Source organism: Eubalaena glacialis, chromosome X (genome assembly GCF_028564815.1).
Source record: "Eubalaena glacialis isolate mEubGla1 chromosome X, mEubGla1.1.hap2.+ XY, whole genome shotgun sequence".
Taxonomy (NCBI): Eukaryota; Metazoa; Chordata; class Mammalia; order Artiodactyla; family Balaenidae; genus Eubalaena; species Eubalaena glacialis.
In genome coordinates, this window is record NC_083736.1 from 43,326,733 (window position 1) to 43,387,680 (window position 60,948).

General features: G+C 39.7%; 1 protein-coding gene and 1 pseudogene across 1 annotated transcript; one reads left to right on the forward strand and one right to left on the reverse strand.

The window, feature by feature from the left end:
- Nucleotides 1-22,762: 22,762 nt before the first annotated feature.
- Nucleotides 22,763-47,796, forward strand: ZNF157 (zinc finger protein 157). The gene is given in 4 exon segments (XM_061178876.1): nucleotides 22,763-22,834; nucleotides 45,105-45,231; nucleotides 45,525-45,620; nucleotides 46,556-47,796. Coding segments are annotated over 4 exon segments (1,536 nt in total).
- On the reverse strand, nucleotides 36,111-42,125 carry LOC133082630 (UBX domain-containing protein 4-like; annotated as a pseudogene).
- Nucleotides 47,797-60,948: the final 13,152 nt, after the last annotated feature.

Genomic DNA, 60,948 nt, shown 5'->3' on the forward strand with positions numbered 1-60,948 from the left:
TTGTTTCTAGATTTTTTGATGATGGCCATTCTGACCGGTGTGAGATGATATCTCATTGTAGTTTTGATTTGCATTTCTCTAATGATTAATGATGTTGAGCATTCTTTCATGTGTCTATTGGCAATCTGTATATCTTCTTTGGAGAAATGTTTATTTAGGTCTTCTGCCCATTTTTGGATTGGGTTGTTTGCTTTTTGCTATGGAGCTGCATGAGCTGCTTGTAAATCTTGGAGATTAATCCTTTGTCAGTTGCTTCATTTGCAAATATTTTCTCCCATTCTGAGGGTTGTCTTTTGGTCTTGTTTATGGTTTCCTTTGCTGTGCAAAAGCTTTTAAGTTTCATTAGGTCCCATTTGTTTATTTGTGTTTTTATTTCCATTTCTCTAGGAGCTGGGTCAAAAAGGATCTTGCTGTGATTTATGTCATAGAGTGTTCTGCCTATGTTTTCCTCTAAGAGTTTGATAGTGTCTGGCCTTACACTTAGGTCTTTAATCCATTTTGAGTTTATTTTTGTGTATGGTGTCAGGGAGTGTTCTAATTTCATACTTTTACATGTAGCTGTCCAGTTTTCCCAGCACCACTTATTGAAGAGGCTGTCTTTTCTCCACTGTATATGCTTGCCTCCTTTATCAAAGATAAGGTGACCATATGTGCGTGGGTTTATCTCTGGGCTTTCTATCCTGTTCCATTGATCTATGTTTCTGTTTTTGTGCCAGTACCAAACTGTCTTGATTACTGTAGCTTTGTAATATAGTCTGAAGTCAGGGAGCCTGATTCCTCCAGCTCCATTTTTCGTTCTCAAGATTGCTTTGGCTATTCGGGGTCTTTTGTGTTTCCATACAAATTGTGAAATTTTTTGTTCTAGTTCTGTGAAAAATGCCAGTGGTAGTTTGATAGGGATTGCATTGAATCTGTAGATTGCTTTGGGTAGTAGAGTCATTTTCACAATGTTGATTCTTCCAATCCAAGAACATAGTATATCTCTCCATCTATTTGTATCATCTTTGATTTCTTTCATCAGTGTCTTATAATTTTCTGCATACAGGTCTTTTGTCTCCTTAGGTAGGTTTATTCCTAGATATTTTATTCTTTTTGTTGCAATGGTAAACGGGAGTGTTTTCTTAATTTCCCTTTCAGATTTTTCATCATTAGTGTATAGGAATGCAAGAGATTTCTGTGCATTAATTTTGTATCCTGCTACTTTACCAAATTCATTGATTAGCTCTAGTAGTTTTCTGGTAGCATCTTTTAGGATTCTCTATGTATAGTATCATGTCATCTGCAAACAGTGACAGCTTTACTTCTTCTTTTCCGATTTGGATTCCTTTTATTTCTTTTTCTTCTCTGATTGCTGTGGCTAACACTTCCAAAACTATGTTGAATAATACTGGTGAGAGTGGGCAACCTTGTCTTGTTCCTGATCTTAGTGGAAATGGTTTCAGTTTTTCACCATTGAGGACAATGTTTGCTGTGGGTTTGTCATATATGGCCTTTATTATGTTGAGGAAAGTTCCCTCTATGCCTACTTTCTGCAGGGCTTTTATCATAAATGGGTGTTGAATTTTGTCGAAAGCTTTCTCTGCATCTACTGAGATGATCATATGGTTTTTCTCCTTCAATTTGTTAATATGATATATCACGTTGATTGATTTGCGTATATTGAAGAATCCTTGCATTCCTGGGATAAACCCCACTTGATCATGGTGTATGATCCTTTTAATGTGCTGTTGGATTCTGTTTGCTAGTATTTTGTTGAGGATTTTTGCATCTATATTCATCAGTGATATTGGCCTGTAGTTTTCTTTCTTTGTGACATCTTTGTCTGGTTTTGGTATCAGGGTGATGGTGGCCTCGTAGAATGAGTTTGGGAGTGTTCCTCCCTCTGCAATATTTTGGAAGAGTTTGAGAAGGATAGGTGTTAGCTCTTCTCTAAATGTTTGATAGAATTCGCCTGTGAAGCCATCTGGTCCTGGGCTTTTGTTGGTTGGAAGATTTTTAATCACAGTTTCAATTTCAGTGCTTGTGATTGGTCTGTTCATATTTTCTATTTCTTCCTGGTTCAGTCTCGGCAGGTTATGCTTTTCTAACAATCTGTCCATTTCTTCCAGGTTGTCCATTTTATTGGCATAGAGTTGCTTGTAGTAATCTCTCATGAACGTTTGTATTTCTGCAGTGTCAGTGGTTACTTCTCCTTTTTCATTTCTAATTCTATTGATTTGAGTCTTCTCCCTTTTTCTCTTGATGAGTCTGGCTAATGGTTTATCAATTTTGTTTATCTTCTCAAAGAACCAGCTTTTAGTTCTGTTGACCTTTGCTATTGTTTCCTTCATTTCTTTATCATTTATTTCTGATCTGATCTTTATGATTTCTTTCCTTCTGCTAGCTTTCGAGTATTTTTGTTCTTCTTTCTCTAATTGCTTTAGGTGCAAGGTTAGGTTGTATATTCGAGATGTTTCCTGTTTCTTGATGTAGGCTTGTATTGCTATAAACTTCCCTCTTAGAACTGCTTTTGCTGCATCCCATAGGTTTTGGGTCATCGTGTCTCCGTTGTCATTTGTTTCTAGGTATTTTTTGATTTCCCCTTTGATTTCTTCAGTGATCACTTCGTTATTAAGTAGTGTATTGTGTAGCCTCCATGTGTTTGTATTTTTTACAGATCTTTTCCTGTAATTGATATCTAGTCTCATAGCGTTGTGTCGGAAAAGATACTTGATAGGATATCAATTTTCTTAAATTTACCAAGGCTTGATTTGTGACCCAAGATATGATCTCTCCTGGAGGATGTTCCATGAGCACTTGAGAAAAATGTGTATTCTGTTGTTTTTGGGTGGAATGTCCTATAAATATCAATTAAGTCCATCTTGTTTAATGTATCATTTAAAGCTTGTGTTTCCTTATTTATTTTCATTTTGGATGATCTGCCCATTGGTGAAAGTGGGGTGTTAAAGTCCCCTACTATGATTGTGTTACTGTCGATTTCCCCTTTTATGGCTGTTAGTATTTGCCTTATGTATTGAGGTGCTCCTATGTTGGGTGCATAAATATTTACAATTGTTATACCTTCTTCTTGGATCGATCCCTTGATCATTATATAGTGTCCTTCTTTGTCTCTTGTAATAGTCTTTATTTTAAAGTCTATTTTGTCTGATATGAGAATTGCTACTCCAGCTTTCTTTTGATTTCCATTTGTATGGAATATCTTTTTCCATCCTCTCACTTTCAGTCTGTATGTGTCTCTAGGTCTGAAGTGGGTCTCTTGTAGACAGCATATATATGGGTCTTGTTTTTGTATCCATTCAGCCAGTCTGTGTCTTTTGGTAGGAGCATTTAATCCATTTACATTTAAGGTAATTATCGATATGTATGTTCCTATTCCCATTTTCTTAAATGTTTTGGGTTTGTTATTGTAGGTGTTTTCCTTCTCTTGTGTTTCTTACCTAGAGAAATTCCTTTAGCATTTGTTGTAAAGCTGGTTTGGTGGTGCTGAACTCTCTCAGCTTTTGCTTGTCTGTAAAGGTTTTAATTTCTCCATCAAATCTGAATGAGATCCTTGCTGGGTAGAGTAATCTTGGTTGTAGGTTTTTCTCCTTCATCACTTTAAGTATATCCTGCCACTCCCTTCTGGCTTGCAGAGTTTCTGCTGAAAGTTCAGCTGTTAACCTTATGGGGATTCCCTTGTGTGTTATTTGTTGTTTTTCCCTTGCTGCTTTTAATATGTTTTCTTTATATTTAATTTTTGACAGTTTGATTAATATGTGTCTTGGCGTGTTTCTCCTTGGATTTATCCTGTATGGGACTCTCTGTGCTTCCAGGACTTGATTAACTATTTCCTTTCCCATATTAGGGAAGTTTTCAACTATAATCTCTTCAAATATTTTCTCAGTCCCCTCTTTTTCTCTTCTTCTTCTGGGACCCCTATAATTCGAATGTTGGTGCGTTTAATGTTGTCCCAGAGGTCTCTGAGACTGTCCTCAGTTCTTTTCATTCTTTTTTCTTTATTCTGCTCTGCAGTAGTTATTTCCACTATTTTATCTTCCAGGTCACTTATCCGTTCTTCTGCCTCAGTTATTCTGCTATTGATCCGGTCTAGAGTATTTTTAATTTCATTTATTGTGTTTTTCATCGTTGCTTGGTTCCTCTTTAGTTCTTCTACTTCCTTGTTAAATGTTTCTTGCATTTTGTCTATTCTATTTCCAAGATTTTGGATCATCTTTACTATCATTATTCTGAATTCTTTTTCAGGTAGACTGCCTATTTCCTCTTCATTTGTTAGGTCTGGTGTGTTTTGACCCTGCTCCTTCATCTGCTGTGTGTTTTTCTGTCTTCTCATTTTGCTTATCTTACTGTGTTTGGGGTCTCCTTTTCACAGACTGTAGGTTCGTAGTTCCCTTTGTTTTTGGTATCTGTCCCCAGTGGCTAAGGTTGGTTCAGTGGGTTGTGTAGGCTTCCTGGTGGAGGGGACTAGTGCCTGTGTTCTGGTGGATGAGGCTGGATCTTGTCTTTCTGGTGGGCACATCCACGTCTGGTGGCGTGTTTTGGGATGTCTGTGGCCTTATTATGATTTTAGGCAGCCTCTCTGCTAATGGATGGGGCTGTGTTCCTGTCTTGCTAGTTGTTTGGCATAGGGTGTCCAGCACTGTAGCTTGCTGGTCGTTGAGTGAAGCTGGGTCTTGATGTTGAGATGGAGATCTCTGAGAGATTTTCGCCGTTTGGTATTATGTGGAGCTGGGAGGTCTCTTGTGCACCAGTGTCCTGAAGTTGGCTCTCCCACCTCAGAGGCACAGCCCTGATGCCTGGCTGGAGCACCAAGAGCCTTTCATCCACACGGCTCACAATAAAAGGGAGAAAAAATAGAAAGAAAGAAAGAAAGAGGATAAAATAAAATAAAGCTATTATAATAAAAAATAAGAAAAAATTATTAAGAAAAAATTTATTAAGAAAAAATTTTTTTTTAATTTTTAAAAATAAATTTATTTTTTTATAATAAAAATAAGAAAAAATTATTAAGTAACAAATTTATTAAGAAAAAATTTTTTATTTTTTTAAAATAAAAAATATGAAAAAACTTATTAAGAAAAATTTTTTTTAATTTTTAAAAATAGAAAATAAGGAAAAAATTATTATGAAAAAAAATTTTTTAAGTACAAAAAAAAAAAAAAACAACGGACAGACCAAACCCTAGGACAAATGGTGAAAGCAAAGCTATACAGACAAAATCTCACCCAGAACCATACACATATACACTCACAAAAAAAGGAAAAGGGGAAAAATTAATATATCCTGCTCCCAAAGTCCACCTCCTGAATTTGGGATGATTCGTTGTCTATTCAGGTATTCCACAGATGTAGGTACATCAAGTTGTTTGTGGAGCTTTAATCCGCTGTTTCTGAGGCTGCTGGGAGAGATTTCCCTTTCTCTTCTTTGTTCATACAGCTCCCGGGGTTCAGCTTTGGATTTGGACCCGCCTCTGCATGTAGGTCGCCTGAGGGCGTCTGTTCCCCGCCCAGACAGAACGGGGTTAAAGGAGCAGCTGCTTCGGGGGCTCTGGCTCACTCAGGCCGGGGGGAGGGAGGGGTACGGATGCGGGGCGAGCCTGCGGCGGCAGAGGCTGGCGTGACGTTGCACCAGCCTGAGGCGCGCCGTGCGTTTTCCCGGGGAAGTTGTCCCCGGATCACGGCACCCTGGCCCTGGCGGGCTGCACAGGCTCCCGGGAGGGGCGGTGTGGATAGTGACCTGTGCTCACACACAGGCTTCTTGGTGGCGGCAGCAGCAGCCTTAGCGTCTCATGCTCGTCTCTGGGGTCCGCGCTGATAGCCGCGGCGCCTCTGGAGCTCGTTTAGGCAGCGCTCTGAATCCCCTCTCCTTGTGCACCGTGAAACAAAGAGGCAAGAAAAAGTCTCTTGCCTCTTCGGCAGCTGCAGACTTTTTCCCGGACTCCCTCCCGGCTAGCTGTGGTGCGCTAACCCCTTCAGGCTGTGTTCACGCCGCCAACCCCAGTCCTCTCCCTGCGATCCGACCGAAGCCCGAGCCTCAGCTCCCAGCCACACCCCCCCCGCCCTCCCCCCCGCCCCGGCGGGTGAGCAGACAAGCATCTCGGGCTGGTGAGTGCTGCTCGGCACCGAGCCTCTGTGCGGGAATCTCTCCGCTTTGCCCTCTGCACCCCTGTGGCTGCGCTCTCCTCCGTGGCTCTGAAGCTTCCCCCCTCCGCCACCCGCAGTCTCTGCCCACGAAGGGGCTTCCTAGTGTGTGGAAACCTTTCCTCCTTCACAGCTCCCTCCCACTGGTGCAGGTCCCGTCCCTATTCTTTTGTCTCTGTTATTTCTTTTTTCTTTTGCCCTACCCAAGTATGTGGGGAGTTTCTTGCCTTTTGGGAGGTCTGACGTCTTCTGCCAGCGTTCAGTGGGTGTTCTGTAGTAGCAGTTCCACGTGTAGATGTATTTCTAATGTATCTGTGGGAAGGAAGGTGATCTCCGCCTCTTACTCTTCCGCCATCTTGGCCAAACCCCCCCCCAATTCTTTTTAAATTGAATGTAACACTGATCCAAACTTACCAAAAGTAGGGGAAAAAAAGTGGGAAGGTAACTAACTACAAATTTCATTTATGCATATCACTTCATAAATCATACATGAAACAATGTGAAAAACACTACAGAACAAAAGAATAATCCAGCATAAACAAGTGGGAGTTTTTTTTCTAGGGATGCCAGGAGAGTCAGATGGAAGGAAATCTATTACTGTAAATCATTATACTGATTGATATTAGGAGAAAATTCGATTATCTCCCAGATGTAAAACATATGTGATAAAAAAACCAATGATCAGGACTTCCCTGGTGGTGCAGTGGTTGAGAATCCGCCTGCCAATGCAGGGAACATGGGTTCGAACCCTGGTCCAGGAAGATCCCACATGCCGCGGAGCAACTGAGCCAGTGTGCCACAACTACTGAGCCTGCGCTCTAGAGCCCGTGAGCCACAACTACTGAGCCCACGAAGCCACAACTACTGAAGCCTGCACGCCTAGAGCCCGTGCTCCGCAATAAGAGAAGCCACCGCAATTAGAAGCCTGCGCTCTGAAACAGAGTAGCCCCGCCCCCGCTCACAGCAACTAGAGAAAGCCTGAGCAGCAGCGAAGACCCAACGCAGCCAAAGATAAATAAATAAATAAATAAATAAATAAATAAATAAATAAAATAAAACTCAGGGGAAAACATAGAGGTTAAAAAAAAAAACCAATGATCATTCCAAATAAAAACTCATAATACACTAAGAATTGTTGCCTATTTCTTTAACTTGATAAAACCAATAATCAGCATCATATTAAGGGTGGGACCACAAAAGCTGTTCCATTAAAGTCAGGAAAAAGATGAAATTGGTCCCTGTCAGGACCTGACATGTCCTAGTTAGCCAATGATGGTTAAGAAATTAGAGACTGAAACTAGAGGAACAAATATTGGACTGGAAAAAATATATAACTTTTTTGAAAAGATAGGTGCCCTGCACATACCAAAACTCTGTGAAAATGAAGAATGTGAAAAACAATAAATGTAAAAAGCTAAAAGAAAATTTAGAATGATAATTATATAAATTTGGGGACAGGGGGTCTTGCCATGTTATTCTTTATAAAGGAAAAGATGGCCATATCTCAACTAGGAGTACTTATAATATGGCAAAAGAAGCCAAGGAAATAATAAAACTATATCAGTGACCTGACACAATTCCAATCATTCATCCCACAGATCTCTAATCACTCACCCCAGAGACCCCCTTCACTAACCTCACATAGTCTCCATCACGCACCCCATAGACTCCATTACTGACCCCACAGATCTCCATAACTTGGCTTACTGAACCCCAGCCTCTCATCACTAACCCAAGGGGTCATTCCTGATAAAATCCAGTATCTAGGTGAGTTCTTGTAACAAAGACCCCTTCTGCTGCTTTTTATCTGTCCCCTTCTCTCAATCCTCACCTATTTGCCACCACTGTGCATCCTCATTAGCAGCTGTGAAGTCAGTTTCCCATGGCCAACAAGGGCGCCTTTGTGACCGCAGGGATTTTGCTCCTGGGGGCTCTTCAGTTGCCGCGGGCACTCAGTGGTGTTCCCCACAGCGTTGTGTTCCCAGCGAGTGGCAGATTGGATCTGTCCCTCTGGCAGAGGAGCTGGCCTCTCTCTGGTGGCCTGTCCTTGTACCCTTGGGATGGGACATCAGGAAGTGGGTCAGCTTTTAGGAGTTTTGGAACTGCCTCGCAGACTGTAAATTTGGAGAAATCTCTCTTCCTGTTTATATAGTTAAATATAGATATAAAAACATAACATTACATAGATTAAATTAATCACATAGATATTGCATAAAGATGTTTTAGCTATGTGATTTATGTAAGGTGTAAAAATAGTTTTCATGAAAATTGTTGAAACTTGTGCTGGTTATATGACAGGTCACTGTACTTTTTAATTACCTTTTGTCCATGTTTAAGTTTCTATAATAAAACTTAAAAAAAAAATCATTATTTTGGGACTTCCCTGGTGCACAGTGGTTAAGAATCCGCCTGCCAATGCAGGGGACACGGGTTCAAGCGCTGGTCTGGGAAGAACCCACATGCCGTGGAGCAACTAAGCCCACGTGTCACAACTACTGAGCCTGCGCTCTAGAGCCCGGGAGCCACAACTACTACTGAAACCCTTGTGCCTAGAGTCCGCGCTCTGCAACAAGAGAAGCCACCACAATGAGAAGCCCGCGCACTGCATTGAAGAGTGGCCCCCCGCCCCACCACCCCGCTCACCACAACTAGAGAAAGCCCACGTGCAGCAACAAAGATCCAATGCAGCCATAAATAAATAAATAAAAATCATTATTTTGAGAACTGTAATGATAATAAACATGCCTCTGTCACTCAAAGCAAGTTCATGTGCTCTGTGCACAGTGAGGCCAAACAAACTGAAAAGTTAGAGTTTGGAGCAGAGAAAGATTTATTGCAGGCCAAGCAAGGAGAATGGGTGGCTCATGATCAAAAAACCCAAAGTCCCCAATGGTTTTTGGGGAGAAGTTTTTAATAGGTAAAATTTGGGGTGAGGGCTGCAGGGTGTGTGACTTTCTTGTGATTGGTTGGTGGTGAGGTAACAGGGTGGTGCTCCGGAGATCTTGTGCTCAGCCTGAAGTTACCATCCTCCACCTGGTTGGGGGCCTTAGTTCCTGAGGAAGAACTCAAAGATATTGTTATGTATATTCCTTGAGCAGGAACCAGGACCCTGCTTTAATCACTACACTATTGTTTCTTGACTGCTCCTCCTTTGTTTCTGCATTCCCTCTCTTCCATAATTAGTAACTGTTTGAATTTGCCCTTTGGAACTCAGGGAAGGTGTAGGAGGCTGAGTGAAGCCTATTTCCTGCAAACAAGAAACTGGGGAAATGGAAAGGATTTGTACCCTGGAGGGCCCCACAGGTTCCTGCTCAGTTTCACCTCTTCTCCCTGCTTTTTAAATTGTACTTTTTAATATGTATTTTTCCCCCTTTTCATCCTTACTTTTAGTCCAACTCCAGGCACACTCCTTAAAGCATTGTGTCCTTTATGTCTAGTGACATATAGAATATATATTTCACCATCAGTTAATATTCGTAAGTACATAGGGTGAATTGAAACCGCACAGTTCAGATGGGATTTGAACCCAGCCAAAACTCAGATTGGGACTCGAACCCACTGTCTCTTAATTGAAATCACTCACCTGGTCTCAGGACTTAATCAAGCTCAGGTTCTTTATGTCTCGTCAGAGAAAGAATTCAGTGAGAGACAAAGTGATAGGTAAGAAGCGTATTTACTTAGAGAGATACACATTCCATAGACAGAATGCGGTCCGTCTCAAAAGGCAAGAGCATCCCCAAAATAAGGGGTGGTTAGTTTTTATGGGCTGGGTAATTTCATAGACAAATGAGTAGGAGGATTATTCCAACTATTTTGGGGAAGGGGGTGGGGATTTCCAGGATTTGGCCACCACCTACTTTTTGGCCTTGGAACTGTCATGGCGCTGGTAGGTGTGTTATTTAGCATATGCTAATGTATTACAATGAGTGTATAATGAGGCTCAAGGTCTACTGGAAGTTGAATCTTTTGCCATCTTGGACCTAATCGGTTCTAATCAGTTTATGTTGTACCTTCAATGACTATGTCATTCTTTTAAAGGTTGTGCCTTGCCCCCTTCCCTCCTGTTTCAGAATCAGCCACTATATTTCACCATTATGCAACTAAATCCTCTTATGACCACTAAATGTCTTCATCTTAAGATTCAGAAAGATGCCCATATATCTAAATATCTATATCTAGATATAAAAGTTATTCTATATATTTCCATATGTGTATATTCATATCTATTTTATTTATAACAAATACATTTGTGTTACACACACATATATGTATATATATGTGTGTGCATATATATATGTATTTTATATATATATATAAAATTGAAACCGAGCAGAACCCTATGGGGCCCTCCTGGGCACAAAAGCCTTTCTGTGTTCCCCATTTTCTCATTTGTAGGAAATAGGCTTTATTCCACCACCTCCCTTACCTTCCCTGAGTGTCAGATTGTTACCAAGGCTCTTGCTCCGTAATCATACCCCTGCCCCTCCCTTGAATGGAAACCAATTGCTCTTATCTAAGTTTCAAGAGGAAGCTACAAAGAGAAAAACAACTGTTTAGAACCAACTAGGCCCAAGATGGCAGATTTGACTTCTAGTAGGCCTTGAGCCTCACTATATGTTCATTGTAACACAATAGCAGGCTAAATGACAAACCCACCAGTGCCATGACAGTTGACAATTGCCATGACAACAATCAGAAAAGCCCATACAAGGACTGAAAAGGAGTATTGCCTCAGTTCCTGTCCAAACCACACCCCTGTTCTCAGATAAGTCACGAATATTCCTCCCTCTTTCCAATTCTCTCCCTTTTACCTCAACCCTCCTATATATATGGTGTCTCCACCCAAATTGGGTTGAGAAGTTGATTTGCAAACTAGGTTTCTGCTTCTCCATTCTTTGGCCATTGAATAAAGCCTGTGCTGTTCCAGTCTCAGCATCAGTTTCATGATTGGCTGTGCGAATCTGATCGGAAAAAGAATCTCCCTGGCCCAGACAAGGCATCTCGGCTGGGGCTAGGACTCTGGTGCGGGTCTGGTCGACCAGTTCGGTAATGAGATCCCACAGGTTAAGGGCTCAGTCCTGCAAGACTACCCTCTTCCCCCCAATTCAGATGCCAGATTGTCACCTATACTTCTGACCAGTTTCCATGAAGCAGAAATTTGATTAATTCACAGAACTCAGAGAAACATTTTACTTACTATATTACAGGTTTATTATAAAAGAATATAACCTAGGAACAGCCAGATGGAAGAGATGCATAGGGCAAGATGTCTGGGAAGGGGGGGCGGAGCTTCCATGCCCTCTCTAGGTGCACCACTCTCCCCACATCTTCACATGTTCACCAAACTGGAAGCTTTTTATTTCCCCTTCTTACCTGAAGGATAGTTTCACTAGATAAAGAATTTGCACTTGACAACTCTTTTCTCTCAGTACTTTAAAAAATATTATGTCACTAGTGAGAAATCTACTGTCATTTTTTTCAGTCTTTTTCTTTTTTGCATTTAAAAAAATTGAGATATAATTGACATATAACATTGTGTAAGTTTAAGGTGTACAATGTGTTGATTTGATGTGTTTATATACTGCAAAATGATTATCACCATATTATTAGCTAACACCTCTATCCTGTCACAAATTACAGTTTCTTTTTTGTGGTGAGAACAATTAAGATTTGCTCTCTAGGCAACTTTCAAGTATATGATACATTATCACTAGCTATATTCACCATGCTATGTATTAGATCTCCTTTATTTATCTACTACTTGCAAGTTTGTACCCTTAAACAGTATCTCTGCAATTTCCCCACCCAATCTGCTGTCATTTAAATTGGTGTTCCCCTAGAGATAATACTTTATTTCTCTCTGGCTGCTAAAAGGGAGCAGATTTTGCCACCCCAAACATGCCTCTTCAGCATATTATTATTTATTTTTTTAATTAATTAATTACTTTAAAATTTATTTTTGGCTGCATTGGGTCTTCGTTGCTGCGTGCAGGCTTTTCTCTAGTTGCGGCGAGTGGGGACTACTCTGGTTGTGGTGCGCGGGCTTCTCATTGCAGTGGCTTCTCTTGTTGCGGAGCATGGGCTCTAGGTGCACGGGCTTCCATAGTTGTGGCACATGGGCTCAGGAGTTGTGGCTTGAGGCCTCTAGAGCGCAGGCTCAGTAGTTGTGGTGCACAGGCTTAGTTGCTCTGCAGCATGTGGGATCTTCCCGGACCAGGGCTCGAACCCGTGTCCCCTGCACTGGCAGGTGGATTTGTAACCACTGAGCCACCAGGGAAGCCCTGGCATATTATTTTAAGCTGGTTATTTTTAAAAAGACAGCAGCCCTGAGAGAAGCTCTGAAAACTGAGTAGAAGTTACCCTTTTGTAAGAGACCTTTACATTTATAAGGGAAATCTCCATTTGTTAGGTGTCTCCCTTCTGTACCAGGAAGAGAAAGATGATTTTAAATCTCTAGAACTTCTTATCAATGGAGAAGGCAACAACTTAAATCTACATAACAACCTTACCCCTGTTTACTGTGCTTTTCCTGGTCACCTCCCATAACTGACTCCCCTCCCACCCCCTCCAACATTTTCTTCCACCTTTAACTGGAAGATAGTATTTAAGGTGATGGCTTTGGCCATTTCAGAGAGTTACTCAGTTTTCCTGGGTATCTCCCATGTATACAGAAGGTATACATGTTATTAAACTTTTGTTTGTTTTTCTCCTGTTAATCTGTCTTATGTCAATTTAATTATTAGACCAAAGAACCTAGAGGAAAGAAGGGAAAATTAGCCCACCCCTTCACTGTTTTCAAGTTATTTTCATTGTCTTAGTTTTCAAAAGTTTAATTATGATATATACGTATTTTAAATTGTATTTATTTATTTATTTATTTGGCTGCATTGGGTCTTAGTTGTGGCATGTGGTATCTTTCATTGTGGTGAGTGGGTTCCAGAGCGTGCAGGCTCAGTAGTTGCAGTGAGTGGGCTCAGTAATTGTGGCACATGGGCTTAGTTGCCCCACAGCATGTGGGATCTTAGTTCCCCGACCAAGGATCGAACCCGTGACCCCTGCATTGCAAGATGAATTCTTAACCACTGGACCACCAGGGAAGTCCCCCTAATTATGATATATTTTGACATGAATTTCTTTGGGTTCATCATATTGAGATTCCCTCAGCTTCTTGGATCTGTAGGTTTGTGTCTTTTGCCAAATTTGGAACATTTCATTAATTATTCAAATACTCATTTGGTCTCAGGGTCTTTCTCTTATCTTCCTGGGAATTCCATGATATGAATGCTGGGCTTTTTGTTATTGTCTTACAGGTCTATGAGACTCTGTTTAATATTTTCTGTCAATTTTCTCTCTGTTGTTCAGATTGGGTAAGTTCTATTGATCTGTCTTCAAGTTTACTGATTCTACCTTCTGTCATCTCTACTCTACTAGTGAGCCCATCCAGTGAGGTTTTCATTTCTGTCATTGCCCTTTTTGGTTCTATAATATCCATTTGGGGTTTTAAAAAAATAACTTCTTTGCTGAGATTCTTCTCATTTTTCATTTGTTCCAAGAGAATTTGTAGAGTTTGTAATTGATTGTTGAAACATTTTTATATTGGGTGTTTTACAATCTTGTCAGATAATTTGAACATGTGAGTCATCTCAGTGTTGGCATCCATTGATTGTCTTTTCTCATTCAAGTTGTTATTTACTTGGTTCTTGATGTGGCAAATGATTTTCTATTGTATTCCAGGCCTTTGTCTATGATGTTAGGAGACTATGGGTCCTATGAAAATCTTTCATTTTAGCAGCCAGTCACCCTGTTTAGGTTTGGCATGAAAGTTTCGGCCTAATTTTGGTGCTGTGGTTCCAATGGCAGTTTAATTTTCTGAGCCTTTGTGGTGTTATTTTTATCTGCTTGGACTATCTGGTGCCTCTGGGGCTCTCACTTGCCTTTGCAGGTGCTGCTTAAGGGTGAGAAGGATTTCTACAGGCCAGGCCTCTGGGTGTTCCTCAGTGGTAGAGGGATGTGATGAGCTCCACTGACCAGTGCCTTCTGGCTGCCCAGGTGTCTCTGTGCAGCCAGAAGGGGAATCTCAGGTCAAAGTGGCATCCTGGGTCAGGATGATTGCTGTGGCTAGGTCCCTCTTGCTGGTTCTGCCCCTCTTGCCTGCCTGGTGACTCTGGACAGGGGAGAGGTTTTCCAAGTCTGGTCGACTGGTTGGATCCTTCTTTCTAGTTTCACCCACCAGCGTCATGTTTCCTGTTGGGAGAAGGGAATCTCAGGTCTCTTGGGCCTTCAAGGTAAAAGAAGTTTCCAGCCTGGCCTCTTGCTGTGGCTGCATCTCTCCAGCAGTTCCCCCCTGCCTGGTTCTTTCAACTTGACCACCATCAATGGCATATTGCCTAGAATTGTGCCATTTGATATTGAAGACACCAGCCACGTGTGGCTACTGAGCACTTGAAATGAGGCTAATGAGACTGAGAATTGATTTAAAATTTTATTCATTTTAATTAACTAAAAATTTAAAATACTCAAGTGGAAGATCCAGTGCTTCAGTAAAATGCAATACAATTTTGGATTAAAAGATCTGAAATGATGTCCTGTCCCCATTGACCACATATTGAGAGTCACAACCCTTCCCTGGCAAATCTTTCAAATACCTAGCTGCCATCTGAAAGAAAAACTGTTCTAAATGTAATGTTATACATTTTGGTAATATTAGACATTTCTTCTGTTAAAAAAAATACTCAATTCAGTTATTGGAAAACTTTTAAAGTATGTTTGAAACAACCTGTGAATATTAATCTACATTTTCTTTTTAAAAAAAGATTATTTATTTATTTGGCTATGCCGGGTTTTAGTTGCGGCATGTGGGACCTAGTTCCCTGATCAGGGATCGAACCCGGGCCCCTTGCATTGGAAGTACGGAGTCTTAACCACTGGACCACCAGGGAAGTCCCTAATCTACATTTTCATCTGTAAATTTTATGAAGTCTACATATAAATCAAGTATTTCTGATGAAAATTCAGCATTCAAATTGAGATGTGTTGTAAGTGTAAAATACACATCTGATTTCACAGGCTTACTACAACAAAAAGAATGCCAAATATCTCATTAATAATTTAAAAAATTGATTACATGTTGAAATGATAATGTTTTGGATATGTAGTTTAAATATATTATTAAAGTTAATTTCATTTGTTTCTTTTTCTTTAATGTGTCATCTGTCTGCAGCACCTCATGCTAAGTTTCCTCCTCCTTTTCCACCTGTGTTGGAAATTGAGGCTGATGCTCTGTTTGTTTGTTTGTTTGTTTTAGTTTGGTTTTTTGGCCACGCTGAGCGGCTTGCAGGATCCTAGTTCCCTGACCAGGGATTGAACCCGGGACACGGCAGTGAAAGCACCAAGTCCTAAACGCTGGACCACCAGGGTAATCCCCAGGCTGCTGCTCTGTGTCAAAGTGATTTAGATTCTCCAGGCAGGAGTAAGAAGTTTCATTCTTTTTTTTTTTTAACACCTTTATTGGAGTATAATTGCTTTACAATGGTGTGTTAGTTTCTGCTTTATAACAAAGTGAATCAGCTATACATACACATACAATTTGGAACAGCAAAGTTATTTCTACATAGTAACAGAGATGTTCACATTTCATTAGTCAGGGAGACTAAAGTCTGCCTCCCACACAGAGCCATTGGCCAGCTGCACCACCTGCCCAAAGCAACCTCAAGCCTTTGCTCCCACACACTTCCACTTCCCTCACACAGCTGTGTCATCTATCTGCACCCCTGCAGGCTATGCACTGCCCCCTCCCTGCACTGGACAATGAGGACCTCACTGATTTACAGACCAGGAAGCCTCATATACCTAGGGAGGCCAGAGCCCCATTCTTATTCAGCCATTGGTTAACTGTGCCTTTTGTCTACAGCCTCTCAGGTGCCACTTTGGCTGCCTTCTTTCACATGGCCGTGGGGGTTACTACCTAGCATCAGTTTACTATAGGCTGAAGAAGCTAAAGCCCAATTTCTGCAGTCATTGGCTAACTATTTGTCTGTAGCAACTCAGGCTAGACCCTTCCTCTCTCACTCTGCACATAGCAACAGGGGCTTCTCCCTAGTAACAGGCTGCTGCTTCATCCCACTGGCCACCAGAAACTAGATCCCACCTTTCGTACACAGTCATTGGCCAGCTGTACCATCTATCTACAACCCCTCAGACTTGGTCTAGACAAGAGAGCTCAAATTGCTGGCTTCCATTAACTCTTCCACCACCACTGCTCATATGGTAGGACCTTGAATTTGGTCATTTGTTATCTGACCAACCATCAACGACTCTCTTGTCAAAATCTAAAATCCAGGCTCCTTTAATAACATTTCTACTACCTTTGGACCAAATTCCAACCCTATCAGTATTGCTCTAGTCTGACCTGTAATCTACAGCTCTGATAATTCTTCCACCATCAATGCCTTTCTCGTATCTTTTAGCATTCAGCCTTTAATTAACTATTCCTCCATCAATGTCTCTTTGATCTGGAGCTTGAATCCTGGCCTGTTAATTTTTCCACCATCAATGCATACTAGGACTGATCTCAAACTCGACATCTGTGAACCTTCCAACATTAATGACCTTGATAAAGTCCATCTGATAAAGACCACAAGGGTCACATCCATAGTTGGACAGAAATGGGTTTTTTTTTAAACAAGTTTTTTAAAAATTTATTTATTTATTTATTTTCAGCTGCGTTGGGTCTTCGTTGCTGCGTGTGCGCTTTCTCTAGTTGCGGCAAGCAGGGGCTACTCTTCGTTGCAGTGCGCGAGCTTCACATTGCAGTAGCTTCTCCTGTTGTGGAGCACGGGCTCTAGGCTCACGGGCTTCAGTAGTTGTGGCACGTGGGCTCAGCAGTTGTGGCTTGCGGGCTCTAGAGGGCAGGCTTGGTAGTTGTGGCACACGGGTTTAGTTGTTCCGCGGCGTGTGGGATCTTCCCGGACCTGGGCTCGAACCCATGTCCCCTGCATTGGTAGGTGGATTCTTAACCACTGTGCCACCAGGGGAGCCCAGAAATGGGTTTTAACTTGCTGCAGCAAGGGAGACCACACACCGTAGGAATTGTGGAGGATCTAACTTAGGGTGGCCAACTTGTTTTAGTTTTGCCTGGGACTTTCCTGATTTTAGCACTGAAGTTCCCTTGTTCCAATAAACCCCTCAGTCCTGGGCAAACAGGTATGGTTGATCACCCTAGTCTCACCAAACAAAGGAAGAAATAGAATTATGGTAAGTCCCCTACATACGAACAAGTTCCATTCTGAGAGCGCGTTTGTAAGTCCAATTTGTTCGTAAGCCCAACAAAGTTAGCCTAGGTACCCAACTAACACAATTGGCTATATAGGACAGTACTGTAATAGCTTTATAATACTTCTCACACAAATAATACATAAAAAACAAACACAACAAATAAAGAAAACATTTTTAATCTTACAGTACAGTACCTTGAAAAGTACAGTAGTACAGTACAACAGCTGGCATACAGGGGCTGGCATCAAGTGAACAGCAAGAAGAGTTACTGACTGGAGGAGGGAGAGGATGTGGGAGATGGTATAGCTGAAGGATCGTCAGCAATGGGAGACGGAGGGCAAGCTGCAATTTCACTCACGCCTGACACTGATGGCACAGGTTCTGGTTCCTTGCTGGATTCAGTTCTATCTAGCCTCTTTTCTCGTCATAGATGGCATGGTAGCACTGGATTGCATTCTGAACGGCTGCTGCAACCTTCGTGTACCATTCTACGTTCGGGTCCTGTGCCTCAAAAACTAACAGTGCCTCCTCAAATAAAGAAAATCCCCTTGCCATTTCCTGCGTCGTGAATCTCTTCGGTTCTTCAGCAGTACCAGCTACATCACTGCTGCTTTTACACTTGCTTCTGGACATCCTGGGCTTGAAATAAAGATACTGTACTACTGTACTGTATACAGTATGGTACTGTAAAGTACATAAAAGCACAACCACTTATAGAGGATGCACACACATGACAATGTACACCAGACATGTGAGCTAATTTACGTGATTGGACATGTGAACGCACGTCAACATCTTCGAAAGTTCGCAACCTGAAGGTTGTATGTAGGGGACTTACTGTACTACAGGATGTTGGGGAAGAGTGGAGTTCAGTTAAAATTTAAATGAAGCAGTGTACTGATTAGCCCAAAGCAAAGTAGGTTGGTATGTAAAAGAGTCAATGTCAAGTCTGGACTGTGAGGTGGATCCAGGGTCCTTTTTATTTAGAAACGCTAAATTAAAAAAAGATGTGACATACTGTCTGCTAAGGTTTCCACTACAGATGCAAGAAAAAAGTGTCCTTATGCTTTCTGTCTGTCTGATTGTGGCAACCCAGATTGAATGGGGGAATACAGGGAAAAATTGCAACTGACAAATAACCTTGTGAACAGTAAAAGCCTCCTTTATTTCAAAGAAGAGTTTATAAGAACAGTATTGGAAAATTATTCCCCTACACCCTTGCCTTCTGATTTTACTTTTAAAAGCATAAGGGTTCAGTCTAAGCATGGTGGGGAGGGATAGTTAGTGAGTGTGGGACTGACATGTACACACTGCTATATTTAAAATGGATAACCAACAAGGACTACTGTATAGCACAGGGAACTCTGCTCAATGTTATGTGGCAGCCTGGATGGGAGGGGAGTTTGGGGGAGAACGGATATGTGTATATGCAAGGCGGAGTCCCTTTGCTGTGCACCTGAAACTGTCACAACATTGTTAATCGGCTATACTCCAATATAAAATAGAAAGTTAAAAAAATAGATGTGACATGTTTGCTTCAGATACCCCTTATTTGAAGCTCTAAACCTGGGTTGGAAATCGAGTCTGCTTCTCTGTGTCAAAGTGACTTGGATCCTCCAGGCAAGAGTGGGATGTTTTATTCTTACTGACATAATTTCAATTAACAAAGTTTCTGATAGTCTATGATTTTAGAGAACAAGTTTTCTGGGACTAGGGTAAGGCAAGAGAGACACTCACTTCAAAGTGCAAAATTTAAGGGGGCACCAAAAAACTCAGTAATCAAAACAAATAACATTTTAGTGCAATATTTTCAAAAGTCAAAATACAAGAACATTGATGATTGAATCATTAATAGAGAACATGAAGCCAGATCAGAAAAATGCAACATAGGTGTTGGTAGAGTTAAGAAAGGTTCAGGTTTGAGATCAGCTCAGAGAGGCATTGATGATAGAAGTAAACAGGGTCTAGGATTTGAGAGGTTGACCAGAAGTCACAACAATAATAAGTTTTGGCAATTTATGTCGAGGTGCGTGTGTTACAACAATATTCTCATATTTGCCATTCTGTCTTTCATCCAGTTCATAAATACTGCTGGGGAGACAGAGAAAATGGGATAATCTGAGAGGCTAACATTCTAGCTCTCCAGATTGTTGAGCTGAGGTCCAGAGAAAGGAAATGAATGTCCTCAGGGTACCCAGCAATCCATACTCAAGCTTAGCCAGGGTCTACCTGCTGGGTTGGAAACACCCTACGCAGGGAAAAGAGCTCTTTACCTCTTGTCAGAGTAGGCTCCCTGCAGGAGGGTATACTAGGACTAGGTTTTAAAGACTGTGTATAGGAGTTCAGAGGTGAAGAACACCCAGAATTCTCGTCTCTCCCAAGAGTCAGTAGCAGCTCCTGAATTTCCATATAAGAGAGGCTAACCTGGTTGACAGCAGGTGTTGGGGGCATGTCTTGGAGATGCATTTTCATCGAAAGTGTGCTTAAAATGTTTTCTAAATATTTTTCTATTGATAATTTGCTGAAAAACATTAGTTGTCCATATCAAAGGCTAGTATTATTATTCTTACCTACTATCATTTCAGTGGGGTAATGGAGATTGAGGGGGATTAAAGACCCCTCCATATATGTTCCACAGTCCGTCAAAAGGAGACTGTACCACCTTGACTCCGCCCCTGTCTTCTACAGTGGTATCGCCCAGCAGGGACTTTTCCCCCCTCTTCCCAGTGGTATCTCCCTTGAAGATCGGGACACAGCTCCCCTTCCCCCGGGTTGGGGTTTGGCACCTCTGCTTCTGTAAACTTTGCACAAACCTATAGAACTTGGTTCTAAAGACCAGCTTCTCCCGGAAGCTTGTCTTCAGAAAGTTTCTACCCATGAACGACACCCCCCCTCCGTCGCCTATGGAACAGCCCAGTGTACGGAATGGATGCTATGATGGCGGCCCTCATGGTGGAACGCCTCGGCGCAGCCATGTTCCTCGCTCGGCACCGCTGCTCATGGACAAAGTCTCTGCAGATCCATAACTGCACCTTGTTCAGAGTGAGTAGACCACAGTCGCACAGCTCTTGTGTGATCGTGTGCGAAATTAACAGCCCCAGAAGGGGCAGGTTCAGAGGTGAGGACAGGAAACGGAAGTGGCCCTCAGAGGCTGTTTAAGTCTTGTTGGCGCGCGGCACTAAAGCGAGTGCACGAGGGTTTGTGGCGTGATAGTCATCAGTGATTTTGAGGTGATGGCTTTGTTGGCTTTTGGGAATGACAGTTTGTGGGGTCAGTTGGTGGGGAATTAAAGAATCTGGTGAATGGGAGTGTATGCGGGTCAGGGAGGGATGGAGGCTTCTGAAGTAGTCAGTTCTTTTTTATATTACTTGCTGCATTTTGTTGTCAAGTCCTAATAGTGTGTGTGCTTTTAGATTTTTTCCTCAGTCTCCCCAGAGATTTGCTAATTTTATTAGCCTTTCCAAACTACCAACTTTTGGCTTTGTTGATCCTCTCTGATGTACCTTTGTTTTCTCTTTCCCTAATTCCTACTATCTGTGCTATTTTCTCTTTTATCTAACTTCTTTAATTGGTTGTTAATTCATTAATGTTCAGCCTTTCTTTGTTAAACGGCATTTGAAAACATGAATTTCCCTTTAAGAGTCTCTTTAGTTGCGTTCCACAAAATGTTATATACACCATCTTATTATTGAGCTTTGTGTTTAATTTTTCTTTTTTATTTATTTTTTACATTACTATAATGTTTTGGGAGGGCTGACATTTTAATTAAATTTTTTATCCAGGGGTATGGTATGTCTGTGTGACTATTTTATATTTGTCAATTTTTTTTACTTTTTAAATTTATAGGTGCAGCTCCTTAAAGAATTTATTTTACATATTTTATATTTTTCTTGTTATCATTACTAACGGATTTTTTTTCCGTTTTCATTTGGTCATTGTTATTATACAGGGAAAAAACTATCTGCTCTTGTAATTTTATCTTGTATCCAGCCCCTTATCAAATTACCCTATGACTTCTGGTAGAGTCTGGGGTAGGTTTTCTATGTATAAAATCATATCACTGGCAAAGAAAGCTACATTTTCATTTCTTTTTTTTTAACTTTATTTTAAATTTTATTTATTTATTTATTTATTTATTTATTTTTGGCTGTGTTGGGTCTTCGTTTCTGTGCGAGGGCTTTCTCTAGTTGCGGCAAGTGGGGGCCACTCTTCATCGCGGTGCGCGGGCCTCTCACTATCGTGGCCTCTCTTGTTGCGGGGCACAGGCTCCAGACGCGCAGGCTCAGTAGTTGTGGCTCACGGGCCTAGTTGCTCCGCGGCATGTGGGATCTTCCCAGACCAGGGCTCGAACCCGTGCCCCCTGCATTGGCAGGCAGATTCTCAACCGCTGCGCCACCAGAGAAGCCCCATTTTCATTTCTTTGCAATATTTATTCTGATTATTTCGTCTTCTATTGTGTAAGCTAGAGCCAGAAAAAACAATTTTGAGTTGTATCAGACATCCCTATCTTTTTACTAATTTTAATGGCAGTTGCTTCATCATTTTATTTTTTAGCATAGTATTTCAGGGATATGTTTTGTAAATGATTTTTGTGATATTTAAGTGATTTACTTCTTCCCTAATTTTAGTTTGAGTTTTTATTAGTAATGACTGCTAAATTGTGTCAAATGCTTTTTTGGTGTAAGTTAAAAGCAGCATGTTTCCTCCCCCCCCCCAGTTTGTTGATTTAATAAATATTATTAATGTTGAATCATCTTCTGGAAAGAAGAGGCTCAGAGCTTCTCTGCAGAAGAATTTAAGAGAGATTTTTCACCCTAAAATGGTGAAATAATTAAAGTGGACAGAAGAGACCCCTTTCATTAAGATTACCAGGTTTCCAGGGTTTTTGCCTCCACAGTCACTCACCAGGACCCCATGGACAAGTCCTTCCCCTGCCTACCCCATGGGGCTTCAGCACCATTCACTGCCTCACTTCCACCTTCTCCCCAAACCCAGATCTGCTGTGAACCTGGAATTGAGGGATGAGCTGGTTGGGTAAAGTGTGAAGCACCCCCTGTGGAGCCACCCAAGAGTAACGGACTCTGAGTTCATTAATTTGACTCCAAATATCATGATTGTTTCCACAATCTACCCTCACTAATACTCAGAGTGGGAGTTGCTGAACTTTGTGGGGTGAATGTGGAATGACAGTGATGACATGGATACTATCCTTTTAGGATTTGTTGGTGTCTCTGTGGAGCTGTTGAACTTTCTGCATATTGGAGACTGCAGGATCTTCCATTTATTCTGACTGCAGCCCACATACAAAGGCCTCTCCAGCTTTGGAAGGTGGGCTGGTACTCGGAGTCAACATGCCAGCTAATGGGAAATCACCCCAGAGGTTTCCTGCCCTGGTTCCAGGACAACCTGGCAGATCATTTGAGGTAAGTAAGAGGAGCCTACTTTTTCCCATTTTTTTATTTTTAAAAAAATTTTTAGACAAAAATTTTTATTTTTTAGACAAATTTTGATTTTGAGATAATTGTAGATTCAAATGCAATGTACTGATGTACTGTTTACCCAGTTTCCCCCATCATAGCATCTTGCAAAACCTTGGTATTGATACAGTATCGCAACCAGGATATTGACATACAGAACATTTCCTTTACCACAAGGATCTCTCATGTTGCACTTTAATAGTCACACCCACTTCCCTCCTCCCCTCTCCCTCCTTAACCCCTGGCAACCAATAATGTGTGCTTCAGTTCTATAATTTTGTTATTTCAAGAGTGTTATATATGTAGAATCATACAGTATGTAACCTTTTGGGACTGGCTTTTTTTACTCAGCATAATTCTCTGGAGATTCATCCAGATTGTTGCATATATGAATAGTTTGTTCCTTGTTATTGCTGAATAGCATTCCATGGTATGGATTTACCACAGTTTGCTTAACCAGTCACTAGTTGAAGGACATCTTGGTTGTTTCCAGTTTTTGGCTGTTATGAATAAGGATGTTGTGATTGTGTAAGATTTTTGTATCGAAGGAATGCACGTGAGTGCAATTGCTGGATTGTATGCTAAGAGCATTAAAACAATTAAGTGACCTAATTTTTAGTAGTTCTAGATTTACAGAATAATTGAGATGGTAGTATTAGTGTGGTACATTTGTTACAATTAACCAATATTGATACATTATTATTAATTATAGTCAACAGTTTACAGTAAGGTTCACTCTTTGTGTTACACATTCTATGTGTTTTGACAAATACATAATGACATATATCCACCATTACAGTTCATACAGAACAGTTTCATCTGTGCTTTAGCTATTCATTCATCTTTCCTCTCCCCCTGCCTGAAACTCTGGCAACCACACTTTTTTACTGTCTCTATAGCTTTGCCGTTTCTAAAATGTCATATAGTTGGAATCATACAGTCTGTGGCCTTTTCAGATTGGCTTCTTTCACTCAGCAATTTGCTTTCAAGTTTCCTCCATGTCTTTTCATGGCTTGATAGCTCATTTATTTTTATCACTGAATAATATTCCATTGTATGGATGTACCACAGTTTGCTTATCCATTCACCTATTGAAGGACACCTTGGTTGTTTCCAGTGTGGGGTGATTATGAATAAAGCTGCTATAAACATGTATGTACAGGTTATGGTGTAGACATAAGTTTTCCATTCATTTGGGTAAATGACTAGGAGTGCAACTGTGGGTCATATGGTAAGACTTTGTAAGAAACTACCAAACTGTCTTCCACAGTTTTTCATCATTTTCATTCTCACCAGCAATGAATGAACATTCTTGTTGCTTCACATCTTTGCCAGGATTTGGTACTGTCAGTTTTTTGGATTTTAACCATTCTAATAAGTGTGTAGTGGTACCTTATTGTTGTTTTAATTTGAAATTCCATAATGAAAAATGATGTTGGACATGGTTTTACATGCTTATTTCCCATCCGTATATTTTCTTTGGTCAAGTGTCTATTCAGATCTTTTGCCCATTTTGTAGTGGGGTTGTTTGTTTTCTTATTGTTGCTTTTTAAGAGTTCTTTGTATATTTTATTTTATTTTATTATTTAAAAAATTTTTAAAAAATATTTATTAGGGGCTTCCCTGATGGCGCAGTGGTTAGGAATCTGCCTGCCAATGCAGGGGACACGGGTTCGTGCCCCGGTCCGGGAAGATCCCACATGCCGCGGAGCAGCTAGGCCCGTGAGCCACAACTACTGAGCCTGTGCGTCTGGAGACTGTGCTCCGCAATGGGAGAGGCCGCGACAGTGAGAGGCCCGCGCACCGTGATGAAGAGTGGCCCCCGCTCGCCGCAACTGGAGAAAGCCCTTGCACAGAAACGAAGACCCAACACAGCCAAAAAAAAGAAATTTTTAAAAAAAATTATTTATTTATTGGCTGTGTTCGGTGGGTCTTAGTTGCGGCACGCGGGATCTTTTGTTGCAGTGCGTGGGTTCTCCGTTGGGGCGCACGGGCTTCCCTCTAGTTGTGGTGTGTGGGCTCCAGAGTGCGTGGGCTCTGTAGTTGTGGCACACTGGCTCCAGAGCGCGTGGGCTCAGTAGTTGCAGCACGTGGGCTTAGTTGCCCTGCAGCATGTGCGATCTTAGTTCCCTGACCAGGGATCAAACTGGCATGCCCTGAATTGCAAGACAGATTCTTAACCACTGGACCACGGGGGAAGTCCCTCTTTGTATATTTTTAAATACAAGTCATTTTATCAGATATGTGTTGTGCAAGTATTTTCTCCTGTTCTGGGCTTGTCTCTTTATTCTCTTAACAGTGTCTTTCACAGAGCAGAATTTTAAAATTTCAATAAAGTCCAACTTGTCAGTTTTCTTTCATGTAACGTACTTTTGGTGTTATATTTTAAAACACTGCCAAACCCAAAGTCACTTAGATTTTCTCCTGTTATTTGCAGAAGTTTTCTTTCTTTTTTTTTTGGCCGCGCCGTGCAGCTTGTGGGATTTCAGTTCCCTGACCAAGGATTGAACCTGGGCCATAGTAGTGAAAGTCTGGAATCCTAACCACTAGGCCACCAGGGAACTCCCTATATGCAGAAGTTTTATATTTTTGCATTTTGCCTGTAAGTCTAAGATCCATTTAGAGTTAATTTTTGTGAAAGTTGTCAGGACTGTGTCTAGATATTTTCTTTTTGCATATGGATATCAAATTGTTTCAACACCATTTATTGAAAAGGCTGTCCTTTCTCCATTGAATCGCTTTTGTTCCTTTGTCAAAGATCAGTTGTCTATATTTGTGTGGGTCTATTTTCTGGCTCTCTATTTGTTGCATTGATAAATTTGTCTATTTTTACCAATACCATACTTTTATTTATTTATTTATTTTTAAATTGAGGTATAATTGACTTACAATATTATATTAGTTTCAGATATACAACATAGTGATTCGATATTTGTATGTATTGTTAAATGATCACCATGATAAGTCTAGTTGACATCCATCACCGTACATAGTTACAGAATTTTTTTTTCTTGTGGTGAGAACTTTTAAGATTTACTTTCTTAGCAGCTTTCAGATATGCAATATAATATTATTAACTATAGTCACCATGCCTGTACATTACATCCCCATGACTTATTTACTTTTTAACTGGAAGTTTGTACCTTTTGACTCCCTTCACCCATTTTACCCTCTCCTCTTGCCTCTGGCAACCGCCAATCTGTTCTCTATATCTATGAGTGTGTTTTTTGGTTTGTTTTGTTTTGTTTTAGATTCCACATATAAGTGAGATCATACACTATTTGTCTTTCTCTGTCTGATTTATTTCACTTAGCATAATGCCCTCAAGGTCCATCCAAGTTGTTGTAAACAGCAGGATGTCTTTCTTACTCATGGCTGAATAATATTCCATTGTGTATGTGTGTATATCTATATCTCTATCTATCTCACATTTTCTTTATCTGTTCATCCATTGGATGGACACTTAGGTTGCTTCCATATCTTGCCTATTGTAAATAATGCTGCAATGAACATGGGAGTGCACATATCTTTTCAATTTAGTATTTTCATTTTCTTCAGATAAATACTCAGAAGTGGAATTGCTGGATCATATGGTAGTTCTATTTTTAATTTTTTGAGGAACTTCCATACTGTTTTCCATAATGGCTGCACCAATTTGCATTCTTACCAACAGTGCACAAGGGTTCTCTTTTCTCTATGTCCTCACCAACAATTGTTACTTGTCATCCTTTTGATAATAGGCATTCTAACAGGTGTGAGGTGATAGCTCACTGTGGTTTTGATTCGCATTTCACTGATGATTAGTGATGTTGAGCATCTTTTCATGTACCTGTTGGCCATTGCTATGTCTTCTTTGGAGAAATGTCTATTCAGATCCTCTGTCCATTTTTAAATTGGATTGTTTTTTGCTATTGAGCTGTATGAGTTCTTTATATATTTTGGATATTAACCCCTTGTCAGATATACAATTTGCAAATATTTTCTCCCATTCAGTAGGTTGCCTTTTCATTTTGTTGATGGTTTCCTTTGCTGTGCAGAAGCATTTTAGTTTGATGTAGTCCCACTTGTTTATTTTTGCTTTTATTGCCTTTGCTTTTGGAGTCAGATCCAAAATAATCATTGCTAAGACTGATGTCAAGGAACTTACTGCCCATGCTTTCTATGAGTTTTATGGTTTCAGGTCTTACATTCAACTCTTTAATTCATTTTGAGTTAATTTTTTATATGGTGTAAGATAGTAATCCAGTTTCATTTTTTGCATGTGGCTGTCCAGTTTTCCCAACACTATTTTTTGGAGATATTGTCCTTTTCCCATTGTATATTCTTGGATCCCTTGTCATAAATTAATTGACCATGTATGCATGGGTTTATTTCTGGGCTCTTTATTCTGTTCTGTTGTTGTTTGTGTCTGTTTTTATGCCAATACCATACTGGGTTTTTTTTCACTAAATTTATTTATTTATTTTTATTTTTATCTTTTTAATTGAAGTATAGTTGATATAAAATGTTGTATTAGTTTCAGTGTACAGCACAGTGATTCAGTTATATATATATATATATATATATATATATATATATATATATATATAATTTTTTAGATTCTTTTCCCTTATAGGTTATTACAAAATATTGAGTATAGTTCCCTGTGCTATACAGTAGGTCCTTGTTGGTTATCTATTTTATATAGATAGTAGTTTGTATATGTTAATCCCAAACTCCTAATTTATCCCTTCCCCCTTTCCCCTTTGGTAAAGGGGAGGTAACCATAAGGTAACCATAAGTTTGTTTTATGTGTCTGTGAGTCTGCTTCTGTTTTGTAAATAAGTTCATTTGTATCTGTCTTTTTTTGTTTTTTGGCTGCGCCACCAGGCTTGCGGGATCTCAGTTCTCCCACCAGGGATTGAACCCAGGCCACAGCAGTGAAAGCACTGAATCCTAACCACTAGGCCACCAGGGAACTCCCTGTATCTTTTTTTAGATTCCACATATAAGTGATATCATATGATATTTGTCTTTGTCTGGCTTACTTCACTTAGTATGATAATCTCCAGGTCCATCTATGTTGCTGCAAATGGCATTATCTGATTCTTTTTTATGGATGAGTAATATTCCATTGTATATATATACCACATCTTCTTTATCCATTCTTCTGTCGATGGACATTTAGGTTGCTTCCATGTCTTGGCTATTGTAAATAGTGCTGCAGTGAACATTGGGGTGCATGTAACTTTTTGAGTTATAGTTTTCTCCCATACTGTTTTGATTACTGTAGCTTTGTAATATATAGTTGACCTTTGAACAACACAGGTTTGAACTGTGTGGATCCACTTATATGTGGATTATTTTCAGTAGTAAATACTACAGTACTACACGATCTACAGTTGGTTGAATCTGTGGATACAGAGAAACTGGGGATAAGGAGGAACCAAGTATATGGTGGGCCAACTATAAGTTATACATGGACTTTCAACTGCGCAGAGGGTCAATGCCCCTAATCCCACATTGTTCAAGGTTTTAAATCAGATAGTGTAATGCCTCCAGCTTTGTTCTTCTTTCTCAAGATTGCTAGTGTGTTGCAGTATTTAACTTACTGCAAGAAGTGAACTTACTGCAAATAAGTAAACAGCAATTTAACTTACTGCAACTTTTAGTTTTGTTAGGGTTATACTTAAGTGTTTCATACTTCTGAGTAATTATCAATGGTTTCATATTTTTTATTTTGGAGTCCACGTTTTCATTGCTAACATATAGAAAAACACCTGGTTTTTGTGTGTTTTTCTATGCTTTCTATGACCTTTTCATCTGGAAATAGGACAGTTTAATTTCTTCCTTTTTATTCTGTATGCCTTTCATTTCCATTTCTTGCCTTATTGTAATGGTTAGAACTTCCAGCACTATGTTGAATAAGAGTCGTGAGAATAGACATCCTTGCCTTGCTCTTGGTCTTCAGTCTTTTATCATGAAGTATAATGTTAGCTGTAGTTTTGTTTTAGATGCTGTTTATCAAATTGAGGGTGTTACTCTGTATTTCTATTTCTATTCTGGTTTTTGCAGGAATGAGTGTTGGATTTCTTCAAGTGCTTTTTCTATATTGATTGATACAATCATGTGATTTTTAAAATCCTGTTAACATGGTGGAGTATATGGATTGATTTTTGAATATTGAACCTGTCTTGCATCCCTGGAATAAACCCTAATTGGTCATGGTATATAATTCCTTTAATATATTAATGAATTATAGTTGCTAATATTTTGTCAAGAAATTTTGCCTCTATATTCATGAGTGATATTGGTGTGTAGTTTTCTTTTTTATACTATATTCATCCAGTTTTGTAATCAGGGAATGTGTTAGTTTCATGTGGTTGCTGCAACAAATTACCACAAACTTGGTGGCTTAAAACAGCAGAAATTTATTCTCTCATAGTTCTAAAGGCCAGAAATCCAAAATAAGCATCACTGGGCAAAAATCAAGGTGTTGACAGGGCTTTACTCCCTGCAGAGGCTCTGGGGGAGAATCTGTTTCTTGCCTCTTCCAGCTTTTGGGGGCTGCAGCTATTCCTTGGATTGTTACTTCATCTCTTCATTCTTCATGGCCAGCATCTTCAAATATCTCTCTACTGTCTTCACATCACTGCCTCTGTGTGCGTCAAATCTTCTTTTGCCTCCCTCTTGTAAGGATACATGTGATCACATTTAGAACCCACCTGGATAATACAAGATACTCTCCTTATCGGAAGATCCTTAATCACATCTGCAAAGACCTTTTTATTTTTGCCATGTAAGGTGATATTCATAGATTCCAAGGATTAGGATGTGGATATCTTTTGGGGGCCCCTTTTCACCTATCCTAGGAAAATACTAGCCTCATAGAATGAGTTTGAAAGAATTACCTCCTCTTCTGTTTCCTGTAAGAGATTATGTAATTGTGTTAATTCTTCGTTAAAAGTTTGGTAAAATTCTCCGGGGAAACCATCTGGCCAGAGATATCTTTTTTTGGGTGAGTTTTATTTTTTATTTTTAAAAACTTTTATTGGAGTATAGTTGATTTAAAATGTTGTGTTAGTTTCTGCTGTACAGCAAAGTGAATCAGTTATACGTATACATATATCCATTCTTTTTAGATTCTTTTATGAGTTTTAAATTATGGATAAATTTTCCTTAATAGTACAGGGCTACTTAAATTATCTATTTCATATTGGATGACTTGTGGTCGTTTGTGGTTTTTGAAGAATTGGTTCATTTCATCTAAGTTATAAGTGTAGAATTGTTCATAGTAATTTCTCTTTTGATGTCCGCTGGGTCTGTAGTGATATTCTTTGTTTCATTCCTGATATTGGTAATTTGTGTCCTCTCTCTTTTTTTTGTCAGTCTTACTAAAAGTTTATCAATTTTATTGATATTTTCAAAGAACCAGCTCTTTGTTTCATTGATTTTTATCTATTGTTTTTCTGTTCAGCTTCATTAATTTCTGTTCTTTTCTATTATTTTCTTCCCTCTCTGTGCTCTGGGTTTATTTTGGTCTTTTTTTCTTTATTTTTAAATTGAAATATAATTGGCATATAACATTATGTAAGTTTAAAGTGACAATGTGTTGCGAGTTCCCTGGTGGCCTAGTGGTTAGGATTCCAGGCTTTCACTGCTGCGGCCTGGGTTCAATCCCTGATGCGGGAGCTGAGATCCCGCAAGCTGTCCTGTGCAGCCAAAAAAAAAACAAGTGACAATGTGTTGACTTGATACATTTATATATTGCAATATGATTATCCCTGTAGCATTAGCAAACACCTCAATCACATCACATAATTATCATTTCTTTTTTGTGGCAGTAACAGTTAAGATCTAGTCTCTTAGCAACTTTGTATAATACAGTATTGTTGACTATAATCACTATTCTGTGCATTAGCTCTCTTGGACTTATTTATCTACTAGTTCCAAGTTTGTACTCTTAACTTATCCTCAATATGGTCTTTTTTTCTAGGTTTTTGATGTGGGACCTTAAATCTTTGATTTGAGACTTTCCTCTTTCAAATGTATGCATTTAGTGCTGTATATTTTCCTCTCAGTAATGCTTTAGATGTGTTCCACAAATTGTAAATATGTATTTTTTTCATTTTCATTCAGTTCATTGTATTTTTTGGATTTCCTTTGAGACTTCCTCTTTGAACCATGGATTATTTAGAAGTGTGTTGTTTCGTTTCTAAGTGTATGGAAATTTTCTTGTTATCTTTCTGTTATTGATTTCTAGTTTGATTCCCGTGTAGTCAGAAAAAATACCTTGTATAATTTCAATTCTTCTAAAATTTTTGGGGTTTGTTTTACGGCCCAAGATATGCTATATGTTCCATGGACACTTGAAAGGAATGTGTATTCTGCTGTTGTTGGGTGGTGTGTTCTGTAAGTGTCAGTTAGATCCTGTTGGGTCATTGTGTTGTTGAGAATGCTCATTTTCTGTTTAGCTGTTCTGTAAATTGTTGAGAGAAGGGGTGTTGAAGTTTCCAACTATAATTTGTCTACTTCTCCTTTCAGTTTTATCAGCTTTTGCTTCTGTATTTGCTGCATACACATTTAGAATTGCTTTGTTTTTCTTGATGGATTGACTTTTTTATCATTATATATCTCTCTCTGTGTCTGGTAATTTTTTTTTCTAAATTCTAATTTATCTGATATTAATATAGCTACTCATGCTTCTAGCTTTATTGAGGTATAGTGGACAATACTTCTGCTTTCTTTTAATTAATGTTTGCATGATATATCTTTTTCCATACTTTTTCCTTCAACCTGCCTATATTGCTATATTTGAAGTGACTTTCTTTTAGATACCATACAGTTGAGTCATGTTTTTAATCCTTTCTATGAGTCTCTGTCTTTTACTTGGTGTAGTTAGACCATTCACATTTAATGAAATTAATGATATGTTAGGCCTACATTTACTATTTTTCTTTTCTGTTTGTTCTTTCTGCTTTGTTTTCTGTTTTATTTTTCCCTGTCTTCCTATCAGTTTCTTGAGCATATTTTAGAATTCCATTTTGATTTACGTATAGTGTTTTTGAGTGTATTTCTTTGTATAGCTTATTTAATGGTTGCTCTAGATATTACATTATATACACATAACTTATCATTGTCTATTGCTATCATCATTTTGCCAGTTTGAGTGAAATGTAGAAACCTTGCCTCCCTTTAATCCCCTTTGCAGTCTCCTGTTTATCATTGTCTTAAACATCTTGTCTACATACATTTAGAACCAGATCAAACAGTGTTAAAATTTTTTCCTTTAATTGTCAAACGTAATTTAAAAACTCCAGAGGGGAAGGAAAGTCTATTGAACTTACCCACATTTTCATTTACTGTATTCTTTCTTACTTTGTGGTGTTCCAAGATTCTATATTTTATCTTTCATTTTCTGTTTAGGGAATTTCCTTTAGCCATTCTTTTAAGGTAAGTCTGCTGGTGACAAATTCTATTAGTTTTCCTTCATCTGAGAATGTCTTTATTTCTCCTTCATTCCTGAAGGATATTTTCATTAGGTATAGGATTCTGTGTTGACAGTTCTTTTCTTTCAGCACTTGAAAAATGTTATGCTACCTCCTATGGCATCTGTGGTTTCTGATGTGAAATCTGCTGTCATTCACATTGTTTTGTAAGGTGTTGTTTCTCTCTCATGGCTTTCAGTGCATATATTTTATTTTATTTTAATTTTTTTTAAGATTGATTTATTGTTTATTTTATTTATTTATTTATTTTTGGCTGCGTCGGGTCTTAGTTGCAGCACGTGGGATCTTCGTTGAGGCAAGTGGGATCTTTTGTTGTGGGGTGCAGGCTCTTCGTTGTGGCGCGTGGGTTTCTCTCTAGCTGTGGTGTGTGGGTTTTCTCTTCTCTAGTTGTGGCACACAGGCTCCAGGGTGCGTGGGCTCTGTAGTTGTGGCGCACTGGTTCCAGAGCACATGGGCCCTGTAGTTTGTGGCATGCAGGCTCTAGCTGAGATGCACGAGCTCAGTAGTTGTGGCACGCGGGCTTAGTTGCCCCACGGCATGTGGGATCTTAGTTCCCTGACCAGGGATCGAACCCGCGTTCCCTGCATTGCAAGGTGGATTCTTTACCACTGGACCACCAGGGAAGTCCCTCAGTACATATATTTTAATCTTTAGTTTTCAGAAGTTTAAGGATGTGTCTTGGTGTGGATTTCTTTGGTTTTATCCTATTTGTGGTTTGCTCTGTTTCTTGAATCTGTAAATTTATGTCTTTTGCCAAATTGGGACGTTTTCAGCCATTATTTCTTTGTGTACTTTTTAAGCCCCATCCTCTCTCCTTTCCTTTTTGTGTTCTGATAACGTGAATGTTGGTTCTTTTGCTATAGTCCCACAGGTCCCTGAGGCAGTATTTTTCCAGTTAATTTTGTCTGGGTAATTTCTATTCTTCTGTGTTCCATTTCACTGAGTCTTTCCTCTGTCCCCTCTGTTCTGTTGTTGAGGCCATCCATTGAGGTTTTTTTGTATTTTTTTGTTTTTGTTTTTTATTTATTTTTTGGCTGTGTTGGGTCTTCGTTGCTGTGCGTGGGCTTTCTCTAGTTGTGGCGAGCGGGGGCTACTCTTTATTGCTGTGCGAGGGCTTCTCATTGCAATGGCTTCTCTTGCTGCAGAGCACAGGCTCTAGGCACACAGGCTTCAGTAGTTGTGGCATGCAGGCCTCAGTAGTTGTGGCTCGCGGGCTCTAGAGCGCAGGCTCAGTAGTTGTGGTGCATGGGCTTAGGTGCTCCGTGGCATGTGGGATCTTCCCAGACCAGGGCTCGAACCCGCATCCCCTGCATTGGCAGGCGGATTCTTAACCATTGTGCCACCAGGGAAGCCCCCACCCATTGAGTTTTTAATTTTAGTTATTGTGTTTGTTAGGTCTAAAATTTCCATTTGGGTCTTTTTTATATCTTCTATTTTTTTCCTGAGACATGCTCACTGAAGTGTTTTTGTGATGACTGATTCAAAATCTTTGCTGGATAATTATCTCTGTTGTGTCAGTCTTGATACCTATTGATTTTTTTTTCATTCAGTTTGAGATTTTTCTGGTTCTTGATATGAGTGATTGTCAGTTGAAACCTAGGCATTTTTGGTATTATGCTATGAGAATCTTGTTCTTATTTAAACCTGTTTTAGCTGGCTTCCTCTGACTTCACTCCAGCTGGGGAAGAGAGGGCATCACCTCTTACCACCTCAAGAGAGGGCACTATATATATATATATACCACATCTTCTTTATCCATTCATCTGTTGATGGATACAGGATGCTTCTGTGTCTTGACTATTGTAAATAGTGCTGCTATGAACATTAGGGCGTGTGTATTTTTTTGAATTAGAACTTTGTTTTGTATATGGTGTTCAGAGTTTTTAGTCATACTTAGCAGGAGGAATGGCGAAAAGTGTATTTACTCTATTTTCCCAGAAGCAGAAATCAGCCTACTTCTTAAGAGAGAAAAAAAATACAGAGCTCATTTCCAGTTCAGATTAAAATTACAGAACTTTTACTTCTTTGCTATTATACTTACATATCTTTTTTTGGTGGAGGTGTTATAATGACATTAACACAATTACTTTCTTGGTTTATCCTATAATATAAAAAATAATGGCAAATGAAGTAAAACTAATAAGAATGGTTACCTTTTCTAAAAAAAAGAAACATTGGGAGTGTTAGATAAATATTTTTCCATGTCCAGAAATAATTTTCTACATAATTTTAGTGGTTACATAGCGCTCCATCCTTTGAGCACTTGCGATGGTGGTAAGTTTTCATTATAATTGACAATTTGATGGTGAAACTCCTTGATTTGTTTCTTTATGTACATCCATGATTATTTGTTAAAGATATTTTTTGGGAAATTGAATTTTTGTGTCACAGGAGAGGGTTCACTAAATTGTAAGGAATTCAGTGGATGACAGTGAAAAATCTTCCTCTTCACACTAAATGGTAATACTGTTTGGAGGCTGATGATTCTGGGCAATGCATGGCAACTTTTTCCTGATCAGTGCTCTACCCCTCTCCAGCTCTTCCTTCCCAGATCTTCCAAAAAAGTTAGAGATGGCCACATCTCCAGCCAGTTTTTATTTGTTCATTTATTTACTTATTAATTTTGTTTTCCTGTGGTTTTTAGGGAGCTTCTAAGTATAAATAGACAAATATTAGGATAAAAGGAAGGGAAATAAAAAGAAGAAAATATCAAAACAAGTTTTAGAATGTAGGCATGTTGGTCAACAATCCTACACAATTAGAAACTTCGAAGTCTAGATTTATCTCTGATATTCTGGGACGACATAACAGAGTTAGAAGTCCAATCAAACACATGAATTTCAATGCCCCCATAGAGAAATCGATAATTCCTCTATAGTAAAGATTTCCTGATACTTGAGAGTTAAGAAATCTTTTGATGGATCTTCATATGGATGATGGAAACAGTATCTTCAATCACAACTTTGTCATAAATGCTATTACAGGACTCCTATGGCTTTTTCTCTTTTTGAAAATATTTTTTTCATTCAGTGTTTAAGTAAGATTAAAACCTATAAGATTTTGCTTACAGTTAATGAGTGATAAGAGAAAGGGTGAACATAAATTATCCTCTGATTGGGTAATTAAAATGCATCTGACCCAAAGTCAAGTTACTCAGTGATATACCAGTTACTTTGTGTGGGCTTAAGAGTTTTTGACCAAAATACTTCTAAACAAAACATGCCATCTGAGAGCATAGGGATACTGGGTACATAAAATACTACATAAGAAAGTTGATGGAAGGTAGTTGTGTCAGACCTTTAGATTCTTTTTTTTTAAATTGAAGTATAGTTGATTTACAATGTTGTGTTAGTTTCTGCTGTACAGCAAAGTGATTCAGTTATATATATATATATGCTTTTTCATTATAGGTTACTACAAGATATTGAATATAGTTCCCTTTGCTATACAGTACGACCTTATTTATCTATTTTATATATAAGACCTTTAGATTCTTTAGGCTTCTAACAGTTGGTTGCCATATGCAGGGACTTTGCAACCAGTTCGTCGTTATTTTCTCTCTTGACTTTTCTGAGTTACAGTTTTAACCCACACCCACTAAGCAGGATTAAAGAGACACTTTAAAATAAAGATTAGTTGGAAAACATAAAGCAATCCTACATCCCAGTAGAATTTTAGTTGAATTAAATTGTAAGAGAAATGCAATGATTATTGCACATATTGTTCTAGTCTCACTACATCTGTTGAATAGAATTTGCATTCCAAGTGTTTTCATCTTCACCATCATTGAGTCCTTAATCTGTCTCCCTTCCTTTTTGAAGTCTTCCCCATGCTTTTCCGATACTTCTTTCTGGCTGGTTCTCTTTTTTTCTGAGTTGCTAGATGGTGCACAATTTGAGGGTTCTGATGATGTTGTTATCAAAGAAGTCTGTGCAGGAGGAGCATTACCAAATAAGAAATTGCTAATCAATGTCCAGATGACGTGGCATGGATAAAGTACCATCCCCAACAGTGTCCAAATGTCTCCCCTGGAAGAGTGCACCATGGATGTAGTTGGTCTTTCTGCCTGTGCAGTAAACTGCCATGCTTTTTCTCAAGGAGCATCCAGAGGGAACTGATTTATAAAGGAAGAACCATCAAGAAGACAGAATTGAATTATTGCAACAATGTATCTTTCTCTAGCATAAGATTCCCTCTTGAATTCCACTTTTGCCTGTTGTCAGCAACGTTCCGTTCATGATGCCCAAAGACATCAAGAGAGCTACCGCTTTTTGCAATTCAGACATAGCTTACTTTTTTTCAGGCCCTTATACAAATATGGCCTTCTTTTGGGTCATTTTATAGAGAGGAGCTAGCAATATTTGCAGATGTGGACCATGCATCCTGCAAAATCCACATAACCCGATCATGGGCTGTGTTTCTTCTTAGTACCAAAGGTAGGCAACGACAGTTCATTTTTTGTTGCCTGTGGAATGTCACGTGTGGCTCCTGCCAAGGGTATTCCTAAGAATTTCACCATTTGAGTGGGCCCTTAGATTTTTGTTGGATTTATCAACTAGCTTCTGTTGATCATATGTGTCACTATTGCATTTAAGTCAGTCCTAGCTCGATCTTCAGTTTCCAATATTATGATATCATCAATGTAGTATATTATTATACTTGGGACCTGCATTAAGTCTAAATCCCTTCTAACCAAATTATGACAGTTGAAGTATGACAGCTGGTGAATTCAAATAACATTTTGGCAGTACAGTAAATGTAAATTAGGATCCTTCCCACATGAAAGCAAACTGTAGTTGACTCTTCCTATATTGAGATAGGGAAAAAAGCATTTGCAGGATCAGTCATTGAGAACCAGTCTCCTTTAGCTTCCTGTATTTTTCCACTGTTGAAACCATATCAGGAAGTACTGATGCTGTTAGGTGATACTAATTTATTTAAGCCTTGATGATCTGCTGTTAGTCTCCCTGAGCCATCTGCCTTTTTCATGGGCCACTCAGGGCTATTCTAAGAGAATTTGTTGGACCAGCACTCCAGCTTCTAACATGTCATTAATTAAAATGGTAACTTTTTTTGTCCACCACGTTTTCTACACTGCTTCAAAATAACAACTTGTATGAGCTTGGGCAATTATAAAGATTCTCATTTATCATGTGCAATTAATACTGTCCAAGGGATGAACTTATATTCCTCTTGTTTTACAATACTACGTAGGAGAAGTATTCCCCAGTCAGACATAAATATCCATCTCAGGAATACATTTAGATGAAGGAGATGCACTTCACATAAAGTCTATTCAAATATTCCCATTTTCATGCAGATTTTCACCTTAATTCCATCAACTGTTGCATCCCTATATCCTTTTAATCTAACTGTGGCCCCTGTTAGGACTTGACCAACAGATTTTGGAATCACAGTGCATTATTCTTACATGTCAAAGAGTCCCAGAAAACTTTCTTCTCTGCCCTCTGGCCATTTACCCACATATGTGCATATGGCCTTTGGGTACTCAGCTGGGTGTTGAGCCTGGCTGGAGACTAAGATAAACCTTGAGTCCATACTGATAGTAAATGTATGAACGAGGGAGAAAGGAAAGCTCTTCCTTAAGGTCTAATGGCAACTAGTAATGTGGAAAGAATGATGGAGTTAGAAAAATAACCTTTTGCAACCATTCTAGTTAGTAATAATTAAGCCAAGCAAGAATCATTGATGGATGCCAAAGCTATTGGATGAAAGTTTAATGAGGAACAACACATTTACATAGTTTCAAGGTATGTTCTTACACATTGCTCATTAATTACATAGGGAAAATTGGTAACTTTACAATGGAGAAACCTGACGGACACTACCTTAACTAAATGATCAGAAACATAAAAATTTTAATTTGAAGAGTCCTCATAATCTCATCTTCTGGAGATAACCAGTCTTAACAGTTCAGTAAATATCCCTCAGGAATTCTGAAGTTTTTCTGGATATGACTGTCTGATTGATTGTTCCAGAGACATTTGTTGAGAAGAGTATCTTTTCCCCACTGAATATTCTTTTTTTTTTTAACATCTTTATTGGAGTGTAATTGCTTTACAATGTTGTGTTAGTTTCTGCTATGTAACAAAGTGAATCAGCAATACGTATACATATATCCCCATATCTCCTCCCTCTTGCGTCTCCCTCCCACCCTCCCTATCCCACCCCTCGAGGTGGTCACAAAGCACCGAGCTGATCTCCTTGTGCTATGCGTCTGCTTCCCACTAGCTATCTATTTTACATTTGGTAGTGTATATATGTCCATGCCACTCTCTCACTTTGTCCCAGCTTACCCTTCCCCCTCCCCATGTCCTCAAGTCCATTCTCTAGTAGGTCTGCATCTTTATTCCCGTCTTGCCCCTAGGTTCTTCATGACCTTTTTTTTTTTTTTTTTAGATTCCATATATATGTGTTAGCATAAAGTATTTGTTTTTCTCTTTCTGACTTACTTCACTCTGTATGACAGACTCTAGGTCGATCCTCCTCACTACAAATAACTCAATTTCGTTTCTTTTTATGGCTGAGTAATATTCCATTGTATATATGTGCCACATCTTCTTTATCCATTCATCTGTCCATGGACACTTAGGTTGCTTCCATGTCCTGGCTACTGTAAATAGTGCTGCAATGAACATTGTGGTACATGACTGTTTTTGAATTATGGTTTTCTCAGGGTATATGCCCAGTAGTGGGATTGCTGGGTCGTATGGTAGTCCTATTTTTAGTTTTTTAAGGAACCTCCATACTGTTCTCCATAGTGGCTGTATCAATTTACATTCCCACCAACAGTGCAAGAGGGTTCCCTTTTCTCCACACCCTCTCCAGCATTTATTGTTTGTAGATCTTTTGATGATGGCCATTCTGACTGGTGTGAGGTGATACCTCATTGTAGTTTTGATTTGCATTTCTCTAATGATTAGTGATGCTGAGCATCCTTTCATGTGTTTGTTGGCCATCTGTGTGTCTTCTTTGGAGAAATATCTATTTAGGTCTTCTGCCCATTTTTGGATTGGGTTGTTTGTTTTTTTGATATTGAGCTGCATGAACTGTTTGTATATTTTGGAGATTAATCCTTTGTCCGTTGCTTCGTTTGCAAATATTTTCTCCCATTCTGAGGATTGTCTTTTCGTCTTGTTTATGGTTTCCTTTGCTGTGCAAAAGCTTTAAAGTTTCATTAGGTCCCATTTGTTTATTTTTGTTTTTATTTCCATTTCTCTAGGAGGTCCCTACTGAATATTCTTGACACCTTTGTCAGACATCAATTGATCACATATGTGTGAATCTATTTCTAAACTCTATTTTGTCTCATGGATATCTTTTTTTAAAAATTAATTTATTTATTTTGGCTGCACCAGCTCTTAGTTGCGGAACGCGGGATCTTCGTTCCGGCATGCGGGATCTTTGTTCCGGCATGCAGGATCTTTTTTTTTTTTTTTTTTTTTTTTCAGTTGTGGCATGCAGACTTAGTTGCGGCATGCATGTGGGATCTAGTTCCCCGACCAGGGATTGAACCTGGGCCCCCTGCATTGGGAGCGTGGAGTCTTACCCACTGGACCACCAGGGAAGTCCCTCTCATGTATATCTTTACAAAAATACTACACTGTTTTGAAAACTGTAGCTTTATAAGTCTTGAAATGAGGTAATGTCAGTCCTCTAACTTTTTTCTTCTTGTTCAAAATTGCTCTGACTAGTCTAAGTCTTGTGGTTTTACTTCTATATTAATTTTAGAATCAGCTTGTCCATTTTTAGTTCTTAAATTTCTTTATTGATTGTGATCAGTGTTGCTTGTAATATTTCAATTTTAAGGAACTTACTGAGATTGTTTTCTTTGTGCCCTAGTATATGATCAAGTTTTGTGAATGTTCCATGTACACCTGAGAAAAAGTATATTCTGTATGATCTGGGTATAGTGTTTCTTTCTTTTGTTCTTTCCTTCTCTCTCCCTTCCTCCCTCCCTCCCTTTTTCTCTCTCTTTAAAAGTCTCCTGTTAGAGAAAGCTTCTATTTCTTCTTGTATCTCTGTAGTTTTCAGTTTATGTAGGCTTTTGCTATGTTACTTTGTGCATAGATATTTACAAATATCTTTATTGTTATATCTTCATTGTGAACAGGGCTTGTAACATTACGAAGTATCCTACTTTATCTTATATAATTGCTTTTGGAATTCTACTCTGTCTGGTATCAGGATTTCAATCCCTGCTTTTATATTGTTTTCATTTGTTAAATCTTTGTCCATCTTTTTAACTTTAGCCTTTTTGAAAGATCATTTTAAGCATGTCTCTTGTATACAGCATTGTGTTGGGTTCTGCTTTACAAGGCAATGTGAAAACCTTTTTCTTTTAATAGATGAAGTAAGCCCATTCACATTTATTTGTATTACTGTTTGGTAATATAAATAATACAAATATGTTCTCAGTTCTCTCATTTTATCTTATGATGTAATTACTGTGTGTATTTGTTATATTTACTGTGTTTCTTTTTCTACTGAGTGTTTCCTCTAAACTTTTTTTTGGTAGTTAGGAAGACTTGTATTTTTATGCTGGTGGTTACCTTTGTGTTAATCCTTTTTATAGTACTCTTAGTCAACCCTTTTATCTTTCTTTTTATTTACATATTTATTTATAAAATTGTATATATTTAAGGTGTACAGCATGATGATTTGATATACATATACATAGTGAAATGATTCCTACAGTTAAGCTAATTAACATATCATCTCCTTACATAGTTACCATTTTTTGTGTGTGATGAGTGCACCTGAAATTTACTCTCTTAGAATATTTCCATTGTTCAATACAGTGTTAAGTATAGTCATCATGCTTGTATATTAGATCTCTAGACTTTATTCATCCTACATAAATGTAATTTTATAATCTTTGACCAACATCTCTCCTCATTTCCCCCATACACTTGGTAACCACCATTCTACTCTTTGCTTCTGAGTTTGACTTTTTAATTTTTTTTTTAGATTCCACATATTAGTGAGATCATACAATATTTGTCTTTCTGTCTGACTTATTTCACTTAACATAATGTCCTCCAGGTTCATCCATGTTGTTGCAAATGGCAGGATTTCCTTCTTTCTCATGGCTGAATACTACTCCACTCTATATATACCAGATCTTTTTTATCCGTTCATCCACTGATGGACACTTAGGTTATTTCCATATATTGGCTATTGCAAATAATGTTGCAATGAACATGGGAGTGCAGATACCTATTCGGGGTAGTGATTTCATTTCCTTTGGATATATACCCAGAAGCAGGACCACTGGATCATACAGTAGTTCTAGTTTTAATTACTTGAGAAATCTTCACATTGTTTTCCATAATGGCTTTACCAATTTACCTTTTTAAAATTAATCTTTTACCATCTAATTTGTCTCTCATCTGTTACCTATACAGCAGTAAATGATCTTATTCAGTTTCCCCCTTTTTCTTTCTCTTCTCCTCCCATATTTTAGTTGTATTTTTTCTACTTTGTCAGAACACTTAATGTTTATACAGTATCCTTCAACCCATGACCCCAGCCTTATTTTAGTCTTAGCTTTACCGTTAAATATATGAAATGCTTACTGTCAGTCCTTTTGCCAGAATTTTCCCATTCATTGTTTTTGGTTGAAGCTCATTGTTTAGTATAGTGCTATCCAGTAACACTTCCTTCAGTGTTGGGAACGTTCTGTATCTGTGCTGGCCAGTACTGTCCAGTACTGTAACCAGCCACATGTGGCTACTGAGCACTGGAAATGTGCCTAGTGTGACTGAGGAACTGAATTTTTAATTTTATTCCATTTTAATTCATCAAAATTTAAACTCAGATAGCCACATGTGGTTAGTGGCTACCATATTAAACAGTGCAGCTCTAGCAAATTCCTTAGGAAGGGCACACATATTCTGGCCTATTCAAAACTTTTTCTGATGGCCTTGATACTTGAAGGGTATCTTGGCTGGATATAATTTCCTTTATTTGTACTTTCTTTCCTTAAGTTTCTTGAATGTGCTGTTCTACTATTGCCTTGCTTTCTACGTTGTTTTTGAGAAATTGATGCCGATCTAATTCTTTTGCCTGGAGGCCCTGAGGAATATTTTTCTTTGCCTTTAAATTCTAATAGTTTTAATTAGGATATATCTCAGAGTTGATTGTTCCAAGTCAATTTTCCTTGGTATCCAGTGGGCCCTTTGATTGTGTTGAGGTTTGTTTTATGATCCAGTATATGGTCTAGCTTGGTGAATATTCCATGTGTACTTGAAGAAACAGTTAATCTCAGTTTTTGAGTGAAATGTTCTACAATTCATTGGATGATTGGTGGTGTTCAGTTTTTCTGTATCCTTGTTGATTTTCACTCATCACTAAAAGAGGTGATGAAAGTTGGCAGCCGTATTTGTGGATTGTCCCATTTCTTCTTTCAGTTTTGCTTCATGTATTTTGAAGCTATATTGTTAGGGCAATCTCCCCCACACCCCTGTTCCCAGGGCTTCCCCATCTTGGTCCTCTAGCTGGACAGTTGGGGCTTTCATCTCCATCCTGGCACTCACTTTCTGCAACTAGGTTTACCCTTGAGGCCAAGTGGTGAGAGGTTAGAAAAAAGGCAATGGGGATCCTTCCCATACTCTTCAGACCACTATTCCTCTGGCCAAAGAAGAGGATTCCTCTCCCTTAGAGTTTGAGGGGCCTGCTGCTGCAAGGTTGCATCTTTGGCACTGGGATTTACTTTGGGGCAGGACTGCATGAGAAAGAAAAGAGGCTTTTTCTCATTTTCTCTGTCCCACAAGATCCCCTCCCACCCCCTTTCAGTCTTCATGTCATATTGGTGTACCTGCTGACTCTGCATTTGATGCCTCTCTCAAGCTCTGTGTTCTCCTAGCCACCCAGTTTATTCTGGTGGCTTCAGCTAGTGCTGAAATGCTACTGTCTCTCAATCCTTCATCTATCCTAGCCTCCTCTCACAGATCCAGCATCATATATGCACCTTCCAGCTGGACGTCTCTATCAGTATGTGACATAAACACTCCAGCTCAGGTCCAAGATCTATCTCAATTTCCCCTTCTGCCAACCCACTGTCTTTCCTGTTTTGCTACTGTCAATATTGTGGCACCAGCCTCAACCCAGCTGTTCATGCTTTTATCCTGGGAGTAATATTCTCTCCCTTTCTCCTACTTGACAGTACTTCTGTATAACTTATAAATCTAACTATATTGTGTGAAGGTCAGAAAATATTCTGATCATATAAAGAGTCAAGTATTTTGGAGATTGATGATCTATAGGAAAAAAAAAGGTGAAAATCCCTCCACTGTCTGCCCCTGAATATCTCTCTAGCCCTTTATCTCATCACAGCCCAAAGCACTGTTTTCCTGTCATACTGTGCTATTTGTAGTTCTCTAAATCACCATGTGTGTTTCATGTCTTCCTGCCTTTTCTCATACTACTGCCCCATATTCGTGAGGGAGATTATATTCTTGTTTAAGGATTCAAAGCTCTACCTCCCCAGTAACACAAGGTGGAATCTTATTCCATCCCTTGTGAAAGCCCATTGCACCCTGTACACATGTCCAGCATAGCTCCTGTAACATCTCATCGCAGGTGTGTGTTCACATACAGTCATACCTCCGAAATATTGGAGGTTTGGTTCCAGACCACTGCAATAAAGAAAATATCGCAATAAAGCGAGACACATGAATTTTTTGGTTTCCCGGTGCATATAAAAGTTACATTGGCATTATACTGTAGTCTATTAAGTGTGCAATAACATTATGTTTAAAAAAACCAATGTACATACCTTAATTAAAAAATACTTTATTGCTTAAAAATGCTAACCATCATCTGACAATGCAGGGTTGCCACAAACCTTCAATTTGTAAAAAACGTGATATCTGTGAAGCACAATAAAGTGAAGCGCAGTAAAACACGGCATGCCTGTGCAAGTCTCCTTATTGGGGTACGAGCTCCTTGAGAGCAGGCACTCTATCTTTGTTTCCCCAGCAATTGGGACAGGTCCAGGCACAGAGTGTTAACTCAGTAGTCAGTGGTCTTTTCTCCATGAATTGAAAAATTAATACACTAGCAGGACTGTTCTGTGTTTTCTTCCCCCAAAGTATAGTATCAAGCAAGACAGGGTCAGGTTTCCAGTGCCAGCTAAAAATTGTCACTTGCTATCTGCCTCTACAAGGATGAAGTCACTAGCCACTGCAGTCGCTGACCTTCAACATACCCTGAAAGGAGTTCAGGGTGGAGATCAGGAATGAGGTACTCTGTGCTCCGGGAAAAACTGGCAGAGCAGGCCTTCAGATAGATATTTTCAGGAGAAAATTTTCTGAACTCAATTTCTTGCATCTTCTCATATCTAGCAAAGCACTAAAACCATTAACGGAGACATCTGCTCCTTCTGACTAGCAGCAACCTTCTACCAAGATGTGTGCTTAATTGCATGTACCCCCTTCACCAAAATCACATATATACTGACCTCCCCCCTTGCCTCTTCGGAGCAGTTCCTCAGAGCTATCTGAGAGGCTGTCTCCTGAGCTATAGTCTTCATTTTGCCCCAAATAAAACTTAACCCACAACTCTCACGTTGTGCTTTTTTTTTTTTCAGTTGACACCAGTGTAGCTTTTTCTAGTCAACTGTCAAAAGTGCTCTGTTGAAAGAATTAGTTCCCACACATCTTTTCCATGTGTCCCATTCTGATCATTGCAGATTGTTGTTACAGGGATCTGTGTCATTTGAAGACGTGGCTGTGGATTTTACCCAACAGGAGTGGTACAGACTGGACCCTGCCCAGAGGACCATGCACAAGGATGTGATGCTGGAGAACTACAGCAACCTGGCGTCAGTGGGTGAGGATTATTGTCCATGTAACTCCTGGTAGCATGTGTTTCCTTTCTTGGTTGCTGTAACCTGGGCAGCCTTTGTAGAGTTCAGTAATACTTTAGTTCTAGATTCAAGGAGTCACAGATGATTTATCAGTTTGGGGCACCAGGAAGAGTGTGTGTGTTCTCGCTTCCCCCAATGAAAGGTTTCAATGGGCGCCCTTCCTTGTGCAGCTCATGAAGATGCACCTTTCTCCTCCATCAGAGGCCCTAAAGCTCAGACAACTTGGCCCACGTCCTGTGCCATTTCCCATTAACAGGCCTCTGCGTGGCCAAACCAGAGATGATCTTCAAGTTGGAGCGAGGGGAAGAACTGTGGATATTAGAGGAGGAATCCTCAGGCCATGGTTACCCAGGTGAGTGAGCAAGAACTAGGCATATGGAAAATAGGGGAAATAAGAGCTCAGGAATTCAGGTCAAAGGTTAAGTTTGTGCAGTGTTTTTCAGGAATCTCTTTTCAGAGGCCCTTGCTCTTTGAAAATGACCGGAGGACAAAGGTCTATATGCTTTAGATACCTAAATCCTACATCCCAATATCCTGCTCACACTTAAGTGCTCTCTCCTATTTTATCTCAATCTTTGTAGTCATTTACCACTCTTATCTTTCCCTGCCTGCCTCAGCTTAGACATTTATTCTTAGCTAGTCTGTCTCTCTTTAGTATTCTCAATTGCCTTCCTTCCCTCCATTGCCTTGGATGCCTTCTGTTGTCAAGCAATCATTCATACATTCATTTAGTCATCTACCAAATCTTAAATGAGGTCAACTATATGCTGGTCACATTCTAGGTGTGGGGATCCAGTAGTGAATAAAGTAATATCTCTGTTCTCCTGGAGCTTGCAGTCTAATGAGGGAAAGAGACCAGAAACAAACAAGTACATGGTGTTTGGTGGTGAAAAGAAAATCAATTCAAGATAAGAAGAATAGACAGTGATGGGGTTTGTGCTTTTGGGGAATGTGGTCAGAGAAGACTCTTTGGGGAAGTTAACATTAGTGCACCAACATCAGTGAAGTGAGAGAGACAGAGCCATGTGGAATTTTAGTATTCTGAGCAGAGAGAACAGTAAGTGCCAAGCCTAGTCTGAGCAATATATCATAGGAACAGCAAAGATGCTGGTGTGGCTTAAGTGTGGGTGGTGAGAGTGTTAAGAGGTGATATCAGAGAGTTAGCTGGGGGCTAAATTATGTAGAATTTTTATAGGCTTTGTTAAGCATTTTAATTTTACACTGTGACAAGGGAAAGCCTATGTTGGGTTTTGAGTGAGAGTGATATGATCTGATTTGTTTTTAAAGGCTCTCTCTCACTGCTGTGTGCCAACAATTCTGTTGGGGGTAATGCCCTCAGTCATGATAATGACCTTCAGCATCAGAAGATTCAAACTTTGGATCAAACTGTTGAATATGGGAAAGCCTTCTACAAGAGAACAGGCTTTGTTGGACATAAAAGAACACACACAGGAGAGAAAAACTTTGAATGTCATGAATGTGGGAAAACTTACTGCAGGAAATCAAATCTTATTGAACATCTGAGAATACACACAGGCGAGAGACCCTATAAATGTGGTGAATGTGCAAAAACCTTTAGTGCAAGATCATACCTCATTGCTCATCAGAAAACTCACACAGGGGAGAAGCCCTTTGAATGTAATGAATGTGGAAAATCTTTTGGCAGGAAGTCACAACTCATTCTGCATCGGAGAACACACACAGGAGAGAGACCCTATGAATGCACTGAGTGTGGGAAAACCTTTTCTGAGAAGGCAACCCTCATGATTCATCAGAGAACTCACACAGGGGAGAAACCCTATGAATGTGGCGAATGTGGGAAAACATTTCGCGTTAAGATATCCCTTACTCAACACCAGAGAACTCATACAGGGGAGAAACCCTATGAATGTGGTGATTGTGGGAAAAACTTTCGTGCAAAAAAATCCCTAAACCAACATCAAAGAATTCACACAGGCGAGAAACCCTATAAATGTGGTGTATGTGGGAAATTCTTCAGAATGAAGATGACTCTCAATAATCACCAGAGAACTCATACAGGTGAAAAACCCTATCAGTGTAACGAATGTGGGAAATCTTTCAGGGTGCACTCATCTCTCGGAATACATCAGCGAATTCACACAGGAGAGAAACCTTATGAATGTAATAAATGCGGTAATGCCTTCTATGTCAAAGCACGCCTCATTGAACATCAGAGAATGCATTCAGGAGAGAAACCCTATGAATGTAGTGAATGTGGAAAAATCTTCAGTATGAAGAAATCCCTGTGTCAACATCGGAGAACTCACATAGGAGAGAAACTTTATGAATGAAGTGAATGCAGAAATGCCTTCGCTGTGCAAGTATGCCTCATTGACAAAGGAGAGAGACCCTTTGAATATCAAGAATGTGGGAAAGCCTTCTGCCAGAAAGCACACCTCACAGAACATCAGATAACTCACTTAGGCCAGCCCTTGCCTTGTACTATGGAGAAAGCTTCTCTAAGAAGATTCCTCTCATCATTTGACCAAGCCCTTTGGGCCATCTGATTACTGGTGCACACAGAGTGCACTTGTAACAATTTGGCTCTTACATTGGTGTGAAAATTGTCCTGATCCCCTTAGGGAGTGGCTCACTGTTGTTTTCATTTCATTTGGATTTTCCTAATTAGTGGTGAGGTTAAACATTGGCTTACCTGTTGACTGGCCATTTGTTTTATTTCATCTGTGCAATGACTGTTCATATCCTTTGCTCATTGTTTTCTAATGGGCTGTTTATCTTTTACTTCTTGGTTTAAATGTTGTTTTTCTTGTTTTTTTTTAATATATGAAAATATAAAAATCATTTTTCAGTCATGTGTGTTGCAAATATCTCCTCTCAGACTGTGACTGGTTCTTTAATTTTTTAAACTCTTTTCTTCTGCTGAGGTTTTATGTTTTCATATTATTGGTTTCAAGGTGATAATATTCTCCTATACTTTCCTCTAAAGTGAAGGTTTCACTTTCAACATTTAGAATTTTAATCTACCCTAAATTTTTTCTGTGTAATATGAAGTCTACAATATATAATGCTATATTTCTTTTAAATACTTTACATCAGTGGTATCACACTATTTTTAAACTTATGCAACTTGCTTTTTTTCACAAAATGTTACATTTCCAAGATCTATCCATGTTGATAAATGTATTTATTTATCTCTCCATTCCCCTAGTGAAAGACATTTGTATCGTTTTTGTGCTTAGTGTTTAAATCTAGAAGTGGAAATGATGGGTCCAGGGTGTAGATAGTATGCCAGTTATTAATCTATTGTGCTTCAGCTCCGAACCTACCCTTCTATACTGGGCTTTGTGATGCTGGGGCCATGACTCTACAGAACACATTTCTGTCTTGCCAGCTGCTACTCCCTGTTGGGTCTTACCGGTAAGAGATACTAAATATAAATATTGAGCCTGCAGAAGGAAGAAGGGACTTGCTCCTTTTTTCCTTCCGGTTGGCTCCCTGTTCATCTGAGTGTCAGCCCAGCATTGCTTCTTCACTTGGGCAGCAGCAGTTCCTCATGGTAGCAGCAGTTTAATCCAGTTTGCACTTTTCCAGCACTAACAGCTTTAGGGTACCCCACCCCCTCAGAGACCTAGCAGCATCTGGCTGGTGCCACCTCCTTAGAGGTATGAATCCCAGTCACATAAGACCCCGCTTCCAACCTTCTATTTTTAATAATTCCAACTTCTTCCCTTGTTACCCTAGGCCAGCTGCTTTCTGCAGTTGCTACCTCCATGATAATTTTAATGTTCTCTTTTTGTCTTTTAAGTTACGTGGTTAATAACTTCATCACTAGTTAAAAATTCATTTTAAGTTCTCTCTGTTAAAATAATCATTATGGTTTCTGTCTCCTAACTGGGTTCTGATTGATATAGAAGTTTTTCAACTTGACTAAATTTTAAAGTTAAAAAAATTGCACTAATTTACACTCTCATGAGCAGTTTGAGAAAAAGTTTACATTTTCCCACATATTCACCAGGACTTATCTGTTTTTTTTAAATTGTTGCCGATCTGAAAGGTGTAAAATGGCTTTAAGCCCTCCCATCCATGAATATGGTTTGTCTTTTTATTTAACTCACCTTTTAAAATTTTAAATAGTATTGTATGGTTTTCTCTAAGAAATTGTCTTTGAAAGTTAATCTTTTAATAGAAAATTTGCTCATATACATGTATATACATATATATTTAAAAATATTATGATGTATTATGGGGTATATATATATTTATATGTAATATATGTATCTATATATAGGTATATAAGTGTGTGTGTATACATGTGTGTGTATGTCTCCCCAGAAAACATTTTTGTTTTATATATTCATTTTATTTTACCCACATATTTACCACTTTGGTTGCTCTTCATTCTTTTCTGCATTTCCTCCAGGATCATTTTCTTCTTTGCCTGAAAAATATCCTTTAGAGTTTTCTTTAGTGGAGGTCTATTAATGATAAACCTCTCAACCTTGTGAATATTTTCTCTTGCACTTTTTTGATAAACAAAAGCGAATCCTTTACCGTTAGTACTTGGTAGCACTGTGCCATAGTAAACTGATGCTAAATTAAATACTTTTTTTTGCTTTTTTCCCTGAGTGTTCCATAATGATTATGACAACGCAGGATATTTGAATTAATCACCAGATGCCCCCCAATACAGCATACACTTGAATATACATATTACACTTTCTTCACTTTGTATATAGCATGCCCTCATCCTCATTTACTAATTATTAAGTTTATCAAGATGATATCTCATCAGTTCTTCCAATCTTCATCTCATCCATTAAAAAAATTAAATTTGATGTTTTAAAATTATTATTATTATGGAAAATGTCAAACATAAATAAAAGTAATCTATAGTGACAGAAAGCAGATGAGTGATTGCCTCTGGGGTAGGAATTAACTCCTAAGAGGTAGGAGGGAACTTCCCAGGGTGATGCAACTATTCTGTATCTTGACTGGAGTGGATGTTAATGGGGATACACAAGGTCATCAAATGAGTAAACTTAAGATTTGTGCATTTTATTGTACATAAATTATGTCAATTAAAAATTTAAAACAACAATAAAGAGTTCCCTGTTCCCATATCAGGAGTCAAATGTGGGCTGCTTGGGAGAAAACCAAGAATCTTGACCACTAGATCAGATGAAAGACACTGGCAGTGGGAGACTTGGTCCTCCCAAGGCTTTAGAAATGGTTTTGCTCCATGAAAATGACCTTTACTAAGGCCCCATGATGGGTTGTGCTGGCCTTCCATTAGCTACCATCACTTATGTGGTGATCCCTACTGGCCAATACTACTGTGTGTATTTGGCTCCCAATAGCCTGAGCACAGTCTCTCCTAATCCTCCATTAGCTACCATGATGTAGTTCTTACCCCCATCACATGTCTGCACAGTGTCTACTAACACCCACTCCATTAGCTTATAGCAGTTCTTATCACCACCTTTAGTCAAGAGCACAGTGTCTGCTGACCTTCCATTAGCTCACAATAGCTTGTCTTCCCACACTTTTTATTCCAGCAGAGTCTGCTGACCCCCTTTAGCTCATAGCATCTTGTCTCGCAACCCCTTTTAGCTGCCATTACAATTTTTACTGACCTCCATTTACTTACAGCATAGTGTCTTTTCACTCCTTTAGCCTCCAGCTTAGTGACTGATGATCTATTAGCTCAGTATCATGTCTTTTGCCCTCTTTTAGACTCAACATGGTGACTGCTGACCTCCCATTAGCTCTCAGCGATGTGTCATCACCTTCCTTTATACCTAATGCAGTGGCTGTTGACCCCATGTTGGCTCTCACCACTTTGTTCATTCCCCATTGGCCACTGTACAGTATATTTAATCCAATGAGTTCTAATCGCAGTGTCTGCTCATCCTACATTAGATCCCCTCACTATGTCTGCTGGTTTTTTATTAGCCATGAGTACAGTGTCTTTGACCCCCATGAACCCACAACACAGCACAGTTGCACCAATATTTATCTGCTGTTCCCCAGTTAGCCACAAATATCGTGACTTTGATCCTCTTGAGCCCCAGCACAATGTCTGCAGAACTCACATGACCTTGTCACTCTATCTTCTGATCCCCCATTTACCAAGTTCCAAGTTTTTTACCTGAGGACCCCTAAATAGCCTCCATCACTATGTCGTCTGACCTTACATTATAGTCTATTAGTGTATCTGCTGACCATACGTTAATGTCTTCTGAATTGTCAGACACCCACACAGAGTATGACCTCCTTGAGGACCCATTACCATGTTTTTTGTCCTTACAGTAGCTGAATCCCTGTGTCTGCTGCTGAGTCCCCCTCCCTCTCCTTTAACCACGAGTATTGTGTCTTTGACCCCTTGTGGCCTGAGTAGAGTTTGCTGACCCCACGTTAGCTCCGATCCCAGTGTCTGTTGATCCTCCATTAGGCAGCAGTACTGTTTCTTCAATATGCATGAGGTTCCAGCAATGTATTTGCTGATCCCCAATTAGCCACAAGATCAGAGACTAACCTCCATGAGCTTCTGGCACAGTATCTGCTGATTCCACAGTAGTCTCATCTTGCTGACCACCCATTAGCAATGAGTACAATGTCTTTGACCTTCATAAGTCCCAATCACAGTGTTGCTGACCCTGCATTAACCATCATCACTGTGCCTGTTGATCCCCCATTAGCCACTAATACAGTGTCTGAATACAATGATGCCCCAGTACAGTGCATGCTGACCATACATTAGAGCCCATCACCATGTTTGCTAACCCTATACTGGCCTCAACACTGAGACTACTGACTACCAGCTACTAGTTTAGAGCCTTTGCCTCACGTTTTTCAATCACAGTATCTGCTACTGATCCTATATTAATTAGTGTCATCACTGTGTCTTCTAATCTTGGTCATGAGTAGAGTGTCTTTGATCTTCATAAAAAATCTGACTGAAGAGGGAGGGGCAAGATGGCGGAAGAGTAAGACGCGGAGATCACCTTCCTCCCCACAGATACATGAGAAATACATCTACACGTGGAACTGCTCCTACAGAACACCCACTGAACGCTGGCAGAAGACGTCAGACCTCCCAAAAGGCAAGAAAATCCCCACGTACTTGGGTAGGGCAAAAGAAAAAAGAAATAACAGAGACAAAAGAATAGGGACGGGACCTGCACCAGTGGGAGGGAGCTGTGAAGGAGGAAAGGTTTCCACACACTAGGAAGCCCCTTCGTGGGCAGAGACTGCGGGTAGCAGAGGGGGGAAGCTTCGGAGCCACGGAGGAGAGCGCAGCCACAGTGGTGCGGAGGGCAAAGCGGAGATTCCCGCACAGAGGAGCGGTGCCGACCAGCACTCACCAGCCCGAGAGGCTTGTCTGCTCAGCCGCCGGGGCGGGCGGGGCCTGGGAGCTGGGGCTCGGGCTTCGGTGCTAGCCGGGAGGGAGTCCGGGAAAAAGACTGCAGCTGCCAAAGAGGCAAGAGAATTTTTCTTGCCTCTTTGTTTCGCGGCGCGCAAGGAGAGGGGATTCAGAGCGCCGCCTAAACGAGCTCCAGAGACGGGCGCGAGCCGCGGCTATCAGCGCGGATCCCACAGCAACAGGGACGCAGAGGGAAAAACGGAGAGATTCCCGCACAGAGGCTCGGCGCCGAGCAGCACTCACCAGCCTGAGAGGCTTGTCTGCTCACCCGCCGGGGCGGGCGGGGGCTGGGAGCTGAGGCGCGGGCTTCGGTTGGATCCCAGGGAGAGGACTGGGGTTGGCTGCGTGAACACAGCCTGAAGGGTCTAGCGCACCACAACTAGCCGGGAGGGTGCACGAGAAAAAGTCTGCAGCTGCCGAAGAGGCAGGAGACTTTTTCTTGCCTCTTTGTTTCGCGGCGTGCAAGGAGAGGGGATTCAGAGCGCCACTTAAACGAACTCCAGAGACGGGCGCGAGCCGCGGCTATCAGCGCGGACCCCAGAGACGGGCATGAGACGCTAAGGCTGCTGCTGCCGCCACCAAACAGCCTGTGGGCGAGCACAGGTCATTCTCCACACCGCCCCTCCCGGGAGCCTGTGCAGCCCGCCACGGCCAGGCTCCCGTAATCCGGGGACAACTTCCCCGGGAGAGTGCACGGCGCGCCTCAGGCTGCTGCAACGTCACGCCGGCTTCTGCCGCCGCAGGCTCGCCCCGCCTCCTCCGTACCGCTCCCTCCCCCCGGCCTGACTGAGCCAGAGCCCCCGAATCAGCTGCTCCTTTAACCCCGTTCTGTCTGGGCGGGGAACAGACGCCCTCAGGGGACCTACATGCAGAGGCGGGTCCAAATCCAAAGCTGAACCCCGGGAGCTGTACGAACAAAGAAGAGAAAGGGAAATCTCTCCCAGCAGCCTCAGAAGCAGCGGATTAAAGCTCCACAAACAACTTGATGTGCCTGCATCTGTTGAATACCTGAATAGACAACGAATCATCCCAAATTTAGGAGATGGACTTTGGGAGCAGGATATATTAACTTTTCCCCTTTTCCTTTTTTTTGTGAGTGTAGATGTGTATGCTTCTGGGTGAGATTTTGTCTGTATAGCTTTGCTCTCACCCTTAGTCTTAGGGTTAGGTCCGTCCGTTTTGTTTTGTTTTTTTTTTTTTTGGCTTAAAAATTTTTTTTTCCCTAATAAATGTTTTCTTACTAATTTTTTCCTTATTTTCTATTTTTTAAAAAAAATTTTTAATAAGTTTTTTCATATTTTTTATTTTAAAAAATTAAAAAATTTTTTTTCTTAATAAATTTTTTCTAAATAATTTTTTTCTTATTTTTAGTATAAAAAATTAATAAATCTATTTTTTAAAATTAAAAAAAATTTTTTTTCTTAATAAATTTACTCTTAATAATTTTTTTTCTTATTTTTTATTATAATTGCTTTATTTTATTTTATTTTATCCTCTTTTTTTCTTTCTTTCCATTTTTTTCCCTTTTATTCTGAGCCATGTGGATGAAAGGCTCTTGGTGCTCCAGCCAGGCATCAGGGCTGTGCCTCTGAGGTGGGAGAGCCAACTTCAGGACACTGGTCCACAAGAGACCTCCCAGCTCCACGTAATACCAAACGGCGAAAATCTCTCACAGATCTCCATCTCAACATCAAGACCCAGCTTCACTCAACGACCAGCAAGCTACAGTGCTGGACACCCTATGCCAAACAACTAGCAAGAGAGGAACACAGCCCCATCCATTAACAGAGAGGCTGCCTAAAATCATAATAAGGCCACAGACACCCCAAAACACACCACCAGACGTGGACGAACCCACCAGAAAGACAACATCCAGCCTCATCCACCAGAACACAGGCACTAGTTCCCTCCACCAGGAAACCTACACAACCCACTGAACCAACCTTAGCCACTGGGGACAGATACCAAAAACAACGGGAACTACGAACCTGCAGCCTGTGAAAAGGAGACCCCAAACACAGTAAGATAAGCAAAATGAGAAGACAGAAAAACACACAGCAGATGAAGGAGCAGGGTCAAAACACACCAGACCTAACAAATGAAGAGGAAATAGGTAGTCTACCTGAAAAAGAATTCAGAATAATGATAGTAAGGATGATCCAAAGTCTTGGAAATAGAATAGACAAAATGCAAGAAACATTTAACAAGGACATAGAAGAACTAAAGAGGAACCAAGAAACGATGACAAGCACAATAAATGAAATTAAAAATACTCTAGATGGGATCAATAGCAGAATAACTGAGGCAGAAGAACAGATAAGTGACCTGGAAGATAAAATGGTGGAAATAACTACTGCAGACCAGAATAAAGAAAAAAGAATGAAAAGAACTGAGGACAGTCTCAGAGACCTCTGGGACAACATTAAACGCACCAACATTCGAATTATAGGGGTCCCAGAAGAAGAAGAGAAAAAGAAAGGGACTGAGAAAATATTTGAAGAGATTATAGTTGAAAACTTCCCTAATATGGGAAAGGAAATAGTTAATCAAGTCCAGGAAGCACAGAGAGTCCCATACAGGATAAATCCAAGGAGAAACACACCAAGACACATATTAATCAAACTATCAAAAATTAAATATAAAGAAAACATATTAAAAGCAGCAAGGGAAAAACAACAGATAACACACAAGGGCATCCCCATAAGGTTAACAGCTGATCTTTCAGCAGAAACGCTGCAAGCCAGAAGGGAGTGGCAGGATATACTTAAAGTGATGAAGGAGAAAAACCTACAACCAAGATTACTCTACCCAGCAAGGATCTCATTCAGATTTGATGGAGAAATTAAAACCTTTACAGACAAGCAAAAGCTGAGAGAGTTCAGCACCACCAAACCAGCTTTACAACAAATGCTAAAGGAACTTCTCTAGGCAAGAAACACAAGAGAAGGAAAACACCTACAATAACAAACCCAAAACATTTAAGAAAATGGGAATAGGAACATACATATCGATAATTACCTTAAATGTAAATGGATTAAATGCTCCCACCAAAAGACACAGACTGGCTGAATGGATACAAAAACAAGACCCATATATATGCTGTCTACAAGAGACCCACTTCAGACCTAGAGACACATACAGACTGAAAGTGAGGGGATGGAAAAAGATATTCCATGCAAATGGAAATCAAAAGAAAGCTGGAGTAGCAATTCTCATATCAGACAAAATAGACTTTAAAATAAAGACAATTACAAGAGACAAAGACGGACACTATATAATGATCAAGGGATCGATCCAAGAGGAAGGTATAACAATTGTAAATATTTATGCACCCAACATAGGAGCACCTCAATACATAAGGCAAATACTAACAGCCATAAAAGGGGAAATCGACAGTAACACAATCATAGTAGGGGACTTTAACACCCCACTTTCACCAATGGACAGATCATCCAAAATGAAAATAAATAAGGAAACACAAGCTTTAAATGATACATTAAACAAGATGGACTTAATTGATATTTATAGGACATTCCACCCAAAAACAACAGAATACACATTTTTCTCAAGTGCTCATGGAACATTCTCCAGGATAGATCATATCTTGGGTCACAAATCAAGCCTTGGTAAATTTAAAAAAATTGAAATCGTATCAAGTATCTTTTCCGACCACAACGCTATGAGACTAGATATCAATTACAGGAAAAGATCTGTAAAAAATACAAACACATGGAGGCTACACAATACACTACTTAATAACGAAGTGATCACTGAAGAAATCAAAGGGGAAATCAAAAAATACCTAGAAACAAATGACAATGGAGACACGACGATCCAAAACCTATGGGATGCAGCAAAAGCAGTTCTAAGAGGGAAGTTTATAGCAATACAAGCCTACATCAAGAAACAGGAAACATCTCGAATAAACAACCTAACCTTGCACCTAAAGCAATTAGAGAAAGAAGAACAAAAAAACCCCAAAGCTAGCAGAAGGAAAGAAATCATAAAGATCAGATCAGAAATAAATGAAAAAGAAATGAAGGAAACAATAGCAAAAATCAATGAAACTAAAAGCTGGTTCTTTGAGAAGATAAACAAAATTGATAAACCATTAGCCAGACTCATCAAGAGAAAAAAGGAGAAGACTCAAATTAATAGAATTAGAAATGAAAAAGGAGAAGTAACCACTGACACTGCAGAAATACAAACGATCATAAGAGATTACTACAAGCAACTCTATGCTAATAAAATGGACAACCTGGAAGAAATGGACAGATTCTTAGAAATGCACAACCTGCCGAGACTGAACCAGGAAGAAATAGAAAATATGAACAGACCAATCACAAGCACTGAAATTGAAACTGTGATTAAAAATCTTCCAACACACAAAAGCCCAGGACCAGATGGCTTCACAGGCGAATTCTATCAAACATTTAGAGAAGAGCTAACACCTATCCTTCTCAAACTCTTCCAAAATATTGCAGAGGGAGGAACACTCCCCAACTCATTCTACGAGGCCACCATCACCCTGATACCAAAACCAGGCAAAGATGTCACAAAGAAAGAAAACTACAGGCCAATATCACTGATGAACATAGATGCAAAAATCCTCAACAAAATACTAGCAAACAGAATCCAACAGCACATTAAAAGGATCATACACCATGATCAAGTGGGGTTTATTCCAGGAATGCAAGGATTCTTCAATATACGCAAATCAATCAACGTGATACATCATATTAACAAATTGAAGGAGAAAAACCATATGATCATCTCAATAGATGCAGAGAAAGCTTTCGACAAAATTCAACACCCATTTATGATAAAAGTCCTGCAGAAAGTAGGCATAGAGGGAACTTTCCTCAACATAATAAAGGCCGTATATGACAAACCCACAGCCAACATTGTCCTCAATGGTGAAAAACTGAAACCATTTCCACTAAGATCAGGAACAAGACAAGGTTGCCCACTCTCACCACTATTATTCAACATAGTTTTGGAAGTGTTAGCCACAGCAATCAGAGACGAAAAAGAAATAAAAGGAATCCAAATCGGAAAAGAAGAAGTAAAGCTGTCACTGTTTGCAGATGACATGATACTATACATAGAGAATCCAAAAGATGCTACCAGAAAACTACTAGAGCTAATCAATGAATTTGGTAAAGTAGCAGGATACAAAATTAATGCACAGAAATCTCTTGCATTCCTGTATACTAATGATGAAAAATCTGAAAGTGAAATTAAGAAAACACTCCCGTTTACCATTGCAACAAAAAGAATAAAATACCTAGGAATAAACCTACCTAAGGAGACAAAAGACCTGTATGCAGAAAATTATAGGACACTGATGAAAGAAATTAAAGATGATACAAATAGATGGAGAGATATACCATGTTCTTGGATTGGAAGAATCAACATTGTGAAAATGACTCTGCTACCCAAAGCAATCTACAGATTCAATGCAATCCCTATCAAACTACCACTGGCATTTTTCACAGAACTAGAACAAAAAATTTCACAATTTGTATGGAAACACAAAAGACCCCGAATAGCCAAAGCAATCTTGAGAACGAAAAATGGAGCTGGAGGAATCAGGCTCCCTGACTTCAGACTATATTACAAAGCTACAGTAATCAAGACAGTTTGGTACTGGCACAAAAACAGAAATATAGATCAATGGAACAGGATAGAAAGCCCAGAGATAAGCCCACACACATATGGTCACCTTATCTTTGATAAAGGAGGCAAGCATATACAGTGGAGAAAAGACAGCCTCTTCAATAAGTGGTGCTGGGAAAATTGGACAGGTACATGTAAAAGTATGAAATTAGAACACTCCCTAACACCATACACAAAAATAAACTCAAAATGGATTAAAGACCTAAGTGTAAGGCCAGACACTATCAAACTCTTAGAGGAAAACATAGGCAGAACACTGTATGACATAAGTCACAGCAAGATCCTTTTTGACCCAGGTCCTAGAGAAATGGAAATAAAAACACAAATAAACAAATGGGACCTAATGAAACTTAAAAGCTTTTGCACAGCAAAGGAAACCATAAACAAGACCAAAAGACAACCCTCAGAATGGGAGAAAATATTTGCAAATGAAGCAACGGACAAAGGATTAATCTCCAAGATTTACAAGCAGCTCATGCAGCTCAATAACAAAAAAACAAACAACCCAATCAAAAAATGGGCAGAAGACCTAAATAGACATTTCTCCAAAGAAGAGATACAGATTGCCAACAGACACATGAAAGAATGCTCAACATCATTAATCATTAGAGAAATGCAAATCAAAACTACAATGAGGTATCATCTCACACCGGTCAGAATGGCCATCATCAAAAAATCTAGAAACAATAAATGCTGGAGAGGGTGTGGAGAAAAGGGAACACTCTTGCACTGTTGGTGGGAATGTAAATTGATACAGCCACTATGGAGAACAGTATGGAGGTTCCTTAAAAAACTAAAAATAGAACTACCATATGACCCAGCAATCCCACTACTGGGCATATACCCTGAGAAAACCATAATTCAGAAAGAGTCATGTACCAAAATATTCATTGCAGCTCTGTTTACAATAGCCAGGACATGGAAGCAACCTAGGTGTCCATCATCGGATGAATGGATAAAGAAGATGTGGCACATATATACAATGGAATATTACTCAGCCATAAAAAGAAATGAAATGGAGGTGTTTGTAATGAGGTGGATGGAGTTAGAGCCTGTCATACAGAGTGAAGTAAGTCAGAAAGAGAAAAACAAATACAGTATGCTAACACATATATATGGAATCTAAGGGAAAAAAAAAAAAAAAAGAGGTCATGAAGAACCTAGTGGCAAGATGGGAATAAAGACACAGACCTACTAGAGAATGGACTTGAGGATATGGGGAGGGGGAGGGGTGAGATGTGACAGGGTGAGAGAGTGTCATGGACATATATACACTACCAAATGTAAAATAGATAACTAGTGGGAAGCAGCCGCATAGCACAGGGAGATCAGCTCGGTGCTTTGTGACCACCTAGAGGGGTGGGATAGGGAGGGTGGGAGGGAGGGAGATGCAAGAGGGAAGAGATATGGCAACATATGTATATGTGTAACTGATTCACTTTGTTGTAAAGCAGAAGCTAGCACACCATTGTAAAGCAATTATACTTCAATAAAGATGTTTAAAAAAAAAAAAATCTGACTAGTGTCTGCTGATCCCACATTAGTACTTTATTACCCTGCTGATTACCATTAGCCACCACTAAAGTGATTTTTGTCTCCACCCCAGCATCAGCCCATTCGCTACCCCCATCCCTGTGGATGCAGGTTACTTATCCTCTAATACAATGCATTGACCTCATGAGCCCCAGTATAATGCCTGGGACTCATTAGAGCCTACCCTGCATTAGAGCCCTTCATGGTTTCTGATGATCTTCTATTGGTCGCCAGTACAGTGTCTTTGACTCCCATGAGTCCCCATAACCATATCTGCTGGTGCTGTATTAGCTCCCATGATTGCTGAATTCCCACTAGTCATTAATATACTATATTTGATCCCTGTGATTACTCCCCACAGTTTCTGATGACCCTCTATTAGGACAAGTCATTGTTCCCTGATTTCTGTAAATTGGTTTGTTGGCTGTTTCTATCGCTATAATTGTTCCTTGGACTCTGGTGGTTCCCCAGCCCTGCAGACTGCTTTTTTATTTTTCCTTTCCCAGCACTTCAGAGACTCTTCTTTGATGTTTTTGGCCTGATCCTCTGGATCTAGGCCCTGTTGCTCTCGCTCTTTTGTAGCCCCTCTGACTGTCTTCCAAATACAAGGACTGTTTTGTGGTCTCTTCAGATGTTTGATGATCCCTCTGTTCCTCAGGTCCAGACACTATCCCCTTGTCCTGTTAGCTGTTTCCTGGTTTCTCTGGCTGTGCCCTCAGCTTGAGATTGTTCCCTTATCTGTCTGGCTGTCTCCTAGGTGTTTATAGCTGTTGCATGACATTTAGGGATGTTTTCTTCTTCCATTTGCCTGTTCTAGAGTCTCTCTGGTTGTCCTCTAACTACAAGGATTGTTTTCTGGTCCTCTGGCCGTTTGATAATTTCTCTGACTGTTCACATCACTGCCATGACTGTTTCCTGGTCCCTATGGCTGTTTTCTAGTGTCCAGGGACGTTTCCTCAGCCCTGACCTATTGTCTGGAACCACAGACTGTTCCTGCTGCTTCTAGCAGTTCCCCAATACATGGAATACGTTACTTTACCCTCCCTGATGTTACCTCAATCCT